We start from the raw sequence: 60948 nt of genomic DNA, 5'->3' as shown, positions 1-60948 counted from the left end.
AGCTATACTGTATAAAGGATATGAGATGGATATCATTAAGATACGAATGTAGTGACAGTTATGATATGGTATAGATATAGATATAGAACTGCTCAAAAAATTTAAGGGAACACTTTAATCACACCTCAGATCTGGATGAACGAATTATTCAAGTTGAAAAGCTTTACTGAGGTACATTGTATAATTTTTGTTGAGAACAAAATTACGTAAAAACGGTCAATGGAAACCAAAATCCTCAACCACTGAGGGCTGGATTCAAAATCACGCCGAAAATGCTTACACACTCCCACACGGCCACATCAGGCTGGGCATTGTCCTGCACTAGGAGTAACCCAGGGCACACTGCACCAGTGTAAGGTCTGAGGATTTCATCCCTGTTCCTAATAGCAGTCAGGGTAACGTTGGCTATGACATGGAGGCAGGGGCGGTTCCTCATATGGGCAATATGGACAGCATTTGTGGAGGGGCGGCATGAGCGCCCGCAAAAAAATAAAAATAAATACATATAAAAACATATAAATACAATATTGAATTTAGAATTTTAAAAACAAAAATGTTTTATGTATATATGAACTCTGACCTTGTTTGACGTCAAAGTTCCATCTCAATCTTTGCTGAGACAGGTAACCGGGCGCAGCTACGATGGGGAGCTAGATGTGGTTTTTACCCCCGAAAACTAAAGAAAAACATGGCAGAAAAGCATAAGAAAACTTATCATTTTGCAGGGTGACTGTGGCGACAGCAAAGCGGCACAATGTGGAGACACACTAAAGTACGTGTCACAAAAGCTTCCAAGCTAACTACCCACCTGGCGTGCGACGAGTCTGTGGACAGCAGCAGTACATCACAGCTGATGATGTTTATCCAAATGGTGTTTGATGATTTCTCCACAAAAGAAGAACTCCTGACACTACTGCCCCCGAAGACAACAATGAGGGGAGTTGACATCTACAACTCTGTGAAGAGGTTCTTTGTGGAGAAAAAGGTACCATTGAAAAAGCTGGTGTCGGTGACTGGGCCCGCCATGACGGGCCGACATGCAGGCTTCATTGCGCTATTCAGAGTTGACAGGCTTCCCAAATTTTCTACATTACCACTGTGTCATTCACCAGCAGGCGATATGTGCAAAAGTGACCGGCTTTGATCTTGTGATGACTCCGGTCGTGAAGATCATAATAGCATCCGCTCCAAAGCCAAACAACACTGGACATTCAAGGTGCTATTGGAGGAGCTGTCAGCTGAATATGGTGACCTGTTACTACACATAGAAATCCGATTGCTCAGCAGGGGACAAGTTTTGCAGCGTTTTTTGTCACTTTTGGGTGAAATCAAAGAGTTCATGCAATACAAAGGGGAAAATGCCTTGCTGCTTGAGGACATAGTCGATAGTTGACCTTGCATTTTTCACAGACATAACTAGGAAACTGAACCATATCGCTGACATGATAAGCGCTGTAAACACATTTAAAGCGAAGATGAACATTTTCTCTGTGCATTTACAGAGAAAAAAAGTGAATGACAATGCTTGTGCATCTGGCTTTTGACAAAGCTGCAGAAAAGTATGCTCAAGTCATAAACAGACTTGGGCAAGAGTTTGAGAACAGGTTTTGTAACTTTGATCAACTTGAGCCATGCGTGTCATTCATTTCAAATCCTTTCAAGCAAGTGGACATGACATGCATTGCTGAGCAACTAAGTGCAAAGTTTAACTTGGATGCTGGACAGGTGGAAATTGAAATCCTAATGTTGCAAAATGACTTCCGCCTCAAAGCCCATCAGGGTGCACCAAAGTTTTGGCTGCCCTGTCTTTCCCAGCCGTGTCTCCTCATGTCTCGCCCTGGTATGTTTCTGGTTTTTCATTGATTTGTACTTTGCCTTTGTTGCACTTTATTTGAAGCTTTTTGTTGCTACTTTCTCTGTTGTCCTTTGTGACTCATTTTTGGTTTCCCTGGCTCTTTTGATTTTTTGTATTTCAGCTTTATTTAATAAAGCTCGCCTTTTGTTCCCTTATTTCTGCCTCCCGTGTGTGTCTGCATTTGGGTCCTCACCTTTCTTTAACCAAGAAGTGTAACACAGATTGAGATTAACAGAAATAAATAATGTTGCATGTTTAAAAATATCTGTGTTTCCTACCATGGGAAATCATTGTTAATAATTGTGAATAATCAAGAAACATTAACATGTGATCAGACAGTCTCTTCACATATATGAATATTTATTATTATCAGGCAGTGCTCCTCCTTGCATAAAGACCTGCTTCGCCCTTCAGCCCTGCCTCCTGGTTAACCTGGCTCCCAGCCCCTGTGCCTTTCGCCCATGATCCCCAGCTGCCCCGTTTCCAGCCATTGGGCTTATGACTCTGTTTCTTGTGTCTACCTGTGGCTTCCTGTGCCCCTACTGTCTTTCCAGTTTTGACTGCCTTGCTTTTTGGACAGCCTTTGCTTTATGCACTTTATTCTGCCTGCATTTGTTGCTTACCTCTTGTAATTTGCATTTTGTATATTTGTTTTTATACTATGAGCAATAATTAAAGCTCACTTGTCTTTCAATCTGCCTTTCAATCTCTCTGTATCTGCATTTGGGTCCTCACCATTTTGCAACTGTGAAAATTGCTCTCTCCAGATAAAAATTGTCTTATTATATTAGGGAACCAAATTTGTAACCCTAACCCCAACCTAACCCCTTTTTTTCTGAAATAATTGGACGATAAGTAATTTATTAGCTAGTGGAAGCACATAAAGAAAATGAGATTAATTATCACTTTATCTCATACTATTGATTAAAACTCTTGATCTGGGATGTCATAATAATTGTCTTATAATAATGCAAAAAGATCAATTAATCAAGCAGTGCTGTATGAGAAGACAGAACCATGAAAATACCGGTTTTATTTGCTTTTTTCCTTCTCCTTTCAAAGCTTTGGATTATAATGGTGTCAGTCACTAATATAACACTAGCCAATGAATAATAGAATAAGGAACAGAGCTTTAGTTTTATCAAGATCAATATTACTCAGGCGTCCTCGGGCACATACACACTCCCAGCCCACCTCCTCATTTATTTCAAATGGGGGAATTAACCTTATCAATGGTCTTACAGCATTGTTTAACTTGAACAGGACAGAGCCTAGCTGAGGCTAGCTGTTTCCCCTGCTGCCAGTCTTTGTACTAAGGTAGGCTAAACATGTACAGAATCCAACTTTGACCACACAGACGTGAAATTGAGATCCAGCTGAACATCTCACTTGTGGAGAGAAGGCCAACAAGCATTGACAAGTTATGTTGGGCCACATTTTACAACACCAATATGAGTAGATGATGATGTGAGTGGTGAAGATGACAGTTAGGCGCTTATTCTCCCTCAAACCTACCAAGACTCATCGTTCCACTGACCTCCATACTAAGTACAGTGATACGACAAGCACTCTGACTAATGTTCTGTCACACACACACACACACACACACACACACACACACACACACACACACACACACACTTCTTGGTTCCCATATTTCTAATCCTTTTACAGTCCTGTCATGCTCATATACATTTGGCACACACACTCTACCACCTAATCAATGATAGTGGAATCACACTTTATCCTGCCTAGTAACACAAGCATCTGTGTCATTACACTGCTTAGGTTAGGTTTAGGCACCAAAACTACTTGGTTGGGTTTGGGAAAAGATCATGGTTCAGGCTAAAATAAGTATGTTACATACGTGATGATATATTACATGTGTAATGTATTTACATATGGTACGTAAGTATGGTAGAACATAACTTAGATATGTAAGTTAATGTGGAAACTCATTCATTCATTCAGTTAAAAAATAGAGATGTGAAGGCATATATAAATGGTATCAGGCTGCCAGCCTGACGTGATCACCAGTCAGCCTTCATTTTCTTGGGACATTTTATGCCAACAGACAAAATTGCATGGTGAAAGCGAGGCTTATAGGGAACCAATCTAAATGCAGTTTCACTATTCAATAGCAACCTTTACATTGATTTTGTCACTTTTTATGCTATGTTACCTGAGCTTGCTCTAAATCTGTAATATTGCTGGGTAAGTTTCCATTGGAGTTAGTAGAAAGTCTGGTGTGTCTCACACAGAAGCAACAGGGTACCTTGTGTGTCTCTATGAGATGCTGAGAGGTGTGATAAAACATCTGTATTTGATGAACTGGGAATGCGATCGGTCTGCATCAACACATTAGGAAATTGTTTTTTTGCCAATTGATGCCAAAATTAAATGTTGATCAGAAAAGGACCTGGCAGAAGCATGATTATTAATAATGTACCACTAACAATAGAACTAGACAACCCAATTAGACTGACTAAAACTGCATCACATCTGAATCAGGTCTGGGTCTGGTCTTGGTTTCTGGGAACTGTGTGGCCCCTTGAAAATCTCTAATCCAAATGCATAAAGTTTCAAGCTGTAACTAGTTTCAAGAACAAAGACCATACCTCATCCCATTTCTGCACAAATTGTATATAAGCTCACTGATCCTTTTCCTTCCACTTTGACTACTTTTTCACATGACCAGTGACGGACAAGTGTAGAACGATGCCTTCTACATGCCCAGTTGCATCTGCCAGCCCATCCCCCTTGTCACTCTCAGTCAGTTAACAGATTCTCGCTGGTAGCTACATTGACCTTGCTCAATCAATACATCCATCCAAATCCTCACATCACCTCACACCCTTGGCCCCACTGAACTCAAAGCCAGATGCTTGCAACAGTTTAACCAGGGAACATACTGCACTTGCCCCCGAGTTCTATTGCTGTGTCTTTGCAGCCAGTGCCTCCTTGAACAGCGACCTGTGCAGTGCACTATCCCATCTGTCCTAAGCATGTCCCCTCACCACTTCTCTGCCTTGCAGCTCCAAACAAAAGAACCGCTGCTGTTTTCTGCAGCCTGCCACCTGCAACACCCCACTGTCCATCACCTCTAAAACTACCACCACCCAGCCAGCCCCTCTTGGCCCTCTTCCCAGAGACATGGATAAAAGGGGAAGACCAGTCCACAGGGCAGAAGGACTATATGCAACAACTACAACTACATTGGATGCAATCTTTCAAGCTGTTGTCTTCTCCACACCTGCTCCTTCTGTGGTGGAGCCCATGTCACACCTGTCCTGACAAGTATCACAGCACCCCAGTTAACATCGATACATTATCCACTGCCTTAAAAAAAAACTCCCTGACTGCCAGTTCACTAATTTCCTCATACAAAGTTTCACACATGGCTTCCACCCAGGTTTGCAAGTTACACCTCCTAAACATGTCACAATTTGCAGCCACATTCACCCCTTACAACCAGGAAATATTCAGGGTCAACCCCATTGGCGTAACAATAGCAACCAGGAAATATTCAAGAAAAGAAGAGACTCATTATAGACCTCTCATACAATTCTACTGTCCCAAGCATCAATAGCCTCATTCCAAGCCCAGACCTTTCCATGCAATACACAACAATCAACCACACCGTTGCCCTCATTCGTCTCGCAGACCAAGGAACCTGGCCAAGGAACCTGGTCCATGGCAGACATCACCAGTGCCTTCAAAGTCCTCCCAATTCATCCCAACTATCTGCATCTTTTTGACATCCTCTGGCCTCTGGAAGGGCGCATACTACTTTTCAGTGCATCTGACATTCGGATGCAAGAGCAGCCCGAAACAAAGCACTCTTGACAAACGACTACCAATTCCCATACTTTATCCATCTACTGGATGACTGCCGCACCACCTTCATTGCAACCGTCACATGGTCTCGACACCTTGACTTCCACTTTCCACGTACTTGGACTTCCCCTCTACTCAGAGAAAACAGAAGGTCACAGCACATCCCTAGAATTTCTTCCTCGTCTCTGTCTCACTCCAAGCATCCCTACTGCCTGAGAAAATCCACAGGATTTCCCTTCTCAATTCAAACTTCCCTCTGGCCTACAGATGCACTTTTTTCGCTGCCAAGTCACCTCTTCTACGCCATCCGTATCATACCTCAGGGTCACCCTGTCCTCAGGGGGACTGTGTCCAGCCTTGACCCATTTACGCATCAGCACATTAATAAAAGGTGTCTGTAAGGCTGAACCACGTCCTACACCAAAATGTTCACCCTTCACTTCAGACCTCCTAACCTGCTGCATTACTCTCACGGTTCACAACCACTAACCTTGACTTCCATCCTTCCCATCACGCAACCATCTCTGACATTTCCATTCATTCTTCTGATACTCTCATCTTCCACCTCAAACGCCAACCAGTCTGGTCTACCTCAACCCATCGACCTCTTTCGAACAGACTCATGCATAAGTCCATACGAACCCATCCATGACTATGTTAACTTGAGACTTGGCAGTCAAGCATCCACCCAAGACCCTCTGTTTATTTCCGAGACAGGCAAAGTAGCCACAGGTTTTTAGTTTCTCCACCACATTCACCAGATCTTACACAGATCCAGGAGGCACTGTGAGGATTACATTCTTTGATTTCTCCAGTGCTTTCAACACCATTCAACCTCTGCTACTGGGTGAGTAGCTGCAGGTGATGGGTGTTGACGACGCATGGATCTCCTGGATTACTGACAACTTGACAGGCAGGCCACAGTTTGTCCGTCTGGGCAGTGTCCTGTCTGATGTGGTGGCCAGTGATACAGGAGCTCCACAGGGAATTGTGCTTTCTCCCTTCCTCTTCACCTTATACACCACTGACTTTCAGTACGACTCTGAGTCGTGTTACCTGCAGTAAACTGCACCTGAAGTTTTCTGACGACTCAGCTGTTGTCGGGTGTATAAGAGAGGGAGAGGAGGGGGAGTACAGGACACTGGTAGACAACTTTGTTGAGTGGTCCGAACAGAATCACCTGAGGCTTAACGTCAACAAGACCAGAGAGATGGTGATTGACTTCAGGAGGAAGAAGATGCCTTCACAGCCACTACAGATCAGGGGGGAGGTGGTGGAAGAGGTGGATGACTACAAGTACCTGGGAGTGGTGATCGATAACAGACTGGACTGGAAAACTAATGCCGAGGCTGTGTAAGAGAAGGGGATGAGCAGACTCTATTTCCAGAGGAAGCTGAGATCCTTCAACGTGTGCAGCAAGATGTTGGAGATCTTCTACCGGTCTGTTGTTGCCAGCGCCATTTTCTTTGCTGCTGTGTGTTGGGGCAGCAACATCAGAGCCAGCGACACTAACAGACTTGATAAAATCATCAAGAAGGCTGGCTCTGTACTGGGTCTCAGGCTGGACTCTTTTGAGACCGTGGTGGAGAGGAGAACGATGAAGAAACTTTAATCCATCATGGACAATGATCAGCACCCTTTCCATCACACAGTAGACAGACAGCAGAGTACCTTCTCTCACAGGCTGCTTCAGCTCTGCTGTCGAAGGGACAGATACAGGAAATTTTTCCTGCCACATGCCATCACACTACAATAACAGCTAAAACTCTGGTCATAACATACAGTCTCTACGCACGTTATATGTTTTTACACTGTTCTGCACCTTATCTGTTCACTGCACCTTATATTTTATTTTACTGCTTAGTTATACAACAATACTGCTTATTTATACATTTTTATACATTTTTTTTATGTATATACATTTTTTATATTACATGTTATATTGCTATGTTAATATGTCTAGGTTGTTCTTTTTATTTCATTGTCTCTGTGTGTAATGCTGCTGCTACACTTTAATTTCCCAGCTTGGGATCATTAAAGTATATCTATCTATCTATCTATCTATCTATCTATCTATCTATCTAGAATTTCCCCAGGGTTATACTTAGGACATTCATTTTGCATTGGAGCTGCCTCTTCTGCCTAAAAAAGCAGGCAATCCCTGACCACATCATTCAAATTCTTGGACGGTGGTTTTCTGTAGCTTACTCACTTACATCCGTAAATATGAAAAAATTACATCAGAAATGCCCACGCACATCTGTCCACCCGATGTATTCTTTGGGGCATATCTGGAAATGAATCTGGACTTACTAAGAGATGGCTGCCCTAATCAGAGTCTCAACTCCCCTGGTTCCCTTCTGTCTTCCCACCTCCAACCAACACTAGTCCGATGTACATTCCTTTCATGACCCCTCAACCCTTCATCCCTCACCCTTCAGCCACTCATCCCTTTATCCTTTACCCTTTATCCCCTCATTCCAGAGGGTAAAGGAATGAGGGAATTACCCTCAATCCAACCCAAAACTGGCATTTACATCATCTCAAATATGCATACTATGCAATATACTTCAAAATTCACAACTTTGTTGGCATGATTAGTGAAACACCTCAGAACGAATTATTTTTAACCATGGGAGGGTTTGATTGGCTAATGAATATATGTACTGTATGTGCCAATGAGTTCAGGATGAGTCATGTTTTAGTTTTTTACAGAAAGTGAAAAGACAGGACCTTAAACACTCAAATGCTTTTAAGAAACATTTGATAGAATAGAGGGATAATAACACAGAACATGTATTGTATCTTTTAGAGGACTCTTTAGTGCGGTCTTCTCCACTCGTCAGTAAAAGTTGCTCCCAGCAGCTTTCTGAACAGGTCTTAAGAGGAAAAACTCTTGCTTAGAACTTTTTGGTGCCATTTCCGAGAACTCCTGGTGGTAAAATAAAATACTCTGTGAATATGGCCCTTGGATGTCAGCGTGAGCTGTGGCCGATGGTGTCTTGTAATGAGGTGACAGCAGGCTCCACTGACACACACTCACATGGACAAATACACAGAAACACAGCAGACAGAGGTGACACCATTACCCCTGACCCTACAGCCTGCATCTGTGTGTGCGTCCAGGTGTGTGTTCACAGTGGGAGGGGCCCTGGCAGTTGGAGTATTAATTATAAACCATACAGCTGAGCTCTGGCTAAGCTCCAGCTTCAAGCTGATGCATAACACATTCACATTAATTCTGACACAAATATGATTTTAATGAGCATTTAATAACAGTATCAGATCGTCAGATTCTTAAGGTCACTGACCTACTGTAGTTCAGGTTAATGCGCCCTTTTGCCATATTTTTTGGAGACAACTCCATGACAGGAAGTGCACGTCTGTTTTGACCTACAGTTATATAAGTGTCAGAGGGTAAATCGGCTCACTTGATCCCCTGTTACTATGAATTCCTTTTACAAATCAGTAAAGGGAATGACTTGAGGTTATTTTGGCTTTTGTTACCCTGTAGAATTGAAACAAAAATATGAAATCATTCTTTCCTGTGTAGTACTCTGTACATTCTGTTTTAATTGATGTAAAATAAATATAAAAAAATAAAAACGTGACTTTTTGATGCTTCTTTGGGAGGTTGTTCTGTAAGAGACAAGGGCATTCTAATCACTTTTATGTTTTACATTTTTAGTAGAGTCAAGCCCATCAAGATACAAGCTGGTGGCGCTAATTCTGCGGTTGGACGCCATTTAAGCAATGCAGAAGAAGAGGGCAAGATGTGATGATGTCATTTAAAGAGCACCAGTTAAACCATTCAACCGTTCAACCGTTCATTTAAGGTTAAAGGTTAATTTATTCATCATTCTACAACAATAAAATGTAAATTGTAATCTCTCTATGCTACACAAAAAACTACTTTTTATAGTGGAGGGTTGAGGATAGGTTCAGGGGTCTCATAGCCTGAGGAATGAAGCTGCTCTGTAGTCAAGTAGTATGGCAGCGTCTATTGCCAGATGGCAGCAGGGTGAACAGACTGTGGCTAGGGTGGGTGTTCTCTTTTAGTACCTTTTGGTGTCTGTGCAGATATTTTACAATATGTCACAGATACCGCTGATGCTCTATAGAGGGGTACCAGTGATGTTCTGAATGGTTTTAATCACCAGCAGTAGAGCCTTCCTGTCCTGGGCCGTGCACAAACCATGCCAGTTTGTGATATTTCCAGTCAGACTACTTTCTATCCTTCCTCTGTAGAATTTGACAAGAATTTAGCACCAGAATTTTTCTGCATCACAAACTTGTATGTAAGTCAAGATTAATTCAGTAATCACTTTTTTCAAATGTACTTTGTTTTAAACAAACATTTCCACTTCAGCCAAGCTGAAAACGGTTTTTGCCAAATTAAAGTTTCCAGCATGTCCACTCTAGGTTTTTCATGCATGAATTGAAAAGTGCATGAAAACAGGTGGATAGAAGGACACTTAGATCAGCCAACAAGCATAATTGTTTTGTTGTTGAATTCATTAATATTGAAATATCAAGTTGTTTTGATTGATAGACACTTCCTGTGTCTGTCATTTATGATTACCCATGCTGTCATCCACAATTTTCTAATATTTTTTCCACAATAAATTTGCAAATCTGCCATCTACTTTCCAAAGATTAGTGACAAATCAACTCTAATCCCAAATCCTCAACACCAATCATTTAGTGGATACTAATCTTTATTCTAGTCATTTTTCTTTTTACCACTTGGGGGCAATAAAAGAAGGTGTAAACACAACATTGATACATTATCCCCTTATTATGTTGTTATGGTTAATGTGCTTGCAAACTGTAGTCTAATTTCACATTCGGCCCACAGTGAGAAATATTAGCACTGATTTACAGTGTATTTATAGTCCTTTTTTGTAACCAGATTATATCCAATAATCTGCACATATGATACAGTATTACAGATTAATTGTTTCCTTTTTAGACAGCAGTATCCTCCCATTATACCCCTATGACCCCACAGCAATCCCCTCCCTGCTCATAAAACTACATTATAAAAAAAAATAAATATTTTTTATAGTTAAATAAATCAAAAAAATACAGGTAACAAATAATCAGCGTACACAGTCCAAGATGTATGTATGTATGTAAAGGACCTGGTGTGTAACAGCTTTCCATTTAAACCTAAACAACATTCCTCTAACCCTGTAGTCATTACCACTTTGAAAACCTGGCATCAAATTAGGCAACAGTTTGGCTGGATTTATCTGCCCCTGGCCACACCTATTTGTAACAATCATTCAATTCAACCAGCCAAGCTTGATTCAAAATTTGCTTTTTGACATGGACAAAGACCATAAGAACAAGAAAGGCAACACTCATACTGAATCAAAAGCCATGAATAAAAATTAGATTTGAGATGTGATTTAAAAAACAGGCAGTGTAGAGGTCAGCCTAACATGTAGAGGCAGCTCATTCCAGAGTTTGTGGGCTCCAACTGCAAAAGCGTGATCTCCCCTGGTGCTTCAACCTTGATCTGGGGACAACCAAAAGCAACTGGTTAGCAGACCTGAGTGACCTTGATGGAGCATGTAGTTGTAAAAGGTCAGAGAGATAGGTTGGAGCCTGCCCATTCAAGGATTTATAGGCAAATAATAAAATCTTAAAATCCATCCTAAAACGTACAAAGAGCCAGTGAAGTGAAGCCAGTACAGGGGAAACGTGCTCTCGCTTTCCTGTTAAAAGATGAGCTGCCACATTTTTGACCAACTGCAAGTGTGAGATGGAGCCAGTGTAGTGAACCTCAGTGAAGGTTGTGAATGCAACCCAGGTAGTCCAGCAAGACTCCTCCCTTAGCTCCTCCCCCTGCCCAGGTGCAGTATAAAAAGCCTCAGCTGGCTCAGTTCAGCCTCTTGCTGGTCCCTGTTGGTGGTTGCCTGCTGAAGGTGGTGAGTCCCCATTTTTGTTTCTGGTTGATTTAAAGTTGTTTTCCCCCTCCACTAACATGTGCCCTTTTGTGCTTTAGGCTCACCTGCTGTTCTGTTTTGCTTTTGTTAGGTTTGCTTTTTTTTTTCCTATTTCTTTTCCTTTTGGACCAGCTTTTTCATCTGTTTTGGCCTTATTTGCACTCTTCTGATTTAGTCATCATTGAATGCTTTTGCTTTATTTTGGCCATTGTTGCCTTTTTTTTCAAATCTTGTGGTTTTGATTTGCTTGTTTGGTCCAGATTTATTAAGTTTGCTTACTTTAAGTAAATTTCTGTTTGACACCTTACTTTGTGTGTATGTGTGGAGATATTGTTTAATTATCAATTGGGTTGCTGGTTTTGTTAACTTTTTGTTCTGTTTTGGTAAGTTTCAAGTTTCTTTTTGATTTCCAGTGCGGCCTGGGTGTCATCAGGTGGGAGGCTAGGCACCGTGGTGAGAACCTCACTCCTGTTGCATGCAAGTAGGCACTGGGGCACTTTTAGTGCATGTTTTGTTTGTAGTTTCTGTAGTGTTGCACCCCAGACTAGTGAGAAGGGGCACTTTCCCAGTAGTCTGCCTCCCACTGAGGTCCCCGCCCACCGATTTTAGTTTTCTGTTAGTCATTAGAGTTTTAGTATTGTTATAGGCGGCTTTTTTAGATTGTTTGTTAAATAATTTTTCTTACTGTGTTTGAAATCTTTTTTTTTTCCAGCAGTTCCAGTTTTTCTTAGGTTCAATCTTGATTTCTTCACTATTTAATAAAAATATTTGCCTTTTTCTGCCTCATCAGTCTCAACCCTGTGCCCTTATATTTTTTTTTTGCATCCTCCTGGTTTATTTTGGTTTTCATATCCTGGGGTGAAAGTCCCCAGGTGGCGTTGTTGGTCCCTAAATTAGTTTCCTTCCCTCATCTCTATTCCCCCCCCCCCCCCCCCTTTAACTTTAAAAACTCCACTTCTTGCCACACTAGCACCAACATAAATGTATAACCCTTTTTCAAAATCACTAAATGACAAAAAGGACTTGACCTTGGATAAAAGCCCCAGCTGGAAAAAGCTAGATTTAATCACTGAGTTTGTTTGTCAAATTTAAAATTGCTGGCTTTTGAGTTGGCATCATTTTGTTTCTAAGGAAGGTAGATTTGAGTCATCTGCAAAACAATGGCACAAAATGGACCCTAAGGGGAGCATGTAAAGGGAGAAAAGGCTTGGCCCGAGAATCGATAAAGATGAGGGTACTATGCTCTACTTTGTCAAATGCAGCTGTGAGATCTAAGGGCATAAGAATGGCCGGAGTCAGTAGCTAATAACAGATCATTAAAACCTCTTAAAGTGCAGATTCAGTGCTGTGAAGTGGTTTTAAAACCAGGTTGGAACACCTCAAGAACACCATGCATATCTAAAAAAGATTGCCATTGTGCAAGTACAATCTTCAAGATTTTTGAAAGAAACAGGAGTTTAGAAATTGGTCTGAAATTTGAGAGGACTGAGGTGTCCGGATTGGACTTTTTGATCAGTGGTTGCACTACTGCATGTCTAAAAGTTGCTGGTAAAACACCTGAAGCGAGACTGCTATTCATAATTATTTGGATGTTTGGTTCAATAGTCTCCCAAATCTCTTTAAAAAGGCAAGCTGGAACAACATCTGTGGGACAACCTGAAGTTTTCACATGATCAATATCCTTTTAGAAGAGAGACACAGGCTCAAACTGGTTAAAAACAGCAGGGCAGGTGACAGTAGTGGCTCATACGAAGGGGCTGAGATGTGTGCTCTAATAGACGTAATCTTGTCAACAAAAAGTGGAGACATCAAGACAAGCAGATTGGAGGGTATTAAATACAGGGAATGCTCAGGCTTGAGCTAGTAGCTCCATTGGGGATGAGGTGGAGGTAAATCACAGTGGCGCTGGGTGAGTGGCACACTGAAAAAAGTAACATAGAATTTACCCAATAAATCTGAGGTAACAATTTGCATCTACTTTTTTTGGGTAGATTTAATTCCATATTTCAGAGCTCTGATCCTGACGGCTGCTCTTTACTGATCGCGTCTGAAACCACAGATCTAACCAACAAGCCACCATAACCACAGATTCTTCCTTTGATTGTCAGATCACCACTATCTAATTAACTAAATGAATAAATAAATACAAATAAACAACTTATTCACTAAATAACCAACTAACTCATTAAATAAATAACTAATGGACAGTGCTACACTGACATCTGAGACATGTAACCGAGTGGAAAGAAAGCAGAGTGGAAAATTGAATCAGAAATAGCTAAACAAATGAGAACCAACAATGGACACTGTACCCTTATTGGTAATGTGGGGGGGCGGAGGGGTGGGGGGTGTCCAAGCTCCAAAAAAAGTTTTTGAAAAGTTTTCTTCAGCTGCTTTGAATATTCGAGATTGAGAGCGTATATCAGTCCCATCAACAGAATGCAGGCTTTCGTTCGGCTTCCACATCCTTCCATCACTGTGTTTCCCTCAATCACAATACACACATCTGATGGATCCTCCTCGGCCATGACAGTGTGCATGACAATCACTTTCATTGTTTCGTCCGTGTGGTCCTCACATTCCTACATGTTAAAAAGAAAGAAAGAAACAAAAAGCATACACATTTTTAATTTACGTATATTATTGAAGATGCTGTTCCAATACATTTCGGTTTATCTTGCAGAGTAAAGAAGAGCAAAGGGGAGTGGACAGAAGACGAAAGGAGAAGGGGAGAAGAGGGGATACTAGAGGAGAGCCGAGTAGAGCAGAGAAGAGGAGGGGAGAGCAGAGGAAATGAGAGGAAAAAAGAAGAGGAGAGGAGAGCAGAGAAAATGAGGAGTTCAGAGCGGAGGAGAGGAAGACATGAGGATCTTTGAGTTAATCAGTCACCTGTTATCAATGACAAGCCTATCTGGCAGTCATGGAAAATATCCTCTTGTCTTTCACCCAGGTATTCAATGAGGCAGCAGACAACTACATCCCTTTTTTTCCTCAATGCTCTGTGACTGTAGGGAAATACAATTTAGTCAAAAGACTGTTAGTGGAACTCAAAGATTTACATATACTTTTTGATGTTGTGAAGTTACACAACTTGCATTTCCAGTTCATTTTTCCATAACTGGGGCCTTTGATTAAGGTAAATACACCTTTAAGGTCAATGTGATTTATTGTATTTATAAAACATACCTTAAGTCAATGTACAGGATACAGCAGGGGGGTGGGTAGGTCGTCCCCTGAACTGGGAGTGGTCTATCAGGCTTGTGGAGGACAGACGAGAGGACCTGAAGAGAGGGCAAACATTAGTGAGGGTCCACATACAAAGTGACTCTGCCTGAAACAGAAAGAAGAAAAATACTAAGATATTACACAAGAGAAATGATCAGACATGTATCTGGGAAGACAAATATGGTACGGAGGTTGTTATGGAGAAATAATAATTTCTCCATAACAACCGACTACATTATCCTGCTTATTACACGGCTTACAAGTTAAAAAATTAATTGGAAATATAATGTTTATCAAAACACGACTTATATCTATTTATAATTGCATCATTTAGCAATACATGTTACAATGTGTGTATTTGTTTTGTCATATCTGTCAGAAGCTCTGATCATGCAGGTTTAGTTTTCAGCCGCAATGTGGAAGGAGCCACAAGTTACGAGGCATTTATCAAACATTACAACTAGTCTGAAGCTCTTTAATGAAGTTAGCAATTACACATAAGGTAAATATCCTGCATATGTTCTCTTTAAACTCTTTTCCTCTGTGCTCCTCTCATCAGAGCGGCGTCCCCAGAAACAAACTGTTATACATGACAAGGGTCTGAAATACAGAAATAACAGACTGTGTACTGTACCTCACTAAAATAAAGGCATTGCAGTTGCATAAATTAATATTCATGCTTCAAAGAATACATCTATTACAAAATTATGAAAATATTTATTAAGCACTGACATTCCAACGTTGCCCAATAAAAATAAAATTCGAAATAAAATGTTTTACTTGATCCCACTCATGATAAACTAGGCCAATGGCCTATAACTGACTGGCCTATGAACAACAATTCCTTTAAAAACTTAAGTGCAGTCACAGTGGGTGTTTTCACACATACTGGCGGGATACAGTGATGATTAGTTTCATTTCACAGCTTGTGCACGTTTGTTTTCACTCTGGTTGAAACCAACATAGATATATATAAAGGCTAGATGTCTTACGGCGGAGTCTAGAACGTCCTCACAGGTCGGCCATCTTGGTACAGGTTAGCTCTCTGGCTGGATCTGTGGAACCTGAGGTAAAGTCAGTGATCTGCACAAACACTAAGGCTGGATTGCACCAACAAGGTTTAACTTTAAAATCAGATTAAATCATGGTTTATGTTTAAATTCTGTTGCACCAAACTTTATACCTAGTTTAAAATTAAAACAGATTAAATTTAAACCTCTCTTTAAACCTCAGTTTAATTTTTACTTTAAACCAAGTTTAAATTTAATTCTGTTGCACCAGAACTTTAAACTCCAATTTAAACTGTGATCGAGAATTAATTTTAAACTGACAGTTGGGAAGGTTTAACTTTAACAATGGCTGCATTTTTGAGGTGGATAGAGCAAAATAATGAAGTTCCTCGAAGAAAAACTGAGAGACAGGCTCAATCCTCTTGAATTTTACGATGAGGAGGAATTTTTGGTGAGATACCGGTTTACCAAGGAAACAGTTTTGGAGCTGAACAGGAAGACTGGACCAACTGTCAAACATGGCAGTGACAGAAATGCAGCTGTACCACCGATGCTACAACTCCTGGTTGCCCTGAGGTTCTACGCTACTGGCTGTTTCCAGAGGGTGGATGGAGACCTGTTCGGTCTACACAACTCAACTGTTTGCCGTATTGTCAGCAGAGTGTCTCGGGCCATTGCATCTCTGAAGAACCAGTACATCCGATTCTCTCCAACAGTGGAAACAGCTGCTGGTTTCTACAGGCGAGCTGGATTTCCAGGGGTGCTGGGTGCTATTGATTGCACACATATCCCGATACAGAATCCTGGTGGTGTGAATGGAGAGCTTTTCCGCAACCGTAAGGGATACTGCTCCATCAATGTTCAAGTGGTGTGTGATCAAAAATCTGAAATAACCAACATTGTAGCACGTTGGCCAGGATCAACTCATGACAGCAGGATCTTTGACAACAGTCAGCTTTGTGCCATCCTCGAGAACCAAGCTTATGAGGGCCATCTCCTTGGGGATAATGGTTATCCATGCCGCTCATACCTGATGACTCCACTTCTGAACCCTCAAACACCAGCAGAGAGAAGGTACAACTCCCGTCACATTGCAGCCAGAGGAGTGATAGAACGACTCTTTGGAGCATGGAAAAGAAGGTTTCCCTGCATTAAAGATGGACTGCGCACAAAGCTGGACACCACCTTGACCGTCATTGTCGCAGTTGCAGTTCTCTACAACTTTGGAAAGAGGCGTGGAGATGAGCTACACTTTGAAGCAGATGAGGACCTACATGAGGACATAGAGGACAGAGAGGATGACCAGGAGCACAATGCCAATCCAAGTGGGAATGCTGTGAGGCAAACTCTAATACAGAACCACTTTTCTGAATAATTATATAAATACATGTTTTTGTAAATAATTGCTGACATTGTGGTGAAAAGTCAATTTCCACATAATAATTGAATTACTGCCAACTATGTCTGGTTGAATACTGCTTTAAGCAATATCAATAAACTAATAGTAGCTTGACCTGTCAATAAGTGTCTTTTTCAAACTGTGAAGCACAGAGAAGATGCACATTGAAGAAAAGTAAAAATAGAAATTTTTTTGTAAATATTTCAGTGCAGATAGCTATACATTTTTTTAATTACCATTCATTTTACAATAGGGGTAGGCTACATGTTAAATCAGTGAAAAATATTCTCATTTTATGATAAAAAAGTGGCATCAAGGGTGAAACTGTCGGTAAGCATCTTCTTTTTTTTCAGCGGCAACACTTCCTTCTGCAGCTTTAATACTTCTTTCTGTAGTATGGCATTTTCGATTTCCATTTCAATCTTCTCTTTCTCTAAAACAAAAATTTCCTGGTGTGTCACGTAGGGTCGCTTGTTTCTCCTGCAGCTGTTCAAATCAGATGAGGAGGATGATGACAATACAAAAGAGGAAGCTGCACCGTCTTGCAGATGCTCCTCTTGCTGCACTGGCCGCAGTGTTAAAATGAACTCTATCAAAACAAAAAACAAAATATATGGCGAAAAAACAAATTAATTGGATAGGACAAATAACTGATTATTGACTGAGGTCAGTAAAGCGTGACTGGATTTCTTACCATCTTCCCCGGGTGAGTCTGAAGTGAGCTGGTCCAAGATGCCGTCGTCGTCATACGGATTTTGCAATGGCTCCATCTGCTGCGGGATGAGGGAATTGATTTTCTCCACCAGTGAATCATATTTCTTTGGCGGAGGACCTCCTCCTGTGATGAACATCTCTCGTCTCACAGTCGCCGCATCTTTTTTGGCTTTCGTTTTTAAGTTTTTCCAGCAAGCTTTAAGCTGAGCAACGTCTCTTTTCTCCTTCACTCCGGTCGATCCGTTAAAACTGTCAGCCAGTTGCTGCCAAACAGTATCTTTCTTTTTCACCGTGCTGTTGTCCGTTTTCTTGTCTTCTATAATTTCCCCATATTGATCCATTAATTCAGTCAGCAAGTTTTTCTCGAAGGAAGAAAAGTTTGAACTCCTCTGCCGAGCCATAGTAACGTTGCCGATCTGACGTTAGGCTAACGTTTTTGCTGGCTAGCAACAATGTAACGTTTAATCGGAAAAGCACCCGTTGAAACAGTCTCGCTCTTTTTTTTATATAAATCCGGGTTCCTGACAGCACGCTTCCGATGTAGCCTATATATTTAATTGCATATTTAATTATTAATTTTAATTTCGATATCCACAATTATCCCTATTGATTTAAATCAGTTTAAACTAAGTTTAAATTCAGATAAATTGAGTTTTATTAAACTGAGATTAATTTTAAATGGTGCAACAGAGCTCTGCTTAATTTTAAACTTGGATTAACTCATTTTAAACCTAGTTTTAGTAATCTCTGATTAGGGCTAATCTAAGATTAAGTTAAACCTTGTTGGTGCAATCCAGCCTAACACTCTTATCTCGCTGAAACCTTGACGGATTTACAAACAGTTTGGTTTCTTACAAACGTCATTAACGTGGTTATAATTCTGGATGCTTGAACATGTTGAAATCGCATCTTTTCTCTTCGAAGAAATCATCACAGTTTTAGTTTAAAGGATTTTTAACTCGTCTTCTGGGTTTATAATGGGTGTGTATTGCGTGAGCTAGAGTGGGTGACATCATCGCTAGAGTGGAGAGCAGCTGCAAAAACTTTAGAAAAAAATTCTGTTCAGCTTGATTTGGGTCCCACATCTTTTACTTCACATAGACAATATATACATAGAAATGTGGGAAATCTTGTTGGCTTTCAGATGATGGTCTTATTTCAGATGTAGGACTTAAACTTTTGGCTGTAGAAGCCCTCGAGCGACAAGCGCTCCAGCAACTCCCCCATAAGCTGCAGTGTAAATTTTGAGCCTAAATCTCTGGAGTGGAGCAGACGGTACCGGTTTTGTCTCTCGCTCTTGTGCCCTCATTTTTCACTCTACAGAAATAAAAAATACATCACATGGTTCAGCAATGTCTCCTGTTGCTCACTGTATACATATTTTAACCATAACCATTAGACTTTTGGCTAGACCTGCAGGTGTTTGGGAGGTGTTTTCTCATTCATCCTTATGGGGAATTTTTCAAATTTCATTTTACTACTGCTTCAGCATACGTTCAGCTATAGAAACTGTTCAACTATCAACATGTTCAGCTTTTTAAGCTCTTTCAGCCTTGAACTGTTCAGCTTTTTAGCTTTTCAACTTTTTCAAATATTAAGCTTTTTCAAAAATAATAGTAATGGAAGCAAATGTGAAAATCCTCAAATCCTCTTAAAAACTCATCCACTTTCAACCTCTTCTTGTGTTAAAATATTTTCATTCAAAATTGGAAATATGGACTTGTATGGTTATTCGTCTCAAGGCCTCAATTATTCATAAGTATGCAGTGTCATAAACACATCTCTGTACAGGGTGGGGATTTCAACATGCAGCATTTCTTGATGTATAGCCTATTGTAGTCTACCTATTTTAGAACATTATTCTATTTTTTAGAACATAACATAATTATTCATAAGTATGCAGTGTCATAACTACATCTTTGATGTTTATAACAAACCAAACCGTTTGAAAATCGGTTGAAAATTGAGCAAGTTATGGTTATTTAAAAAGTACATGTTTCATTACCAACACAATGTTATGGGTGAGCGAGCTACCTGTACCAAGATGGCCGACCTGTGCGGACGTTCAACTCCGTTGGCCAGCAACGCGGACGAGACATCTAGCCTTTATATATATATCTATGGAAACCAACGTCTCTGTCAAAACTCAGCACCACTGGATAAGCGTCATGTTTCCATGACGACTGACCGGAAAAGACGTGTGCTATGTTTACATGAGTCCCATTGTAAAAATAAAACTCTGGGGAAAAAAAAAAAGAAAGAAAGAAACTCTGAAGTAACGCTAAACTTTAACAACAGAGACACGCGTGAGCAGTACACAAGCATGGAGGTAATTAGTAGGGCTATTCATTTTGTTTATAAACGGACCTGCAGAGCCCGACTAGCCGTGCTAACGGAGCTAACGGGTGAAAAGAATACACATGAGGCATTTCAGGTGTTGGCGACATGTTGGTGTGTGAAAGCAGCACGTCGCGGAGCCGGTTTGTGTGGAGGAGGAATAGAGGGGTAGTTTACTGAGTGAGTTAGTGACTCAGTGGTGTTTCTCCAGCGATGTGTCCAGGCCATATAGACTGTTAGACTGTATATAAAAGAGGTCGAGACGGTAAAACAGCCATGCGGCCGGTAGCACAGGTTCAAACTTTCGGTTCAAGTAATGGCATGTAACACAGACGCACGCCGAATACAAGTGAAGTGGAATATCTCATCATTTCATAAAATATAATTTGCATTCGCGCTATTATACACACCAATAGGCTTATGCAAATAGCTTACCTTCCTTTCCGAAGTTCGATGGCTGCCGGCAGCGAGAGGAAGATGGCGGTGAAGAGTTCCTGTGTCCCGCGTCCCGCTCAGTCAAACACGCCGTCTGACGCATGCGCAATTTGGAGCACAGGACTCCGAGTTCTGGGTTTATTTTTTTACCCTATTTTTCTATACACAGTTGTTACTGTTAATAAATAGGTAGTATGTGTATAATTTACCCATTACTTTATAATTCCTTGGCTGACTACCATTATCAAGTAGCCTAAATGTTATATGATTTACATATATTATATTTACCTCTCTCCAAAATCAATTTTTACAGTGCACAGGGAATCCCACGGAGAGTAGGTTAACAGAGGAGCTGGAGGCTGAGCAGCGGGCTGATTGTGGAGCAGGTCCAGAGAAAGTCTGAACACTGGAGAAGGAACGAGAAGGCAACATTAAATCTCAGGTGTGAGACAAGAGAAACACACACTAAAGTCGAGCGCTAATTGTGAGAACATGTACCACACTGATCTGACGAAATCATCTGGCAGCGAGCAGAGTGAAGACCAGGGTATTTAACTGCCACTGATTACCAAGATGTGTTGCATGTGTTTGTGAACGTCAACAGCTCCGATCAAGGGAAAACCCCGTCCAGCCTCTCCAGTGCACCTCTGTAACACAACAAGCACATGAAAACAGCCACAAAAAACAACAAAGTCCGAATATAACACATATGCAAATAAAGACTAGAGTAAAGAAATATCAACAAGGACTTTTTTGTAGATCTTGATAATGTGTATTTCATTTCACTCAAGACAAGAGTGATGTGAGAGGCTCGAGGTGTTGCCATGTGTGGGTACGTGCATAGTTAAAATCTAGGATATCATTCTTTACTTAAAAATTTTAATTCTGTTAGTAATCCCCTTTTTTATTGAATGTGCAGTCATGGTTAAAAGTTTATATACACTTGTAAAGAAAATGTGTATCATGGCAATCTTCAGTTCCAATGATTTCTACAGCTCTCAAGTTTGCTTCAAATCTGAATTTATTATGGGTCATCTGAATTTATTATGGGTCTTCTGAAAGTGTGACCAAATCTGCTGGCTCAAAGATATACATACAGTAACTCTAATGATCAATTTTGGTGATTATAGAAAGCTGTGTGAATCAAATTTCTTTGTAGCATGGCCTCTTCATTTCTTCTGAGCGATTATGGTTGATAAGAGCTGGTGACTTTTCTCAGCCAGTTCTAATAGTTTTGTTTGATACACCCACTAGACTCAGCCACCAACACTACAATGGGAATGTCTAAAGAGCTCAGCATTGATCTGAAAGAGCACATTATTGATTTGAACGAATCAGGAAAGTCACTTGGAGCCATTTCAAAGCACTTACAGGTCCCACGATCAACTGTACAAATAACTGTTAGTATAAAGTGCATGGCACAAAATGCAAACTATCACCTGCTGCTGAGAGAAAATTGGTCATGATGGTCAAGAGTCAACCAAAAACCACCAATCAATTAGAAGCTGCTGGAAAACAGGTGTCCACAGTCAATTGTTTGGCCACACTGACCAGCAATATGTTTGGAGGCGAGAAGGTAAGGCCTTTAACTCCAAGAACACCATACCTACTGTCAAGCATGGTTGTGGTAGTGTTATGCTGTGGGGCTGTTTTGCTGCCAGTCGATCTGCTGCACTAAAGAAAGTAAATGGCATAATGAAGAAGGAGGATTATCTCCAAATCATCAGCCAGAAGATTACGTCTTGGGTGCAGTTGAGTGTTCCAACAGGACAATGACTCCAAACACACATCCAAAGTGTTAAAGGAATGGCTAAATCAGGCTAGAATTGAGGTTTTGGAATAGTGTTCCCGAGTCCTGACTTGAACCCCATCGTGAACATTTGGACTGTGCTGAAGAAACAAGTCTGTGCCAGGAAGCTGACAAATTTAGTTGAACTTCACCGATTCTGTCAGAAGGAGGAGTGGTTTAAAATTCAGCAAGGGGCCTGTCAGAAGCTTGTGGATGGTTATCAAAAGCATCTAATTGAGTTGAAAATGACCAAGGGACATTTAACCAAATATTAGAAATACTGTATGTATATTTTTGATTTGGTCATATTTTCAGAAGACCTGTAAGAAATTCATTATTGAACCAAACTTTATCATATTATTTGTGATAAAGTAGTTTGTATTCCACTCATTCCATCACAGAAAAATGAGAGTTGTAGAAATCACTGGAACTCAAGACTGCCATGATATACATGTTCTTTACAAGTGAATGTAAACCTTTGACCAAGACTTTATCTGTAATTTAATTTGACCTTTTTTTCTGTAAATTTACCAGCATATAGTTGTGTTTAAAATATATATATATATTTTTTTATCTTAATTACGTAATCCCATTACATGTATTCTGCTACTCCCTAAGCCTAGCTGGCTCAATTTTATGCTGTAACAATGTTGTGCTTATGGTCTGGTTAGGTTTAGGCACAACACTTGGTTAGGGTTAGGAAAACAAAACAAGTTTTGGCATAAAATACCTGGCTTTGTCGCTATAAACACAGCTGGAATTATCTCAACATCTTGTGAAAAGCATTTGGTTTTGTCCACACAAACATGACAGGAAAATGTCCCAGGGTCTTATGTCATTACATTATTTGAACATTGCATATCTGTCATTTGTAGGAATGTAAAATGAGTGGAGCTTCACTTATTCAGCAGTTTGATCAAACTGATGACCAAAACTATGTTTGAGAGTTACAACATTTTAACACCACCTGTCAGCCAATCCACTGTAGTGTTTTTTACTGTACTGATTTGTAATTTAAATATTATTTCCACATTAAATATAAACATAGACCTATTATATATATACCCTATGTGCATATTTAGCATACATGTGCCTTTTTACTTTACTTGTAACTCATATCTGAATGTGCTTGTGATGAAACTGATAGCTTCCTCTGCCTCCCTCCTCTATTCACATCTTTACTTGCTGCTCTTACATGTGACATAATGCAGTTATCACCATGGAGATCACTGGGAGATGGACCCTCTCTGGACAATGTCAAGAGCCTCTGCCTGTCTCTCTCTCTGTCTGTAGATTTGATTCCAGGCTTGAGGGCTGCTGAGAGCCAGAGCAGATGGACAACTCCTAAACGCCTACACCAGAATTTAAAAAGTCAAATTCACAATTGTAATCATTTCAGTCCTGTTTTTCATGTTGACTTTAACATGCTATGCTATTAAATATTTCTTTAATTAGCTCAGAGGAAACAGCACATCACTAGCTGATAAGGTTTCAAAATGAAACTCAGTGGTGTTTTTTGTTTTGACTGACTTTACCTGTGTCAATGCTTGACTCAAACTGTTAACTCACACAGTAACTCTGGTAATGTCTGTTTTCAGCAGTTTATAAGCTGTACTTTTGTGGGTAAACACACCAGTCTTTTCAGCTTCTCTCCCGGTTCTCTACTGCTCCCATCTGGGTCGCTCATCTTCCAGAGCCCCTCTTCACTATTAGAATGTCTCTGGGCTTGTTAGGTAGAATGGACAGGCAGGCTGCCACCAGGATGCCCTGCCACTGCTCTACCACCGAAAATTAGTTTTGCACCATTCGTTCCTTCAGAAAACTCTAATCTTCAGGTGCTATGGGCCCACAAATGTAGAAGCCTGAAGAAGTTGAACAACTGTCATTAGAATGAATGAGGTGCAGAGCCCACCAACATGGTTACAGTTCACTGCAGCAGTCTCACTCAGTACTGGACCAATTAAAAAAAAATGCTGTCTCCATTTGTCATTTAGACACAAAACAAAATCCTGTATGACAGAAGAAATCTACAGATGTTGTTATCTGTCAGGTTGCTCCAAGATTTTTTGCCCAGGGACCTCTGTAACACAATCCGTGTCTGCTCTCATCCGTTCGGTGTGTTTTAACTTTACTTATTTTATGTATAGCATGAGGGATATCTGCCTTGATTTGATTGGTTCAGCTCCTTTTTTTAGTCTCCTGTAATAAAGTATTATGAAATTAAATTAAAGTCTATTAATGGTACTCTGTGAGATAATAGAGCTCAGGGTTAAAACATCTGTGAGCATGTTCTTGTAGCTTGGGGAGAACAGAGATGGAGACAGAGATTGAAAGAGAGAGGAGAATGAGAAGGAAATAAGGTCTAGTGCGTCCTAGAATAGAAAAAGAAAATCCATTTATTCTGAGAGGCCTTTGGGGCTGGAGGAAGCAGGAGTCCACAGTTACTTCACACACACACACACACACACACACACACACACACACACCTCTCATCCAACTAGAGAAAAATAATTATTTACCTCTTTTTTTCCCCTTTTACTTTTTGCCTATATCAGCGCAACCACCATAACTCCAACCTGAGCACAAATCCCATCACACACACACACACACACACACACACACACACACACACACACACACACACACACACACACACACACACACACAGAGTCACTCACCTGATCACCTGCCTGAGGGGTTGTGTTGCTATTTCACTCTTTGCAAGGGTCTCTGTTTCCTGTCTGCAACAGAGAATAGTAGACCATCAATAATATTTCTGAGAGGAGAGGAGAGAAAAGAGGCAACCAGAAGAAAAGGAGAGAAAAAAGGGAAACAAAGAGAAGAGAGGAAAAAAGGAAGCAGAAATGAGAGGAAATCAAAAACCATGCCAAGGGTAAGGCGGAAAAGAAAATGAGAAAAGAATCAATAAGAATAGAAACAAGAATAACACAAGTTTAAATAATGGAGAGAAGGGAGATTAAAAAAAGAAAATGAAAGAGTAGGCCTTCGAGGTGGGTTGCTAGGGCTAGGTTAGCCCAGGTGTGAATGGTAGAGATTAGATGACATGATGAAGAGATGAGGCATCAGTGCAGGGAGAGATGAGGAGAGGAAAAAGGAGAAAGAAGAAGCAATCAGATGTGTGAAGAAGGGAGGGAAAAGGAAATTGAAGGAAATTGGAGAGGAAACATTAGCCATGTTTCCACAAAATTTCAAGCAAATTTTAAGTGAACTTTTGAAAGTCTGCAAAAAAAAATGTGAATCTGCATTTCCATAAACAGTTTTGAGCGAATGAACTAGGCTATGTAAAGTGTAATTTTGTCAGAGGATGAAGCGGTGTAGGCTACATGGCTACGTCACGCGTGGATGTGGAAGGACGTCAGAGCGTCTAATACGTCTAATGCGATATACTTCAAAATTTGCATGAAGATGTGTGATGGAAACATGGCTGTTTAGTAAAGGGAAGGAGAAAAGGAAAAGGAAATCGGAAATGAGCATGAGAAGATGAGAGGATAAAAAAGATGAAGGTTCAATGTTAATTTATTTTGTCATTCTACAACATACGGTTGTACAACGAAATACAAGTTGTCACCCCTTTATGCGACACAGGAAAAAAAAAGTATGGTGGAGTGTTTAAGATGAGTTCAGGAATCTCACAGCCTGAAGAAAGAAGCTACTCTATAGTCTGGTGGTATGGCAGCTGTGACTTCTGTATCTTTTTCCAGATGGCAGCAGGATGAACAACTGGGGTGGGTGTTGTCTTTTAGTGTCGTTTGGACTATGTGCAGTAGGGGTGGGAATCACAGGGTTCCTCACGATACGATACGTGGTATGTAGTCCACGATACCGTTAATATCATGATACAGCGATACCGTGATAATTCATATATTGCAAGACAATCATATAATAATACATCAAGATATCTGTCTAACTGAATAATACAAAATGCCTGTAAAATGTCTATTTATTCACTGCAGTTTGGTCAGTTTCACAGAATTTGACACAAACTGAGATGAAACACTGAACAAAAGTGCATAATGCCTTAGCAGATTCCCTCTTTTACAAACACACTGACTGACACTTGCTAGTGTCCACATGTGCCATCACATAAACTGGCAAGTCCAAACTGTTAGAAAACAGCACAGTTCTTCAGCAGAAAAAGATTTTCAATCTGTTAATTAAATTAAATGTTAATTAAATGTACAGAACTATAGACTATATAACAACTATGAAAACAAATTAGTGTAAAAATGAAATACACATTTCAAGCATAACCAATTTGTGTTATAAAACCTGTACACATTTTATGCTTATACTTTTTAGAAGCTTAACAAACCTGTTTTAAACCTTGACACATTGTATTGTTCAACTTTTTAAAGTATGACAAACTTGTTTTTTGTGTACATCTGGGCACATTTAACTGCTTTTCAACCTATCAACTGTTCATTCATATAAACCAGTTTACCATCTTGCTTTACATAAACCTGAGAACATTTCAGTGCTTTGAAGAAACCAAGATTATGTAAACTTGGGCACATTTAAATTCATCCTCAAATATGCATGTACTTCTTCAAGAACAGCAACTGATCAGCATGCTGTGAGTCTTGTGCATTCCCCTTGTTTGTAGCATGTAGGAGTGTGTTTCCCACTCATTATCAATAAAATGGGCAGTAATTGTCACGTAGGACTTCATGGCCCTTGAAGTCCATTCATTGTAGGTGAGCACAATTGTCTCTGCCGACTAGAGTACATCCTCCACGTTTCCTCTCGTCTCATCATAAAGAGCTGGAATAGCTTTTTCGGCATTTGACAAAAACCTTCATTTTTGGTCATGCTGTGCGGGTGAAGGTCCTTGCAACTAAACCAAGCGATGGACTTTGTAATACTGGCAGCCCTCGGGATGAGAGAGGAAGCTTTCCATTAAACATTGCATTCACCGCTGCAGGTTGACTTACAACGTAAGTATTAGCCACTTTCACAATGAGGAGATCAGGGTGGTGGCGTTGCAAGTGGCTTTGCATTTTCATGGTGTTACCCGTGTACTTTACTTTTACCAGACAGTTCTTGCATATGGCGTAGTCTTTATCGATTTTGTTTATCCTATTAAATGTGGCTGGGGTGTCTCCTAACGTAACTTTCGTCACATTGCTGTCCGGTATTATCCCACTGTAAACTTCCTCTGCTTCGGCCAGTTAACTACCGTTCACGTGTCCCTCATTCATGTCCCTACTGCGAGGAGCAATGAAGTAGCAACGCAGGGGAGTCAAATTGGCAGGGAAATCTGTTTAGAGTGCCTTATTTTTTAAATCAAAATATCGATATTTGGCGCCAGTGATTTGAAATGGGTATTATACAAGGAAAGACGATATATTGCTGCTATAGATATTTTGTCCCACCTGTAATGTGCAGACACCCACTTCACTAATATCACTGATACTCTGTAGATGGCTACCAGTGATGTTCTGGAAGGTTTTAATCACCCACTGTCGAGCCTTCCTGTCCTGGGCCATGCACAAATAAGGCCAGTTTTTGATGTTTCCGGTCAGAATGCTTTCTATTGCTCCTCTGTAAAAGTTTACAAGAATTTGCTTCTGGAATTTAACCTTCTTAAGTTTTTTTTTTTAAGTTTTAAGCCTTTTTTGCTATTTATTTTACAGGGTGTTATGTTGTGCAATTAAAATGACAGGTTCTCTGTGATGTTGATTTCCAGGAACCCAAAACTGTTCATCTGCTCCACCTCAGCTCCACTGATGTAGACAGGGGTGTGAATCTTTGTGTCTTTTTTCTGAAAAATCAACAAATAGCTCCTAGGTTTGAGCAGTTGATTGTTCTCTGTGCGCCACATGATGATGGGGGTGTTGTCCACATACAGTACATCCCAAAGAGTTCTCTCAATGCCTGGGAGTGCAGTCAAAGGTGTAAAGTGTGAAAAGGAAGGGGCTGAGCACACAGCCAGGCTCCGGTGTTGAGAACTAATGTAGAGGAGTTTTGATTGCCAATCTGAACTGTCTGGAAAGAGAAGAAAAGAGACAAACAAAGAGATTAAATGAGGAGAATGGTGGTTCAGACTGAACATGGTACTGTTAACTCTGTGCCCAAGTCTTAACCCTTGAGCACTCTTTAAAGAAATTAAGACTGGACAAAACATTCTCATATTAAGTCCTGAATATCATCAGAATCAAACTGGTCCTCATAAAGATAGAAGAACAAGACCACAAACGCACACACACAAACACACACACGCACAGTTTTCCTCCCCCTCTCCCCCCCTCACTATGTGCTGAGTTGATTCTCCCTCCAATCCTCCTCTCTTTGCTCACCTCTGTTCCATCTGCTTGTCTCACCCAAACTCAATCATTTCCCTACTCATCCTCCATTTTTCCTATCCACCTACCCCTCTGTCCCTGTCAACCTATTTCCTTCTTTTTTAATCTGCCAACCTTCACCCCTAGACCTTCTTCTAAAGTCTAGAAATACCTTTTGTTCTCCTCCACTTATACTGAAATATCACCTGTCAACACTGATATTATCCTTTCCTGAAATTCACACAAGAAAAGTCATGTCAATGGTGAGTTTCCACCCACTTCAATGCACACAATCAGTTTAAGCTTAAAAAACATAGGAGGAAATACTAGATATTTGAGAAAAAGCTGAAATATCACCCAAAAAAGGTTTTGTGCTTGGCTGAGATATAGAAAAGTGGTATTTAAAAAGATGTGAATCCACTTTTACTTTGACATTCTTGCTTCTGCTTACTCAACTGTAGATTAAACATTCCTGTCAAGCTGCCACTGACCATTGCATGCCTCCACCTGAATGCACCAAAGGACTAAAAAGAACAGGAATATCAACAGCATACATCCCCTTTTGAGTTCAGATGGATTCTAGATGCCTTTTGTTCGCCAGCCTTCTACCTCTACATTAGGTGCAAAAACACTAAATCATTCATAAAAAAAAAAAAAATAGAAAACAAGACAAACTGTATGTATAATCATAGGTGAGAAGCAGTACACCAACGTTAGTGATGATCCATTACATTATGTTTGGTCATGTCCTAATATACAGTATTTAAATAAAGTAATATTTATCTATAACTACACAATATGTCTTTTTTACCATGCTGTACCCTTTATCTTGTTGTCTTCTTTTGTCCTTGTTTGCTGTTGTTTTATTTTCCTATATTTGTGTCATACATTCTTGTTGTTCTCTTTGTATATTACATTCCGTTTGTGCCAATTAAGTTAGAAAAATAACACCTTACTCTTTTTTTTTTTTTTTTTACACCTTACTCTGTCTATTTCAGTGAAGTGTTAACTACTGAGCAACTAAGCTTTTCTGATTAACTGATGATGATATGTTAATTAAAATGAATTGTCTAATAAAGTAGAATTTCATATGCAGTCAGAAGTGCTATAAAGTCATAACATAAGAAGTCATCCAGTCATCCAGTCATCCTGAAAAAGGGCCCACATCCAGCTCTGGGTTTCCAGGGCTGGTAATATTTACTGTTTTGGGGTCCAAACAATGCCCTGTCTCAATATATCGGTCTTTGACTGCGCTGTTGGTGCAGTGATGGAAATAGATTCTTATCAGTAACTAACACTAATACTCAGACCCAAAAGAGGGTGGTAAAGTTTAGGAATGTCGAAAAATAAATCTTGATAATGACCTCTTAAAAAGTTGACCCCTTTTTATCATCCAGCTAAACTGCAGTACTGATGCAATCATTTTTGATAAGAGTGAAAGACATAATTTGTCATCGTTTTACACACACACACACACACACACACACACACACACACACACACACACACACACACACACACACACACTAACACACGCTGCTTCTCTAGAGACAAAAAAGGAGGCGATTAGGGAAATTAACTATATATTGGCTATTTGACATATTACATTAGAGGTGTGAGGTAATATGAGATAGTGTTGGTACAATTATGAACCATAAAACACAGAAAAGACTTAGTCTGGATTAGAGAGAGGGAGACAAACTACATTGGCTCCACTATATCCTGGACCTACTGACACATTGGAGACGGGGAGGAATTAGGTCAGGGCTCGAATGTAGAAGGTAATAGATGGCTACAGAGGAGATTTATGTGCAACACCCTCTCTCTAGAGAGAAATAGAGAGGGAGAGACAGAGAGAGAGAAAGAGAGATGGGAGGTTGGTATTGGAACTAAATCAGACTGTCAGTTGGTGCTGAATTCTTCCTGAGGCGACAGAGGGAGGGGAGGAGGGAGGGAGAAAGAGAAATGGAGGGAAAGGAGAGCAGAGCAACAGAGAGAGAACTGGGACATGGAGAGGGTGATGAATAATGATGGAGGAGGTAAGGAGGCAGAAAGAAAGATCAGGGTGGTAGAGTTCATGGGGCAGAAAACAGCACAGTGAGGACACAGCGGGGAGCTTTTAGATGATGTAACTTTCACTGTGGTGGCGATGGAGGAGGAGTTTAACAGGCGTCTTGGGTTCCAGAGTTAAAGTCCCATTCATTTTCAAGACAATGGGTGACTGACAGTTTGGGCCCCTTCAAGGCAGTGATGAACATCCTGGATAATCATCAGCTGTCAAAGATGCAAGACACAAGATACAAGTGTAGGCTATATAAAAAAATAAATGACAGATGTTAACTATGGCTTCTGAGTTAACAAAAAAGGGCAGGATGAAGCTATGGTTAATATGACACTTTGTAGAAGACGTTATTCACTTTTAGAGTAGTGTCAGTTTTAGATAAATAAAAGCCACTATAGCATTGTGTTTTGTCTCCAATTCATACTGAAAGTAGTGTTGCTGGCCACTTGGGCTGGTCTTTACCATATTCATAGCCAACCACTGTACCAAACTTGAAGGGCAGGACTTAACAACTGAGACATGACGAGACGCAACAAAGCATATTATGAGACATGCTAGGATAAGCACATCATGGGAGGACACACTGCAGATAGAGGGGTGACAAAAAAAGAAAAAAAAAAAAGTACTGGGATTTTGGCATTATATGTTGGAGAAGTTTGAAGGCGAGTAGTTTAGAGGCAGCCGGAAATTGAACAAAAAATGTTTAAAAAAGTATGATAGATTATAGTAAGTCTGGACAAAGTCAAAAGCCATGACCCCTCTCCTCCTATTTGTTTTTTCCCTCTTCTAAATCATGCCCAGGCCTTTGATAGGGAGTTCCCCGGCTACAACCAAAACAAACAGCTGGAGGAGGCCATACCCAAGAACAAGTTTGCAAAATAAAGTGTTTATTTACAAATAATACCCCAAATTAACCAAAGCTATGAGAAAATGGAAACCTGGCGAAAATGAGCCCCCGAAACTAAGGAAAAAATACTACATAAGCTAAACTAACAAATAAAGCCATGAAAACACGACTACCGGGCCTCCACCCTAAAAAGGGAAAACAAAAGACAACAGAACTCTAAGTGGGTCGCAGATGCTTTGCTTGGAGAAAGAGTGTGGCGCTTCATCCTGTCTCCCACAACTGTGGGCTGGTCCGCTCATCAATCAGCTGTAGAAGAAAAAAATTGATCCTTCAGGTCCAATTCTGTGGCTGGTTCAGATGAGTTTATTCGCTGATCAGGACACAGAAGTTCACAACAGGGGTGCAAAGTTCTCTCTGATCAGAGTGACTTTCTGGTCAGTCTTAGGCCGCACTCATTTACATGTACATTTAGGGCATTTAGCAGATGCTTTTGTCCATTGCGACTTACAGTAATTCATACACTGATGGCGGTGGCTGCCATGCAAGGTGCCAACCAGCACATTAGGAGCAGTTTTGGGGTTCAGTATCTTGCCCAAGGACACTTCGACATGCAGAGGAATCGAACCAGTTAACAATAATGAATTCAATAACAATAATAAATTCTGATAACATGACACTGGCTCTACCCCTCTTCTGCCCTCGGCTAAACTGAGTGCTTTAGCGTATGCAGCGAGCTAAACATAAATGGCTTCAGTAACCACTCGTGAGTCACTTGTAGCATTTTTCTGAGCTTTACTGATGCACCATTTCTCACTTGTAAAACTGTGACAACAGAAACAGAATAAAGAGCATTCAGTTCCAGTGTAAAAATATACATTTCACATTCAAAACTATTGCACATAACATAACCAATTTCCGTTCTTAACATTAGCAACAGATCCTGTATTGAATAGCGACCAAAAGGCTAAATCATAACACGTAGCTTTTGCTGATTTGAATAGCATATTGGCTGTAACAACACAAAATGAAAGCACCAATACACGTCTATAATCAAGCATCTTTGCACTGAACTTACAGATTATGACCTTCTCAAGCGCAACAGGTTAGGAAAACAGCAGACTTCACACAGGAACGACATGTTAGGAGAGCTCGGTTATACTCAATCTCCCTAAACAAACTCACTTCCTGCTTTACGCCACTAGATGGCAGTGGTTGTCAACAAACTCAAAATCCACTTCTCTTAAAGGCACAGTTACCGGATTAAAACAAGAGCAAAATAGCTGGAACGTGTCACAAAATAAACCTCAAGTGCAGAATATACTAACAAAACAAGACTGAGAGACAGAACACTCCCCTTCTGACATCAGTAGGATGTCACACCTAATAACCCACACCCACTGTTTTCAAAGGATATGTCTTTCAGGTGTGGTCCTTCGCTACCAGCAGGATGACTTCACTGATAGGTCTCATTTACAGTCTCTGTTTGCCATTGCGGACTATCTTGACTTGGATCTTCCTCACTCTTCCATCCTGGCTAGGAAAGGTCTTTGCAACAACACCAAGAGGCCAGTCATTCCTATTCTCTTGCCCATATTTAAGCAGGACAACATCTCCTATTTGTAGGTTGGGTTTGGGTGTTCTCCACTTACGACGAGGTTGTAGTCCACTGAGGTATTCCCTCTTCCATCGTCCCCAGAAGACATTGGCCAGGTACTGTACACGTCTCCATTGTGCTCGTAAGTATGGGTAGTGACATCAACACTTTTCTGTTTATGCCCTCGATTGCAAAGCCGTGAGCTCTGCGCCCTAGTGTGTTCACTGTTCCAGAGCATGTTTTCATTGTGTAAGGGAGGGCTTCACTATGTAGGTTGAACATATCAAAAAAGGTGGAGCAGGCCAATGACGCGTTACTCTGATCATCTAAGATTGCGTACACTTTTCTTTTCTCATGGGGGGCTGAGCAGGGGTACACATTTACCAGGCAAATTTTAGAACAAGACTTCCCCTGTAGTCCTTGTCCACATACCTCAGTACAGCTGGATGTGGTCACTGTGGGGCTTGGGGTATCCAGCTCCCCGCCATGTGCCCCTGGTAGGGTGTCAGGGCCTGCATCTGCCCACGGGGGTGGTCCAGCATGCATGGCGGAAATGTGTGAATCACTGTTGCACTCTACACAGTGAATAACAGCCTTACAGTTTTTGGCCCTGTGTTCTGTTGAGGAGAGACACTTGTAGCAGATTGACAGCTCCTTTAGTAGGCCCCTTCTCTCATCTAGTGTCTTCATTCTAAACCCTCTACATTTGGTGAGTGAATGTGGCTTCTTGTGTACTGGACACTGCTTATTAGGGCAAGAGAGGGAGAGTCATTGTTAGTTGCACCGACCTGTGTTTTGTTCGTTGTGACGGGAACTTTGAACCGTGTTGGTCTCACTAGCGGCCTTTCTGTTTTCATGTGTGCAGTGCCGCAGTTTTGCAGAATAAAGCTGGGGTCTGTTCTCTAAACTGGACAAAATAGGAGAAAGGCGGGTAGTGAGCTTTATGATCTTTCTTATATTTCGACCCTTCTTTGACCCACGCCTCCTGCAGGCCACTTGGGAGCTTTTCCACAATTGGGTTTATTCCTCTTGAAGTGTCGAGAAAGCTGAGGCCTGGTAAATACCCTTCATTTTTAGCTGCTTCGAACTCTTGGAGAAGATCTGCAAGCTCCTGCAGGAGGTGACTGTCTTTATGACCAGCTTCGGGAAAGCTTTCCAGGCAATTGAATAGAGAAGCTTCAATGGCTTCTGGTGAGCCATAATTTCTGTCGAGTCTTTGCCATAAACGTTGAAGACCTGCTTCTGGGTTGCTAATGTGAACAGCTCTAATTCTCAGGGCATGTTGGAGAGACTCACCGCTCAGCCATTTGGTAAGAAATCAAGCTCTTCGCAGCATTTCAAGTTCAAATCTCCAGTAGCGTTGCGAAACATAGGTCTCCATGCTATGTAGGTTTCTGGCCTGTTATCAAACACTGAGTCCTGCTGTCAGGAGGTCACGATGTGAGAGGAGCACAGCAAGGTCTGATACATCAGTTTGTTGACGCGAAGATGGAGATAATCTGCTCTGATATGGCTGGACGAATGGGATGGTGGATGCTTGGGGTGTCTGGTACATGGAGAGCTGGGGGAGTACTCACATACATGTGCCATTGCTGTTGGCATGCTTGGCCCGACGTTGTTGGTGTTGTTTATGTCCCACTTTTTATCAGGCTTTGTGTCCTCATCCATATTAGTGTCGTTATGGAAGTGAGTGTTTACATATTCTTGAGTGCGGCTGGCAACCATGCCTATTGTAACAGGAACATCTGGCGGCTCCACAAACTCTGTTTGGTCCAAAAAGGCAGCCTCCAAGACCTTAGCTGCTGCGAGCGCTGCTTTTGCCTCTCCCTCTTGCTTCAGGGCGTTCATAGTAGCCACCAGCCGAGTCTTCTCCATCTCGATGCGTGCCTTTTCAACCTCCATGTCTATTTGGCGTTTGGCATACTCTGCTCTGGTGCTGGCGGCTTCAGCCTCGGCTTGTGCTTTTGCTGTAGCTAGGCTAGCTGTGGACCTGCGTGATGAAGCTGAGCTGCACTTTGACCTGACTTCCAGTTGGGAGAGCGGAGGGGTGTCTCCGTGGTTAGACATGTCTGCTTTCACTGGCGTGGAAAGTCTCAGGACCCCGACAATGCACTCCATGCGTAGACAAATCTTTTTACTCTTCTGCCCTCGGCTAAACTGAGTGCTTTAGCGTATACAGCGAGCTAAACATAAATGGCTTCAGTAACCATTCGTGAGTCACTTGTAGCATTTTTCTGAGCTTTACTGATGCACCATTTCTCACTTGTAAAACTGTGACACCAGAAACAGAATAAAGAGCATTCAGTTCCAGTGTAAAAATATACATTTCACATTCAAAACTATTGCAATGTGTAACATAACCAATTTCCGTTCTTAACATTAGCAACAGATCCTGTATTGAATAGCGACCAAAAGGCTAAATCATAACACGTAGCTTTTGCTGATTTGAATAGCATATCGGCTGTAATAACACGAAATGCAAGCACCAATACACGTCTATAATCAAGCATCTTTGCACTGAACTTACAGATTATGACCTTCTCAAGCGCAACAGGTGAGGAAAACAGCAGACTTCACACAGGAACGACATGTTAGGAGAGCTCGGTTATACTCAATCTCCCTAAACAAACTCACTTCCTGCTTTACGCCACTAGATGGCAGTGGTTGTCAACAAACTCAAAATCCACTTCTCTTAAAGGCACAGTTACCGGATTAAAGAGCAAAATAGCTGGAATGTGTCACAAAATAAACCTCAAGTGCAGAATATACTAACAAAACAAGACTGAGAGACAGAACAACCCCTGAGCCACAGCCGTCCCATAGAGCGCTCACACTTGGCCTAGTTGCTCTGTACCATGCCAAAGCATGATTTTCCCTCCTCCCCAGTACCCCACTTTCCTGCACTCACATTGCTCCTGAGCAAGGTTACCTCTTGTACGTACGTCATTATGATGTAGTGTAGTCGCGGCACAACAGAGAACAACACTTCACTGACTTTTTTGTGGCTTATTTGTGTCGTTTTGGTCATAGATGGCCCTCTCACATTTCTGGATTTCTTGATCGTGTAAGGCGGCATAATACACATGGTTTTTTCCATGCCCACGTTCACATTTTGCAATGGTGAGGGACATTGTATGGTCAGTCAGGTTAAAGTTTGTACAGCTTGGAAAGGGTTTTATCAGTAATTATGATTTCAATTATTTCTCCTTTCTTTCTTTCTACTTCTCTGAGGTAGCGTTGGTAGGCAGAGGATGACCAGCGGCCAAAGGATTTGAATGAGTAGGTAGGTAGATGGAGAGCTCAGGCTCAGGCTGCTCAGGCAGAGATCATGCAGCTTTAAAGAGAACCAGGATCTTGTCATAGGTTTGCAACCATCAACAACAAACAGGGCCGACTTGTTGATTGGAGGGCGATGATACAGGAATTTCATCATGGAAGACAAAGGACAAAAGGTTGAGTTAGTTTTTGCAATGATAATTTGAGGGCCTTGGCAAGATCTGTCAGTCTGAGTGTTTCAGAAATATGGAATAGATGTGCTCTTGAAAGTTTAAATCAGAGAGTGTGAGATCATGCTGGAGATTAAAGGAGAGAGATCTGGTTGTATATTCACCGCACCTGAGAAAACCATAGAAAGCCATTAGCAAAACTGCTTCTAACATAGAATCAATCTATGGTGAGAAACAACCTTGTCTTCATCTTGACACCAACTGGTGCACCAGGAAATAGCTGGAGGGTTTGACCTGGGGCACATAGTTTTGAACTCTCCATGGTTTACATGACCGGGAATGAAGGTAGCTTTTGCTAGATGACGTTATTTAGAATGCATATCCAAGTTAAATGGGTTGCTGGGTTGAAAGGAAAAAAAAATCTACAGTGAAGCAATGAACCCAGTGATGTTTCCAGATTATAACAATGATAAAACATTGATGCATTGTGAATGGAACCCTGTCTAGATCCAGTTCAACGTCAAGGTCATCCATTTAAAACCATTTAAGTATTGATCAGTTTTACAGTACCCCTCATGTGTAATCCAATATCCCATCCATCTAAATTGACATGATCCCATTTTAATACAATACACGTATGTCCCATGCATACAGTGTCCTTACATTAACATTAGCAGGCTGTACCAGGGACTGCTGTGGCTCTTTTTGTCCTCCAAACATAAAGATGTTTGATTTTTTAACACCAGTCCCATTTAGTTGGGGATGCCAAACCTGACCTGCTGAAGATTCTGTCAATGTCATGTCTGTCAAAACTGTCTACCCACCCAGTTCTCCCCTCATCGGATGGTGGTGCTAAGGCCCATTTTTTTAAACAGAAAAGAAGGAGGCATGAGGGTTTGAACTGTTTAGCTGCAGTTTTGATAACCGTATTTAACATGAACACTTTTAAAATGTATTTGTCTTACAAATACACCAACAGACATACAAACCCATGTGCTTTAAGTCCTTTTTTTTTTACACACACACAAACACACTCATTTTGCTCTCCTTTCTACTGTTAATCAAGTCAATTACACACACACACACACACACACACACACACACACACACACACACACACTTGCCTTCAGTGACCCTTATTGAAGGTTGTTAACGATGACTTGAACAAATAATGTGTCTTTAGCTGAAGTCAATAGCTCTGAACAGCCACGAGTCATATCACCCATAACAATTAGGGTAGAAATATTAAAACTGCTGCTATTGCACACATTGTCATTGTGTGTGTGTGTGTGGGTGTGTGTGTGTGTGTGTATGTGAGCCTGTGAGCTTGTGCTAATGAAGGTATTGAAATTGTCATTAATGTGTGTGATGACTCAACACTAGGAGAGCAATTGGGTTTATGAAAGGCTCATTGCTTCCCATATTTCAGCCTTAAGCAATATAAATGTTTGTGGGGGTATTTTGTGTGTTTTCTCATTGACAAGTCCATTTAAAGCAGCTTCCAAAGACAGGCCATAACTAATTCTCTGAAGCAGCCGACCCACCAGGGTTCCACTGGCACACTGGGCACTTCATATAATGCCACTATATTTTCCTTTGTCTAAAATTGATAGAACTGGTATCAGCCACCCCTCATACACTACAAGGCCAAAAGTATGTGGACACTTGAAGAAGTTGTGCGTGTTAGTATTGCATTCCAAGACCATGGACATTAGCATGTTATTATAACAGCCTCTACTCTTGTTTCAGCCTTTGCAGCAGATTTTCAACCTGGGGAACCAGGAATTTGCTCCCCTTCAGCCACAAGAGCTTTAGTGAATTTGGAGAAAACTCTAGTAAATTGTTTTGTAATTGGATGCTGAAGGAATACAATTTCCCTTAATTGCAACCTAGGGGCCCTGACTTAAACCATGGAAACCAACTAAAAGTACACAAAAATATGTGGATGGAAGACCAATGACAGTCAAATACAACAGCTTGGCTAGTGGCCCTACACTTCTACAGGGAGTTTGACACTGTAGCCCTCTAGCATTACCTCATAAACCATCCCTCTATTGGAGCAGTACAAAGAGTGAGCGAAGTAGAAGGCAGAGAGGCAGTTGGGGTAGTACATTGGACCTTCCCCATGGAGACCAAGGTTCCCACTCTGACAGTGACCAAGAATCAAGACTGATTTGATATGAAGTGACATTTACGTTATTAACCTTAAGGCAGTTACAGGATTGAACATATATTACCCAAAGTATGATTTTTTCCTTAACCTAACCAAGTAGTTTTTGTACTTTACTAAACCGCAGTGTTTTTGTTTATAACAGTCCAAAAGTCATAATGTGAACTGTTTGACAGTAAGCTTTATTTTGAAAATCTCATCAGACATGGCATATGTATTATTGCTAACTTGACTGTGGAGCCTTTCACATGCAAAACTGATACTAGAGAGCTAGGTAGAGTCTGGGCATAGGTATATAGGTATAGTCTGAAGATTAAGGCCACTGATCAAGCTGCTGTATTTGGCGAGTTGGGGTTGAGAACGTGTTGCTCCTTTTGTCCACACAATTGAAAATATTTCAATAGAAAAATCTGCGACTAGGTCGAAGCTGTGTGTTATATGAACAAGGAGAAAAACTTACGGAAAATGAAAGTAACTAGAGTTCTGGTAAAGTCTATCATCATAGCAATGCTGTCACACAAACACACACACATACAAATTTGGTGTGTACGTTGGTAGCTAGCTAACTCACAGTGAACGCTGTCAGTACATTGGATGTTTGTCCTAACAGAAATAGGTTACACATTCAGAAACCACCTTTTGGGAGAAGGGTTTGGTGTATTAAGCGCCCCTTCAGCACAGAGGACGGCAGGTTCAAGTCACCTGCTGTAAAATCATCCTGACCAGACCTCCACTACCATATACAGGTAAGAGATAACACTCATGAAGTTTTGTTATACAACCGTGCTTTCTAAAATGACAATGTAATTAATCTTAATCTCATCTTTGAAGATGAGATGTTTCTAGAAGACTGAAAAGACTGAAAAGCCATGTGGAAAGTCTGTTTTTATTTCATTGTTGTCTGCTGCTGAGATTTCTGTCTCAGACACAATACAGTGGATTAAGTGAAATTTAATGTGTGGTGCATTTGAAAAACTCAATAGCAGCTTGTGATTCCAAAAGTGATGTCCCATTTATTCAGATAAAGGTCTTTAATGAGGTTAGTAGATTACTCTGAGTAAATGGAACATTATTTCTGAAAAGAGAAAACATTTCTGTCAAGTTTTAAATGTCGATCTGAATTAAATTCCATTTGGCTCCATTGCACTAGGGAAGTAGCAGTCTCTGAAAACTGCTCCGTCTGCTCTATCTGAAAACCTTGAACTGCAAGTAAAACTGGAAGTTTGTGCATGTCCACTGAGGTTAAGTGCTAAAATATGTTTTTCGTGTGATCCAAGAAGCCCTTAAAGGAAATCTCTGCATCTGTGTGTGCCGATGTGATAAAGCTGCAGAGTTGGAAGGGTCTCAGTGCACCTAGTGTTTACTTGGCCTCCATAATCTTTTATTTTGTAGGCTGATAGTATCTCTTGGCAGGGAATAAACTGGCTAACAATCTGAAATGTAGTTGTGCATAGGTATGAGGGAATTCAGACATGCACAAACACAAGCATAAATATGCAGGTGTGTGAATATGCACATTAGATAATCAGCCATGGCAAGCTTCGCTCCTCAACACATTTGAATATGCAAAAAGCCTTGACAAGCTGTAATTACATGATTCCTGTGGGTGCAGACACAACAGCCTGAAAATATATTATAAGAGGTAGAACAAGAGAGAGGAGAGTAGCCGGGAAGATGTGTGCACATTGTTTGCATGCATTCATATAGGGGTGTTTGTATGTGTGTTTGTGTGTATCCACAGAGTGTGATGATGCCAGTGGTGTTTCTTTACTGCTCACCAGAATATGAAATGTGCTGGTTCATACTGGTTATGAAGGGGTTGATCACAGAGGGCATCAAAACATTCAAGGGGATAAGCTCTGATCAAAACAGCAGGCAGGTATTTGTTTGAAGTTCAGAAGTCACCAAATACAAATCCAAGTCTCCATAATGGCTCTGCCTCAACAGCAATTTCTATAGACTGGCACAATATCATTGGATAAAGAATACAGTAATTAAAATCTGAAACTGCTGGCTAAGAGTAATCGTAAATTTGGTAAGATTGTAACACATGTTGCCATTTATGACTCCCGCTTACGTCTCTTGAAAGTCACAAAAATTAATGTTGAATCGGTGTGTACTTTTGCAAAAAACTCCATTCCTCCCAGTCATATTAATACAGAAATTCCTCAAGACACTGGCCGAGGAGGTGGAGTTGCAGCCATATTTGACACAAGCCTATTAATCAATCCTAAACCCGATTATAACTCATGCGAAAGCCTTATTCTTGGTCTCTCTCACCTGACTTTGAAAACAATAAAGCCTCCTCTTCCTTATTCTGAATTATCAATCAATCAATCAATCAATCAATCAATCAATCAATCGATCTTTATTTGTATAGCGCCAATTCGCAACAGTGAAGCAACATGAGCAAGCACTTGGCGACAGTGGCGAGAAAAAAAAAGAAAAAAAAAAGCCTTTTGACAGGCAGAAACCTCGAGCAGACTCAATGGTGGCCGGTCATTTGCTTTGACTGGTTGGGTTGAGAGGGAGAGAAACGAGTGAGAGACGCAGTGGGAGAGAGAGGGAGTATACAGCAGCCACAGCAGTAATAATCGCTTTACTAATTGAGATATGGATATTAATCATACTAAAGGTATAATAGTAATAATAATATATATAATGGTAGCAGAAGTCAAGCAGGACGGCAGCAGCAGGGCTAACCACCATCCATGAGAACCTGCAAGACGGGAGAGCACAGAGACTCCGGGGAAGAAGCCAAGTTAGTAACATGTATAAATGAGACATGAATGTGCACAGATAGAGAGAAAGAGAGAGAAGCTCAGTGCATCATAGGAAATCCCCGGCAGTCTAGACCTATGGCAGCATAGCTAAGAGCCTGTGCAGGCCCCAACTATAGGCTTTATCAAAAAGGAAAGTTTTAAGTCTACTCTTGTCTGCCTCTCAAACTGACATTGGAAGATGGTTCCACAGGGGAGGAGCTTGATGGCTGAATGCTCTGCCTCCCAGTCTACTTTTGGAGACTCTAGGAACCACAAGTAACTCTGCATCCTGAGAGCGCAGCTTTTGAGTGGGATAATAGGGTACTATTATGTCTTTAAGATATGCTGGTGCCTGGCCATTAAGGGTTTTGTATATGAGGAGGCGGATTTTAAATTCAGTTCTGGATTTTACAGGAAGGCAGTGCAGAGAGGCTATATGGGAGAAATGTAATATGAGTTATTGTCAGAACACGCGCAGCAGCATTCTGGATCAGCTGGAGAGTCTTTCGAGACTTATTAGGGCGGCCTGATAAAAGGGAATTACAGTAATCCAGCTTTTAGGTAACAAAAGCTTGGACTAATTTCTTTGCATCTTTTTGAGAGGGTGTTCCTGATTTTTGCAATGTTCCGAAGGTGGAAGAAGACAGTCCTTGAAATTATCTTTATATAGGAGTTAAAGGACAAATCCTGATCAAAGATAACTCCCAGATTCCTTACTGTGGTACTGGAGGCCAGAGTAATGTCATCCAGAGTAGCTATATCATTAGATAACTTGTCTCTAAGATGTTTAGGGCCCAGCACAATAACTTCTGTTTTGTCTGAGTTTAGAAGCAGAAAATTGCAGGTCATCCAGGTTTATGTCCTTAATACATGCCTGATGTTTAGCTCACTGATTAGTGTCATCTGGCTTAATGGATAAGTTCCTCGAGTCTCCGGAAGTAGAATGGGAGGCAGAGTCTTTAGCTATCAAGCTCCTCTCCTGTGGAACCATCTTCCAGTGTCCTTTGGGAGGCGGACTCTATGTTTAAGAGCAAACTTTCCTTTTTGATAAAGCTTATAGTTAGGGCTTGCACAGACAGCTATGCTGCCACTGGTTTAGACTAACGTCACAGACACGCTCAAATAGTAGCATCTTGTAAGTCAGGAAGCTTCATTAACGAGATTAATTGTTAGCTACTTCTGTGACTACAAAAAAAAAAAAAAAAAAAAAAAAATTCTAGCATAGCTACATTCAGCTTTCATGACGGTATTCAGGAAAGCACATTTTTCAGCAATTACTTTAATTGCTGCCTTAACAACTGATTATTGGGAAGTCAACATTGATAATTTATTAAAATTGTATGACATTTTAAGTCAACAGACCATGAAGTATTCACAGAGGCTCCAGCAGGGCTGAGAGCGTTTCTCTCGGAGCGTACGCATGTCGTCTTCAAAGTGGGCCAGGTTTTTGGTGAAGGACATGAGGAGCTGAGTTCGCTGCTTAAGCAGCAATGAATTGCAGGATTCCTGAGACCGAGATGAATCCTTCAGAGGATCCGACAGCACCACACACCTGCATCAAAGGACATTGACCTTAACAGGAACAACAACAAAAACAACAACAACAACAACAGGAGGAACAAGGGCTTGACAGTGTCTTGTGAGGGAAGTCAGTCTGCCATTCTCATCGTCTTCTGCCTATTTAACCCAAATCAACTCATTCATGGGGAGGACGATTCCTCACCTGTTATTCTGTTTGTTGCAAAAGTTGCAGCGCATGTCCATGATGGATGACCGAGGCAGGATGTTGGTCTTGTTCTTCTTCTTGTTGCCGTTAGCCTCCACGATGATGATGATGATGACCCAGTCTGCTGAGCCGTGAGCCCGCAAGCTGTTCTGCCATTGCATCATTTCCTCCTTCACTGAGCCTTTATACACCTCTGTATCCTAAAGTAAAGTGAAAAACATAAATTATTCAGGCAAAAAAAAAAAAAAAAAAAAAAAAAATCCTTCTTCACTCTGACTGCCTCAGTGCCCCCAGCATTATGTTAAAACATGAAAATGATACAAAAATGATTCCTAAAAAGCATGGATAGTGTAAAAGGTAAATAAAAACAGAATGGATCAAATTCAGAATGAGTGCATATTTACAAAAAACAATGAAGTTCATCAGTTTGAACATTAATCATAATGTCTTCGTACTGTATTTAATTGAATAGGGTTTTTTTTTTTTTGTTTGTTTTTTTTAAAAAAGGGATTTGCAAAATATTGCATTCTGTTTTGATTTGTTTTACAAAATGTCCCAGATTTTTTTGGAATCAGGTAAAACTCCTGTTGATGTTCATTGGTTTGTGAGGAAGTCTCCACATGAGAACTGAAACTACGAAAATAATGCAGGCAAGCAAGTTTACATTGTTTGATAAATAAACTATTTGAACTGGAGGCTTCTGAATTTTGTCTTTTTCAATGGGCTGGATCTTAGTAGAGGCAGAAAATAAAATGTCCAGTCACTTATTATGTAACAGTGTTGATTAGAAAGGAGAGGATGTGAAGCCCTGGTGTTGCACAAGGTTTTGGAAGTTAAGTTATTCAAATCATGCTCACCAAATACACAGGTGTTTTCAGGTGTACTGACTGGTTGCCTCTGTCTGACTGTCCTCTCAAAGAACAGCCTGACCCAACTTGACCAGGGTGCCACTCCATTGCCTCTACTGTTAACTTCCTTTATATGGTGTAGTTTTTGTTCTCATGTTAAACAGGTTGGTGCAGTTGCATGTCAATACAGTAAAATAATTGTGTGTAATTTACATTATTTATGTACAAATACAGCTGTGATGAGTTGGTGTACTGTGGTTTTGTAGCCTGTCCAGGTGACAGCTCCACCACACAGCCCACCTGTCCTCACCACCTGCCATATTGTCATGCTGTGTGCAAAAAATGTACTGCTCCTTGCAGGGAATGTAGGGGAGGCTGCAGCTCTAACGTAATGCCACATTCTGTCTGCTTCTAATACAAAGACAGCATGCACCTGTCCAGACTGTGTTAGACTAGCATCTTCCTGAATCTCCATTTAGCTCTCTTACAGCTTGTCCAACTTTCCTTTTTGATAAAGCTTATAGTTAGGGCTTGCACAGACAGCTATGCTGCCACTGGTTTAGACTAACGTCACAGACACGCTCAAATAGTAGCATCTTGTAAGTCAGGAAGCTTCATTAACGAGATTAATTGTTAGCTACTTCTGTGACTACAAAAAAAAAAAAAAAAAAAAAATCCTAGCATAGCTACATTCAGCTTTCATGACGGTATTCAGGAAAGCACATTTTTCAGCAATTACTTTAGCAGCATAGAACTGAAAAGGTTTCAGTCACTAGATAGTATCAGAGGTATGGCGATGGACCTGCTCTGGAGTAGGGCCAAGCCGTGCTCGCCCTGCCTCCAAGCGGGCCATGATGACAACTTACAACTGCAGTCAACCCATTACAAGCACCCATCTCCCCCTAAAATCGATACTCAACTTATGTCTGTGCAGGAAACCTTAGAGATAGACATTTATAAGTCTGTGTGTTCAGCTCTCAGTACTCTTGTATCTTCTAACTGAATAATTTTAGATTCTCTTGTCCTGTTGGCACTTTCAAATATCTGCTGTGTTTTACTGTTTCATCATGCTCATTTTCAGCTGTTTCGTAGAGACATACTTAGTTACTGCTGGTGAAAACACGTTTTCTGTAATGCTGCTTCATAATAAAAAATCTTTCAAATGACTAAATAATGGGGGGCCTTTGTTGTGAAGTTTTGAAATAAAACATGTTTGTAACTGAATTGGCGGAGCCATTTTTTAGTGGTTTCTTTTCTTTCGATAGTACTGCAGGGATCAGCACAAGTGCGTCATTGGTATAAGACACAACTTCAAGCAGCTAGCCCAGTTGTGGTAGAAATGCAAACCCAGACTGCGCTGGGCTGCCACATGAGTAGAGCCAGGCCAGCAGATGTAATGGAAAAATGGCATTAGATGTTACAATTAAAACAAATGACTCTACTGCTATTCCTCCCCTTTCCATACTGCATACACATACAGGCTTACTACTCCCACACTAAAAGGTCCAGTCCATAGGAATTGTCATGAGTCACTGGCTGATGACAGCACTTCCTTAAACTAACCAGCTGCTCAGTCAGCAGCAGCAGGTTCCCTTCCTGTTTTTCTCCAGTCTGCTTTCTCTAAGTACCCTTGCAGAGCAGATGTCAAGTTCAGTTTAGACTGGGGACAACAGGGTACCAATAGTGCAAGTAAGGCCATGTGCACAATTATACAGATAGATTTGATAATATATTCTTTTGTCCTCTCAGACACACAAAGCCAATGTTTTTCCACAGAACTGAACTCTCACTCTTTCTGAGTGTCGTTAACTGACTGAACTTGCATATAAATCTAACATGAGTGATGTGAGTCTGCATATGTTGCATACAGATACACATGGATGAAATAAACTCCACCAAGACTCTGCTTTTGTGACTTCTGGACATAGAAGGGCAGGTAGCAGTAACACAAAATAGCAGGCCAACAGCCAATGAGCAAACACTACTTGACTGCCTTGGCCAACCCTTTCATCACTCACTGAGCCACGGTCAAACACCATACTTTGTCAGTGACAAATCGTACACCAAAAAGGGATGCACGACATGCATGCCTCTTGCAACTGACAACTGATAATTTCCTTGTTTGCATTTTTGTATTTTAAAAAAGTTCCAAACGTGTAGTTTATGTGCACCTGAGGGTAAAAAAAGGCTACCTTTTCTGTTCTATAAAAGCCTATATTTTACAAAGAAGGTTGTCTTTACTGTCCTGCATAATTTTAAAATAAACCTCCCTGTGATGTTAATTAAATTATTGAGTGACTGAATGATGGAGGTTGTTTGGGTGTGCGTGCATGTGTGTATTAAACCACTCACATAACAGTAGGTCCAGTAGACATGGAGGAAGTGGAAGGTGAGCAGAGCCTTGTTGACCTCCTTGGGGAAGCAGCTCCTCTTTAAACTGGACAAAATTAGCTTCAAGGTGGATCATTTTTGGCACACAGGCGTACACCCTGATTAGAGAACAAAGTGGAGCTTCATAGATTCAATTAAATTATCTTTACAATGAATATTATTTTTATTGCCTTGTGACAAAATATGGCTATATTACTTTCAACCCAAGAAACACTGTCAAACTCTTGGATAAACACAAACACTAACTTCTTTATCTATCACTGGATCAGCAACTTTCTCAGAAGTTTAAAAGTGTAAATATTCTTTGCCTGGGAACCAGGCGGATCTGTCAAGCTCGTTTGCTTTGGCAGATGTCTGGTTTGGACACCCTCCCATTTAGGAAGATTTGCATCCAATCGATCAGGTACTGGGCCAATCACAACCCTTCTAATATGGGGTGTAATAGTGGTCCATATTAACAAGACTTATAGCATCCAGTCTGCAGGCCCATCCAGGCTCACAAAACTCAAACTCTCAAACTAGGCCATTAAATGTTTAAATAAAACACATTGTGGTGTACTGTTTAGGTGTAATACAAGATTATTTGTGAGATGGTGGTGTTGCAATTATGGTTTAAAAAAGGTGAGGAGCCAAATGCAGTCAACACATGAGTGGTAGGATTGGGGAACAAAAGGCATGCTTTATTTAACAAAAGCTGAATATACAAGAAACCAAGGAATCCAGAAAAACACAAATCGGTACAAATCAATGAAAACAACAAGAAACAAAAACCAGAAACATACCATGGGGAGACACAAGGAGACACTGGAGAAGATACTGATGATGACACAGGTGGGAAACAGAGGGTGGCATCACAGGGGAAGACAGAACAAACTGACAAAGACATGAGGGAGAACAAAGGGAGAACAAAGACACACTAACGAGGGGATCAGGTACAGGTGGAGTGAGGCGGGAAAAGGACAGGTGAGGGAACGGAATGGAAAAACACTGGAAGGAGGAACTGAAAAGCTAGATGTAGCACATGAGGGCAACATTTTCAAAATAAAACAGGAAACAAGAACAACAAGAAATGGAATCATGACACGGGGGCATTTTTTCCTGCATAAAAACAAACCAGGAACGACCCTGACTTGGATGAGTCAGCGCTACAGCCGTGTTTTGTTGCTCTAATTGGTTGTAGGTCTATCCAATTGAGTCCAGAGGCATTTTGGTTTGCTCCTGTAGAGAGCACCCCTTAGATATCAAGGATTGGACTAAAACACATTTGTCAATTAGTCAGGCTTGAAAATTGACATTACATCTCTCAGTAAAAGAACCTCTGGGGCTGTGTTCATTCACTGTTGTTGATCTCACTACAACACAGGTGGCGAACAGTGATGCAAGTATGTCGCATATCAAAACAATGATAGACATCTCTGATATCCTTTATTGAATTTCTTAGTACAAATAAATTAGAACTTTAAATGGAATATCAATACAGACAACATGTATAAACGGCACAACAAACACCTTTACTTCGATGCCATTTCTTTCAAGGTGAGACAACATCTCCTCCTCCATTTCCTCTGAGCAACCATAAAAAGCATCCTTACATCAGACACAGCATTGCAGCAGTCTGGATTGTCACACCTGCATTAAACTTCAGTACACTTTGAATAAATCATCCAAAATCATGGTGCATGGTGCGATGATGTGAAATGTTGGCCCACCTGTACTGAAAGCATATCCACTAATGGGAGCCCATCAACTACATCCTCCAAAATGACAATAGACCTTACTGACACAACAGCAACAAAAACTGAAAACTAAAAGCATTACAATGATATTTATGACTGTTTTCACAAAATGCGTTCAGCAGGGCGGTACTCACCTCCTCCACTCCATTGGCTCCCTGGGAAGTTGTTGGGCCAATGAGGTTTATAGAGATGTGATGAAAGGAGCAGCATAAAGATGGTTAAAAATGTGGTCAAATCAAGAATTCAAATAGCTCACATGAAAATTTAAATCTAATATCTACCTTTTCACGCCCTCATAAAAATAACTGTGGGCAAAAGATTCATTCTCTGGACTTGTTATAGTGCCCAAAGTCCTTCACATTTGACTAATCAAAGTTTCAGCTTAAAGAGACATGAAGGATATTTTAGGAAGAATCAAGTTTGCACATAATAAAGTCAGGGTACTAAGTACAGTACGAGTGAAAAAGGTATAAATAAAAACAAATGATTCTTGCAATGAAAAATCTAACAGAAAAAAACTGTATAAGAACATGTAAGGCAGACAAAATGCAAGGCAGACTTTATGTAAACGCTCAATACAGTGACGTCTCAAAACAGCAGTGAGCCCTCTGAAGCTACATGATGTGCTTCCTTGAACAAGTGAGCTTGTTTTGCCATGATGGAGGTTTCAGGGTTTGGGTTTTGTCATCTCTTTCCACAATAGTCTTCCTATCAAACTTTGTTGAAATTTCAACTTCTATTTTGTACGTTCTACTATCTCTCCTTGTCTTTGTATTGTTCTGTTTGAACAGCAGGGTGCAATAATACTGCTCAAGAACACAGACTCATTATTATTATTACGGATCCAACTTGAGTTTTCATAAGACCAGCCCGACTCCACCTCTTATTGGTTGGCTTTGTTGGTTGCACTGTCTATACTTGACTCAAACGTGTCTGTTTTTGGCTGTGTAGTTAGTACTCCACCTCTTCACACCAAAAACGCGACCTCTCTCCCAGTCTTCTACTGCTCCTGTCGGGGTCACTCGTCCTCCGGAGCCACTTGCCATTTGTGTGCCCGTTTTAGTAATACCCGCTCGCGTTTTAGTAATTCCCACACACGTTTTTTAAAAGAAAACACATCCATGTCACTTCTCTCTATTGTTGCGTGATTTTGTTGAGAGATTGTTTAGTATTTAGCCACACCCAGGCTGATAATCCTGCTTGTTTTGCAATGTCATGGCGGCAGCTTGCTCTGTCCACACCCACTGTGCAGTACACAACTTATTGTGAATCACAGCTAACAGTGTGGTCACTAGTAGGAGACAGTGTGGAGTTGCTCTACGCAAAAAAAAGAGATCTGTTTATGTTTTCCTCTTCTTCTTCTTCTCCTAAATTTTATATATATTTCTAATATTTGTCACATATTATATGTCTTCTCATAGTAAATGTTTATCAATTTGACATTACAATGCAACACTGTTGAATGAATATATAACAGGAACATCCAAAGAAAAAAAATAAATCAGTCAGCAGAAGTACAAATCAGCCATCAGTAATTTACTATGATGACAACCATAAGATCTGAGACTATATGAGTTGATCAAATTAATTTAGAGGTTTTCCTTTGTCTAATATATACAACTACTGAAATAAAATGATGACTTATAACTAAATGTGATCATTTAAAGTCTTAATTTAATTTAAAAAAAAGTCAATCCCTGTTGTGTGTATTGATACTGTGAGTAAAGCATCAACTATTCAAGAGATAGTATTCATTTATTTGCTTTTACATGAAGACATTTTTACAAACACCCATTTTATAAGTGATTTAGGCTATATTTTTGAAGTAAATACCAAAGTCCAGTCTTTCAACTTTATGTGTGCTGACTGCACTTGAGCTTCCTTACTGAGCAGGAAATCGGACAGCAGTGAAGGTCAAATGATAATTTGGAGGAAGAAGCAACAATGGGAAAAGGGAAATGAATACATCCCCCATTTCCTGGTCATTTTGTAAAGGTCAGGAGGAAATGTTAAAAATCTACAGGGAATGAAAAACTGCAAATGCCCGTGGTAGAAAAATAATAAAACACTGAATTTTAGAGATGTGTTCAGATGCCAAAGCTCTTACCCCTTCTATTTACCTGTTGGCCTTTTTGAGTTTTTAAACCATTTTCCAAAGTCAAATGGCTAAAGATCAGCATGAATCTTGTATTTTTGTAACCAGAAACACAAGTCTCGTTCAAGGAGAAGTCTCCCTCTGAGTTCTTGTTGGCAGTTAATTCTAAACTCCTCTCTCCAACTTTTTCCAGTGTCGTCTTCTTGCAGGAACTAAACCTCTTGCGAGCTTTCAGAGTGAGACCTGGTAATTTTAATGAATGTCTTTTCCAGCCATGTTTCTGATGACAAAACCGTTGTTTTAAGCAAAAACGTGATATTTTTCCTAGCCCTAACGAAGTTCTTTTTCTGCCTAAACCTAAACCTTAGCTTCAGCGCTGTCACAACAAAAAAAAATAATTTTAACCTAAAATAAAATAAAAATAGTGATTGAGTTGTGGGTTTAATTCAACAGCAAACCACATAATAAAGCCTCAGTGGAAAGATATTAATTGAGAAGTTATTGAGAATCATTTCCAATTACATTTTTGACATCAGGTCATGGGCCAGATGAATGGGGAGGGCAGGCAGGACATAGCCGGGGGCCTGGAGTTTGAGACCTCTGCTTTGTACACTAGTTACCAAGAAACCGATTTTCAAATCAACTATGTCATTAGCAACAATGTGATCATTATGAGGAAGGATAGTGATGACATGATTTGGGTGTACAATTGATGAGATACTGTAAGTTGGTAAGTCCAACGTAATGTGTTTTTGTCTGGGCTAGGTGTTGAGAGGGTATAAAGTTAAAATAATCAGTATGTGTTGTTGTTTTTTTTAAAAATATTTTACATCTTTATTCATTATATGTTGCTTGTATTCAAATGTTTCATTTGAAGTGTTTGACGTGAAATCAGGTACTTCCACTGTTACAAGGCTGAGCAAGATACATAATAACGATAAAGAGCTTAGCCCTGCTTAAGTTCACCTCACTATTACCCACTTTTCCATCTGTCCCTTTCACTTTGTTAATGTAAACTGCAGAAGAATTAGCAAAGAAATTACCAGTTGATGGATGCCCATTGCCACAGCCCAGCTTAGGCACTGGATCCTTGAGGCACAGGGCCCACAATGGTTTATCCTTCAGAGAACATGAGGCCTCAGCTGGACATCCTCCCCCCATTATGATAAGATGGTTAAACCTCAGAAAGGCCAAAACTAATTGTGCATTCAAGCAGCCTCAGTCAAATTATAAAGTCAAACATTTCTAAGTTTATCTCCAGGAAATTGTCCTCAGACAGCCAACAATTTGTGAAGCAAATTTGTATGAGTTTAAAGGTACAGTTCACCCAAAAATGAAAATTTAGTCATCATCTTCTCACCCCCCCCTATCAAATTGAAAGTCGGGTTAGTTTCATAGTCCACAAAACAGCTTTGTAGCATTCTCCCAAACAACTGAAGTAGATGGGGACTTGTTTTAAAATGTAAAAACAAACTAAATAAAATAAAACCCCTATCCTACCTAAAAAAAAGTCCCTGTCTACTTGAGTTTGGTCAAGAGAGTGCTACAAAGCTGTTTTTCTTTGAAGCTCCAGAAATGTGTAGTGGACCTAGAAACAACACCTAACTTGAATAGATAATAATAACATTTTCATTCATTTTTGTGTGAGCTGTTACTTAAATTGTAAATAATAGTGTTAAACAGTGTATATTCTTAAATGAACAACATGTCCAGGTTACTAGCAAACAAAGGGACTTCCATTATTTATATCCTACAGCATCTTTTTCACAGGTCCAGTCAACAGGACCAAGACCAGCCACTGTACAGATTACACCAGATACTGTAGGACTAAACAGCACAATAGATAGCAGCTACATTGAATGTATTTTGGCAATATTTTGATGAAAAAAGAAAAAAGCTGAATAGAAATGGATAAAAAAAAACTCTTTCAACACTGTGTTCTGACCTCTTCAGAGTGAAACTGCCAAATGTCAAGTAACAATAAAAGGAGAAAGATACAATAGGCCTCACACAATAAAAAGGATGTGAATAGGCTTCTGGATCCATTTCTACAGGCCTGAAAGGTCAGGAACCACTTAATATATGTTACCAGATGTCAGAATAGACTTACATGTAATAAATATTTGAAAATACTGCCACTCTATTCACAAACTGACGCTGCACACACACCTGCATAGAGACACTCACACTTTGCAGGCCCATTGAGCGGGATGGTTAAATGTTATTACAGCTGACAGTCTGAGTGGGCAGAAGGGCAGCCAGTCATTTTCTGAAGGGTGCTCACACTGAAGTGTGTGATGGGTGTTAACAGACTTCACATCACAATCAGTCCAGCTTACAAACAGACGGATGTCTGGGTAACACAACAGACTCTATTGCAGGTTTTCATAAGAGGAAAGAATAAAGAGTTGGTTGGATTGAGGATTGTGATTAGTGAATTTTCTTTTAGAGGAGCTCAAGGCTCTGCAAATACCATGTCGGCACTGTTTCAGATAAATTCGAAAGCATATTCCTTCCTTTCTGTTTTGGCTTTACATCCACACTTCACTGTTTTAACCCCTGAAAAGTTACCTTTTCAAAATGCTTTAAGGTACAATAGGAGCAGCATTAAGCCTTTCAATGTTTAAATTCTGTATGTCAATTGACAGGATTTTAGGAAAAAAACACATCCAGAGAAAGAGTACTGAGGCAGGATAAAGCGACCTTAATTATAATGAATGGGTAAGCAGGTCATTGTTAAGGGTGAATTGGAGTGGGCTGGCTGACTTCCGTCTGATGGGACTGAAGGTTAACGCTTTATATTAACAACCTTGTAATAAGCATAGATTAAAAGACATCCAAGAGAGTTGATAACCGTTTAAACACTGCAACAGCATTACAGACTAATTTATTCAGTCTTACTAATTTACCTCATCTGTCGCTGTTAAAACCTTAAAAAATGTTTGTTGCTTTATTGAGATTAAAACACACTTTCTTATGGAAAGTTAAAGGTACAGTATGTAATATATCAAGTATTTATATATCATGTATTTAGAAGGCAAGCAAGTAAAATGACTCGGGACAAATCCTGACAAAAATATTGGTAATGCACAGGCCAATTGTGTTAAAAACCTTTAAAGCAGAGCGGTGGGTAGGATATCAGAAGTGCTTGAGTATGGTTGCATTTTCCTAGCAAGGCTGAAATATTATCTATGGACACAGGAGAAAGGGACTTTAAGATGGATGGGTTGGAAAAACTCAGTGAGAGTACTGGATGTGGGTGAGATATTTGCCCTGACATTAACAACCTTGTCTATAAAATGAATAAGAAAGCCATTGCAGTCTCTGTTAGTGAAGACTGGTAAGTTACAAGTGGTGGGAGTGACACTATTGTTGAGATTTTTCTTTTTGGAAGTTATTAGGTTGGAGAGAAGCTCTCTCAGCCTTCACCATATCATTGAGGGTCAACCATAAGTTCTCCGAGATGCAGCCTGCAGCCTGTTCAAGCTTAGTGGTTTTGCATAGGTGTTTAGCTTTTCGACATTTCCACCTGAAACCTCAAATTTTTAATTTATCCATGGGGATGGATTTTTGGAGGGGATCTTTTTAAGTTTCAGGGGAGCCACTTTATCCAGCACCAGGGAGCAATGATTATAAAAAGATTGGATAAAGGTGTCAATATTACAAACATTTAAAACATTATTGCAATCATACAACATGGAGAAGTTTACAGCTGCGGCCTCAATCAGGAAATGGGAGCGTTTCAAGTGGTAGGAAGATGAAGGCTGAGTCTCCAATTGAGTGCTAATGTTGCATAATATACATTTGTGATCACTGACACATAAATCCTTTGTTTTTACACATGGCTTAGATATTGAATTAGTGTCATCAATATGAAAATCAAAATCCCCAAACATTAACATCTTATCCAACTTTATGATGGATGATTAAAAAAACAGTAAAATCAGTTAGAAAGGAGCCAAGTGGGCCAGGTTGACGGTAAATTAAAATACAAAAGAATGGGGACTAGTTTACTGATTCTAGCTGCAGTTCAAAAGAACAAAAAGGCTCTGTGTGTACTAGCTGGCATGTATACCTATTTCTAAAGACTACTGCAAGACCACCACCATGGCCTGTCAACCGGGGAGTACTGATAAAAGAGCAGTCAGCAGGACAATGTTCGATCAGATGGGTATAATCCATATTCTGCTGCCATGTTTCAGGCAAAAACAAAAAAAAGTCCATACTTTCACTACAGAAAAGGTCATTTAGGAAAAATTACTTCCAATAGCCAAGCTTAGTTTTCAACTTATCCTTATCTTTAACTTGTGAAAATGGGTGTCTGTATTTATCACCGTGATGCTCGCGCAAAGCCTGGCACGGGACACTTTTGGAGTGGGTTACAACAGACAGCCTGACTGCAACAAGGTAGGCTGATAGTGTATTCAAAGCTGCTGCTGTGCAACTTTTGTCGTAATGCTTTTCCCACTGTGAATATTTTTGCCAGTGAAAATGTGAGAGCAGAAACTCTTAATTAACTCTGTGTGCAAAGCCTGGACATGTCACATTTTAAATGAATATATGTCAATAATTTGTTGACTCCTAAGGTCCTAAACACAGTTGCTGCTTCTGTTCCTGTGCTGTAACTCTTAGTTACTTGTTTGAAGTGTGTAGGTTGGATGAAAGTGAATGACAGGGCTATACTGTCCATGCCCAGCTCATTACATATATGTCACAATGATAGAAGTAGGTTTGGCAATTCATCACTTCAATATTTCAACATTCAACTGGATTATACAAACTGTGAACATTTTATTTCCTCACTTGGAGGAAAAAAAAGTCCCAGGTGTGTCCACTGGCTACTGTAGAAACATGGCGGTGCACCATGGCGACCTCCATGTTGGGAGATATAAACAGCTCATTCTAAGGTGATGAAAACACAACAACTGTTATTTTCAGGTGATTATACACTAATTAAAACACTTAAAATTGAATATTATATTCTGTTCTGCTAGATGCCACTACATATTACACACTGTACCTTTAACTGCACTTTTTAAAGTTAATTATGCTTTTTGCAGCTGTTGGATCTAAAGGCCAGGAAAAATAGTGGTGGAAGGTTGGCTGCAGGTGAAGATACTGAAGGTAAAGCAGGAATCTGAAGATGTGAAAAAGGTGGCTGACTGCCAAATAGAATATTTCAGAATAACACACAGTGAGAATGACAAGGCAACTTGACATACTGACACGAAATTCTGCCTTATTAACAGATTTATTTTTTTGACATATTACAGTCAGAAAAGCACAGGTGTAAATAGTCAAATTAATGATGGATGAATGCCATTTGGCTGCTTCAGTTTCAGGATCCTGGTATTATTCATTCAGAATAATTGTAACACTGTCATGACTTTCTCGGACACTTGAATAGAACAGAGCCATTGTTAAAGCTGCTGTAAGACCTCCTGTCCATTTTGCAATTCCCTCCCTCCTCTCTACGTCACTCCATTAATGCACAGTGGTAATCGCCAGACATAGCAGGAAATAAGAGGATCCTGCTCTTTGCGCTGAGATAACAGGACATTTCTTTTCTTTCACTGCATGAGTTGGGGGAGTAGAGACATGGGTTACTCACCAAACACTATAACAGATTACTGTTGGAATACAGAGCTATTAAACACTTACTTCAATAAAAAATGTATCACTCACAGCAGTTTTAATGTTAGTAGTAACATTGGTGCTACCATGACAAGTCAAAACATCTGCTGTGAAAAGTTGATCAGGGTAATAGTGATGATTCAGTAGGGGCTGGAAAATTCAGAGGCATATCAACTGAAAACACTAGACATAAGTTTTTATAGACAAATCTTTTTATTCTTGTTGTCAGGTAACCACCAAATATATACAACATCTGCTGCTTTGGTAAAATAGAGATACAAAATTTAAGAATAAATAAGGGGCCAATCACACAGAGATGTGTTGCTTGGAACACCAGCAAAACAATTTCTTTCCTACGATACAATGTGCCTGGCAGGTGCTCCTCTTCTTCGCAACATGTTGTGTTTATCTAATTGTTTTTAGTAGTTGAAACATGTTCAACTTTTCAGTGCAAGGGATGGAGTCACAGCATTTTTCCCATTAATCACATATGATGGTTATGGATATGATTGATGAGCACGCAACCTGGCTCCACAGGCGCACCATGCTGTCTTGTACAAAAGATGCTTTTTCAAGGTGTTTTTAAAGCGACCTCAACTATAGCAACAAGTGTCTGTGTGATCGGGGCCTAAATGTAGATAATAATGGTTGATAAAAACATTCACTTTACCTTTATAGTCTGAGCACACTTTTTATATTATATTCACATAAAGCTCTCAGCTGAGGATCGTCACATCAGGAAGTTGTCCAATTTTTTAGGTCAGTATAATATCAAATCTCACTACATGTATCTGAAAATTAAGAAACATTAAATATAAAAAATAATTGATGAATAAAAGTTTGCATCCTAAGCAGACGCTGAAAAGTTTTTTTTGTGCTTCTTCTTAATTAGGCGTTGGGCCTCAAACACATCTGGATTTGGCCACAGTTGTCTCAACACTGATACATCCTTCTGCTGTGGTTAAGAGAATGTACAAACAAAATTTTGTGATCTCAAATATAACAAATTGGCCACGTTGTTTGATACTGCACCCTTCCTAACATTTACACAGATAATACAAGACAGAGGTCAGTTTGACTAATTTAACCTTCATTTGATTCATGTAGGTTGTACAGAATTGAAAAGTGTCTCATTTAAAGGGCAACCTGCATAATGCATCTCACTGAAATTCCTTTGGGTACACTTTAATGGCAGCAAACAGCAAACACAACAAAATGAGGAAGTAAACGCCACTTCCCCCTCAGCACTGTGTCCACACCTCCCTAATTTGATCCCGTCACCAAACTCTGTTGAGCCTGTAGCCATACCAAAAAGTTCCACATCATTAAGAGCTGAAGGTTGCTACACTGTTAATGAGGCCCAATTAGCCTTTACTAAAACAAAGCTAGAAGGAGGGAGAGGCTCAGAGGAACAGTTCCCCTCCTGTATTGAAATTTGTTGACCCATTGCCAAGTTTGCAAAGAACGAAGGTGGAGTGAGAGAGACAGGTGACAGAGCAACAGAAACAACGAGAAGATAAGAATAAATAGAATAGAGGTAGTGCTACCATTGTTATTCACTGTCCATGTTTTTTTATTTAATATGTTGTTACCACATTTTTATTGTATGTCTTTTAGGATATATCAGAAAATCCCATGTGGCAGTTAAAGGTGCAATAGACCATTCTTGAGAAAGACAGTAAACTGAGTCTCTTCCCAGGCTGTACAACATCTTGGGTTGTTGTACGATTGGTTCTTGGTGTTCAGATGGAACACCAAGAACCAATCGTCAAGTCTCTTTTCCAGGTCGTCAAAAAATACTCATGTTTTCGATTAACCAATATAATAAACTCTTTCTCGAGAATCACCTAATGCACCTTTTAGGAACAATTTAACAGTCAAAGATTTGTATTAATGGACACTGAAAAATAAGGGCCAATACCATTTAGCATCTAAACTTTATGGCATTTGCAAATAAAACTTTTAAGCCATTCATTGCATTACAGTTGTGCGTGTATGTCTGTCTAGCCTCTAAATTGATGGTAGTTTGGCAGCTCAATGACCAAGCCAATATGCAATACAAGATGTGTCCTTGTCCTAGCTAGAAGAGCTGATGTGGGTTTTTCTCTGTGTGTGTGTGTGTGTTTGTGTGTTGTGGGGCTGTCTGGCTGTCATTGAAAGGTGGTGGTTTCCCCCTTCAAGCAATGAGAGTAATTACACCATCAGTTAACCATACTTCTATTTCTGTGTTATTACAATTGCTCCACCTATGAGCTTTAGCGAATCAGTGTTTTCTGGTTGATGTAAAATGGACTTCTACCTCTGGACCAGTGTGGGAAAGTCACCATGGACTCCAAGAGCATGAATGTAATGGATATTCATTTAAATTTAAGTCCCACGATGCAGGCAAATCATTCAACAACAAACCAGAAATAACAGCCTAGGATCAGAATGGAATTCTAACTAAAGAAAAAGCAAGGAATCTTCTCGTCTCTGTATTTTATTTACATATCCTGAGAACCATTCATCCAAACTACTTCACACTTTACAGGTTTGTTGCTGAGGACCCAAGGAGGTGCAGTGTCACACTTCTGTTGAAATTTGGACCCATGACATGTTCAGTATTATATAAAATAAATAGTCTGTGCAGCAGCAGCAGCTAACTTCAGCACTCTGGCTGAGCAGCATGTTGAAGAGGATACTACACTAATACATTAAAAGTTCCCAGTAGTTTGCTGGATATTGGTTGTGCATGTCTGTTGTCTTCAAAGTTCATAGTTCCAGACTGTTTATTGACCCATTGTTGATATATTCAAAAGTCTTCCAAAAGTGCTTGAGATCTTAAAAAGATACCAGATTTGCATTCAGGTGGTCATCAGTCACTGGTAAACACATCATATGAACTGGTCCGAGGAAAAAGCCATCGCAGGATTTAAATAATTAGAGCTATAGCAGGCACAGAGGGACCTAAGTCTATCCTCTGTGCCCCCAGCCAGCTCTGAAAACACCCTGCCTCCACCACAAAGCCATTACATACACGATTGATAGGCATCATGTAATAATTCTGTTGAAATTAGAGACTGGGGGCACTGTGAGAATGGGATAAAAAAGGACTGGATTGCAACTTCAGCCCAAGGCTTTTCTGATGTGACAGGTCACGCATCACAAAAAACAAATTGCTCTGCTCCACTGTGGATGCCTCCTCACACAATAACCCACACACAGGTGCAATGCTGGCACATGGTGACACCAAACAGGAGTTCACTACACACTTGAGTCACACCTGGTACTGACCTTCCTCTGTTGTTGCTCATTTTGCTGATGTTGCTTTTACTTAGGACTGCCACTGGTTTAAATGCTAATTCCTGGTGGTAAACTTGGAAATTTCTAGCTTTACAAGCTAAAAAGGACCCCCTTATCTTTGAGGAGAATGAGAAGCAGATCTAGCCCTCGGGCCTTCAGTCCCCTGAGGGAATCATCTTCGTAGACTGTGCACTTGGAAGGATGTAACACAGCCGACATCAATGGCCGTATATTCACTTCACTTCATTATTCAGTCTGACATCGTGTTCATGTTAACCATTTTTCTGTTTGGGAAGGTTTGTTGTTTTTGCCGTATCCTGTCTTCAGTGTTGTGCTGTTCGGGAATGTTTTGTTCAAAAGAACACATTTTTTGGGTGAATGGCTGAACTGAATCATTTCCTTAAACAATTTCTTCATTGGTCAATTCAGTTCAGCTCTCAGTCAGTTCCGAGTGAATGTGCAGGTATACACTCACTGACTGATTCATATCATAACTAATAATCACTTTGTTGATCGTATTTTTCATTGACTTTGGTTTCAAAAGATTCAAAATCACTTACAATAGCCAGGTTTCCATCCAAATATACTGCAAGCCAAATTTTGAGAAAATCTGCAAAAGGAAATGAAAGTGGTTGTTTCCATCCACTATAATTATGTGATTATAAGGAGTTGGTTCATTGAGATGAGTCAGAAGTCAGGTCAGAAATCCATTTTAACATTGCAGAAGAAGAGGACACAACACACTGGCCCTCATTTATCAAACGAACGTACGGCAGAAAACCGTGCGTACGACCATTTCCACGCAAGCTTCGGCATTTATCAATTTGGACGTGAGCGGAAGCTACGATCAGATCTCACGTCAGGTCTGAGCTCGTGTACGCAAATCTGAGTCCGTGGATTTGCGGTGCAGCACAGCAAAATCAGGCTGAGTCTGAAAATAATTATTAAACAAACATCAGCTGCCATTAAGCATAAGCAGTCACATATTTAGAACAGATCAAAACGGATTGTTAAAACGAAGCCCACGTTTTTACTGATAGCACTTTTTTGTAAAATAAAACAATATGATAGGCTAAATAGCCTAACATAACAACTAATTATTGCACATTAAAATTTGAAATAATAATACAAAAAGGCAATTTAATGAGATTGCTGGGTTTCCGAATGTGGTTGGAGCAATTGATTGCACTCGTGTGCGTCTGAAGGCACCATCCATGAATGATTACGCATTCATCAATCGCAAAAACTACCACTCGATAAATGTACAGGTGATTTGTGATGCCAAGCTATCACTTTTAAACGTGGTGGCCAGGTGGCCGGTGGCTGTTTTTATATTTCAAAACAGCTGTGTTGGCGCGCGGCTGCAGGAGGGCGCACTGCAGAGCCAAAGTCATCTCCTCGGTAAGTAGCTACCCTAGATAAATTGCATTAAACTAAACAAGGTATCAGATGATAAACATTTTGGTATGGTTCTTCTAGGTGACAAGGGTTATCCTCT

At 40.3% G+C, this 60948-nt stretch overlaps 1 protein-coding gene and 2 long non-coding RNA genes across 7 annotated transcripts; 1 reads left to right on the top strand and 2 right to left on the bottom strand.

Moving 5' to 3' along the window:
* Positions 1–10738: 10738 nt before the first annotated feature.
* On the bottom strand, positions 10739–20842 carry LOC311263122. 3 transcript variants are annotated; one of them, XR_014623321.1, is made up of 6 exons: positions 20029–20098; positions 15864–15935; positions 14833–14927; positions 14536–14651; positions 13959–14228; positions 10739–11216 (listed from the first exon to the last, which is right to left on the bottom strand). It is a non-coding gene; the product is annotated as an uncharacterized lncRNA (long non-coding RNA). The 3 variants fall into 3 exon arrangements; XR_014623322.1 differs by lacking the exon at positions 10739–11216 and having other exon boundaries at positions 13791–14228; XR_014623320.1 differs by lacking the exons at positions 10739–11216; positions 15864–15935; positions 20029–20098 and adding an exon at positions 20767–20842 and having other exon boundaries at positions 13791–14228.
* Positions 20232–23953, top strand: LOC311263124. Its single transcript, XR_014623323.1, has 3 exons — positions 20232–20323; positions 21080–21208; positions 23767–23953. It is a non-coding gene; the product is annotated as an uncharacterized lncRNA (long non-coding RNA).
* Positions 23954–43051: 19098 nt separating this feature from the next.
* Positions 43052–47540, bottom strand: LOC311262708 (trafficking protein particle complex subunit 10-like). Of its 3 annotated transcripts, XM_084362307.1 has the most exons (4): positions 47486–47540; positions 46665–46801; positions 43462–43664; positions 43052–43290 (listed from the first exon to the last, which is right to left on the bottom strand). In XM_084362307.1, exons 3-4 carry the CDS (start codon positions 43626–43628, stop codon positions 43092–43094), a joined length of 366 nt encoding a protein of 121 aa, XP_084218433.1. In that variant the 5' UTR covers positions 43629–43664; positions 46665–46801; positions 47486–47540; the 3' UTR covers positions 43052–43091. The 3 variants fall into 3 exon arrangements, with proteins under 3 accessions (XP_084218433.1, XP_084218432.1, XP_084218434.1); XM_084362306.1 differs by lacking the exons at positions 46665–46801; positions 47486–47540 and adding an exon at positions 43869–43929; XM_084362308.1 differs by lacking the exons at positions 46665–46801; positions 47486–47540 and having other exon boundaries at positions 43462–43841.
* Between the last annotated feature and the right edge of the window lie 13408 nt (positions 47541–60948).

This window comes from Pagrus pagrus (genome assembly GCF_965226575.1).
Source record: "Pagrus pagrus genome assembly, chromosome: 9".
Classification (NCBI taxonomy): domain Eukaryota; kingdom Metazoa; phylum Chordata; class Actinopteri; order Spariformes; family Sparidae; genus Pagrus; species Pagrus pagrus.
Note: the sequence above shows the minus strand (reverse complement) of the source record. Positions and strands in the feature narration are given on the sequence as shown.

Coding starts and splice junctions, on each gene's coding strand:
- LOC311262708 (XM_084362307.1), bottom strand. CDS start 43,628: ATGATGCAATGGCAGAACAGCTTGCGGGCTCACGGCTCAGCAGACTGG. Junction 43,291..43,461: donor TGCAACAAACAGAATAACAG/GTGAGGAATCGT, acceptor CCTTTGATGCAG/GTGTGTGGTGCTGTCGGATC.